We start from the raw sequence: 72,089 nt of genomic DNA on the forward strand, positions 1-72,089 counted from the left end.
TGAAATCCCAAGTTTTAAAATTTTTAAATGCTAAACATGTTAGTGAAGTTCTTCAAGTACAAAAGGAGGGACCTTGCCATCTTTTTGAAGTATTTGAACTTAGCAAAACTTTTCCTCTAGAGTCAGATAATAATATTAGCCAAAAGCTAATATTTGAGAGCTAGACTGAGGATCTGATGGCTGTAAAATGGCCAATGATTCCCTGCCTTTGCACAACAATAGAGTTTGTTGGGGTTTTTTTTTACAAGTCCAGAAAAATTCACTCTAAAACAGTAACAGTTTTCCTGTCATTTCAAACCCTTTCCGAGGTCAGGGATGCAGACACACCATAATCATACCTTAGAATGTAGACCATCAGTGCAAAAGATTGTTATGTAAAATGTACTTCAGAAGAGGGGTCCTAACAGCTCAGTCTCTGACAGTGAGCAGGCTGTCTGGTATGTAAAGAGAGTAAAAAAAACCACCCAGCATCCCCTTTGCAAAGTCCTTTGTCTTTGTGAATAAAGCAATGATGTACTGTAAAAAGCCCTGTGGTACTAGAATAGGATTAATATGGCAACTAAAAAGTTTTCAGAAGGGACTCGATCAGTGGGGAACAGGGAGTCCCAGATTGGAGAAGGCTGTGGCTCACTGAAGACCAGGCCTCAACAGTTATTGAATAAAGATTTCTCTACTACAACTCTTCCTGCGAGTGAAAAACAGGTGCACCTGCAGCCATGGGGGAAATAAGGACACTACCACATTTTGTACAGCCTAGCAGCAGGGAAAGGAAAGAAGATGCTAGGAACTGTTGGTGCCCAACTTGGTAGATGGATAGCCATGCTAAGGAGCAAATACAGGAGGACACTGAAGAATAAACACCCATTTCCAAATAACGAGTGGCAACTGTCCCTCAGCTCCTGCATACATACCAGGGCATGCTGTTAGGCAGAGTCCTGCAGTGCAGCATGCAAGTTAAAGTTAATGCAGTGCACTCTTTTTTGCACAGTGTCCTGCTTATTGCCTGCTTCCAGAGCAATGGACACTCCTGAGCCGTAACACAGTGGCCTGACTCCTGGCTTGTGCAGAAGTTGTGTATTTTTCTTGGTGAAGAATTTGATTTTGTGTGGCTGTGTCTGCCTTGTTTCTACTCAGGTTACTAGTGTACAGTTTATGTAAGTATTGCAAAACAACTGCCCTAGCAGGATGCACAGTTGGACCTAGAGCACAATGGCAGTGGTACAAGCAAGTCCTGAAGATACCAAAGGTAACCGAAGAGACAGCTCAGAATGTTTTTAAAGTTACTTTATAAAACAACAACGGCACAAAGAACATCCTTTCCTCCCTTTCAGCATTATTTCAAATTAGAAAATAGAACCACAATAGTGAAAGTTAATTCTACTTTTGTATAAAGAAATTTGGTCTCCTTGATAAGCCTTTGCATAATACAAGACTGTCTTGAACAAAAAATCAGCAGCTGCAGATGATATGGTGATAAGGAACTAAGAGGAGAAAAATAGGAATACAATAATTACCTAGTCTAGTTATATCTGGAATTTAAAGATGTTAAATCCAGAAAATATATAAACTTCTACTGACAAGACTGTAGATTCTCCACATAAGCAAAATTTTGCTTTATGTCTGGGAACTAAAACTTCTGGCCAGAGTAATTCAATGAAGACTGATGGAGGGTCAGTACAAACATGGAGCACATCCCTTGGAGCATGAATTCTCTATTATAAACACATACACATACAATAGTGTTTGTGTATGTAACTAAAAATCCAGCAAAAGCAAAAAAAACCTGCACTGCATGCTCTTCTCTCCCTCCAGAGTGGAACAGAGAACAGAAACACATGCCAGAACTTAGCTGATATTGGAAGGCATTCAGATATTGTAGGGATGGGCCTGTTATAGTAACAGAACAGAAGAATATAGTCAAAGGAGCCCAATTCTGAACACATCAATAAAATTAACTTTATAAATATATAGAAAAATATATTTATGTATACATACACAAATATATAAATTTATCAAAAGAGAAAGTGAGGCAGAGACTATTGAACAGTCTGTAAAGACATGTCTGCATTAACAATTGCAGTTACCTTTTAAGCCATCTTCTGCCATTTGCCAGCATTACTCAGCTGGACCTGAAACCATAGTTTCTTGCATTCGTGTATATATGGCTCATCACTGGATGAAATTCATTAAAATGGATATCAAGATATGAAAGTACAATTAAGATTAATAAATGAAGTAGAATAGAGTTTTCTCCAGCTCTGGCCCCTTTGTTCCAAGGCACAGCCAGGTAAAGCTTCAATGCACTTGTCCCTTCGCATGCTGGAGGCATGGGCCAAAGTGTGGTGACTGTCACGAATGAGTGGCTTAGAGGCCACTTAAAGAATCACCGTCAAAGCTATTAGCAGAAAGTGATTTTAATAGAGACCTATAAAGGTGCAACTTAACAGAGTTCGATGGCAAGGTCCACTCTATTACTTACTACACGGATGAAACATAAAGAAAAATCATGTTATGTCTAAGGGTTTATATCTTAGGGATTATATGTGTTTAGCAGCAGTCTAGGGTTCATTCACAGTTTTAGCAGCACTTAGTCATTAACTAATCATCAACATTTACGAAGTAAGTGTTAGTAGACTCTACTACAATCACCACTTAATTACAGATTATGCTTCCTATTAGTTCACACACACACAGATAGAAATATATATATATAAAAATGTACAAAAGGTACCTGTTAAAAATTCCCCTCAAGTTCAGTGAAGAAATATTCACGTAAAATGTCTTGGCATTTCTCAACGGGCGAGGGTTGAGCCTCGAGGAGTAAAGACATTCAGCCCAGGTCCCATCGGACGATGGGCCTCCGAATATTGCGGACCCGAGAGGTCGCAAACTCTGAGAGGCATCCCACTCAGAGGGAGATGCTGGATGCAGCCCGCTGTGGTCCAGGAGAGCTCAAAGGGTCTCACTTAGGACCACCGTTTATAGGTTCGCAAGATGATTGGCTTTAGTCATCCATAAATTTCCATCCTGGCCACAGTCCCAGGTGGTAATTACTAAAAATTCTCAAGGTTTCAGTGTTGTTCCACTTGATGCCTGGGCCAGGCAGTAGGAGTACGTTCCCAGCCTCAGCTATGCAGAGTTTCTGATATGTTCAAGGAGTGCTCAACTGCCAGACTTCAATACACCAAGGCCGAGGTTTCATGGAAATTTCTCACCCCAGTGGCTGGAAGTTAAAGACCCCCACTCACTCCAGTAGATGACACTGAAACCATCACCCTTGTTCCAGTAGCTGACACTACAGGTTGCGCCTACACCCCTGATCTGACTCCAGTAGCTGGCACTCTGGACACAAAGTCTGTCGGACCCTCCCTAGATCGAGAGAGCTATGGCCCCTCCAACTACTGATTCTAGGACACTCACTTGCTCCAGTAGCTGGCACCACAGGCCACGGGGCGCCCACACCCCCAGCCTGACTCCAGTAGCTGGCACCAAATTCCACTCACACACATACAGGTCTCACCAGTAGCTGGCACTTAGTCCTTGCAGCACACACATGCATGGGATAGAGAGTGAGATAACACAGAGAGATAATTAAGAAAAGATTTAATAAGTTATAAGAAGATAGGACAGACTGCAGTGATCAGGCGCAGGGCTCAGCCAGACAAGCCTACTGACTGGCACTGTTTTACACGACTGGCCCCTTTTATACCCTTTTCTGTCTATCCCCCTCTTTGTTCATCCCTACTCCCCCTTCCCCTGCATGTCCCCTCATAGGTTTGTACAGCTCTATCGATTTCCACACCCATCCCAGTCTGGGCCCCTCCCCCCCGGTTTACTGTTGCAAAGTCCAGGTTGATCTTCCTGGAAGTGGCGCCTGTGGTTTCCTGATAGCCCATCAATTAGTGTGACTGGTGAGGTTTTTTTCTTGTCATTGTCTCCATGTTTGCTTTGCCAGGTCTGTGTCTTGGTATATTTTGGTTTCTGGCTTCCCTCTTTTCCCTTGGTTTCCCAATTTACAAGATCCCTGATCAGATAACATTGCTGGAATAAACATTCTCATACTCTCACATGCCCTCACCAATTAGTGTGACTGACCAGGTTTGGTTCTCATCACCTCCTCCCTTATCATTTGTTGGTCAGGTTTGTGTCCCTGTATGTTCCTGTTTATGGCTTCCTCCTTTTCTTATTTTCTCTTGCTACATTGAAAAAAGGTCCTTGACCAGATACCCTTAAAGGAGAACTCTCCTTCCACATACCCTTACACAAAGAACTATGGACAGGGGTCTGCTGTATTATATCAGCCCTCAGTATGATCTGCCATGTCTTTTTGAGCAACTCCTTCCAAAAGAAAGCTTTCTTCTTTAATCTAGGAAATTTAAATTTATTGTGCACAAAGTCAACAGCAGTTCATCCATGTCTCCTTGACATTACAGCTTTGAGGGGAGGCTCTCTTCTAACCCTTTTCAAAGCAATAGTGCTGTGCATCACATTAGTTATTCTGAGACAATGTTATTTTAATCATGCCCAAGGAATTCCCTCTCTTCCCCTGGACAAGCCAGAGGAGCACCAGATTTTGCAAATATCCAGTGATCAAATTACCAGTTTAAGCCATACTTAACTAACCAAACTTGGTGTACGAAGAGCAAAATGCAAAAATCCATCCATCCACATATCTGAGATATTGCTATTAGGGTCCACCTTACAATTCTGCTTATTGTTAATCAATATGACTAGGCCCATTTAAATCACAGCAATAAAGGTACCTGTGCAAGAATATGTCATGAAAATTTTGCAACTGGCCCGTGCTGACCCAAGGAGAGAGGCTAGGACGCAAAGTATAGAATTACAAGAGTAATTATTTTTTCATGCACATGAGGTGTCCCATTCAAATTGGGGCACCCCGAATGCGGTTTTACACAGGATTCTTATACCTTTCAAGCGTTCAGGTACAACATGATTTGACCAGTCACTACTTAACACACACATACTACTATTTTGAAAAGCAACTATAATTCTATGGCATCACCATCCATCTGCTTCTTTCTTGATCTAAACATCCCTGGAGTCGGTCTTGCTACAGTTACTTATCTATGATGCCAGATAATGGGAGGGTTTCTCAGAGGTGTTGGAGGGGATAGGATGCTGGCGTTATCTTGGTAGTCCAGGGGTATCCTTTCTTCTTTGTGGATGGCTTTAAGATTCCGAGAAACAAAAGGTCCTTATCTTCAAGGTGAGGGTTGTCCTTCTCCTCCTTGCAGTGAGCTGGGGCCCTTTAGTTATGCTGACTTAACCATGTTTATGCAGTATACAATGTAAAATATATATCCCTTAAAAAGCTAATACAATTTCATACTCTTAAGAAAGTTCATACAATTTAATACTATAAAGACTAATTGGTACAATAGTTAGGGAATGAGATTTTTCCCAACAAATATAAGGCATAAGTGTTTACAGAAATTGTTGTAGAAAAAGTTAGTCGAAACTTAGAGCTAGCAGCTTAAACATTAATAATAGCTAGAGTAGACAAAGCCTATAGATCGTGGTATATGAACTGTAACAACCGTATTACAACATGCTGAAGAGGTAACTACAGAATCGGCCGAAACCGACCTAAGAGGATGTGATATTGCATAAGAAGATGACCACTTAGCAACCACTTAGTAACGAAACAGCAAATAAATCAAACCAATAAAAAAGCAAGAAGACCCCAGACCTTAATATTATTATTGGTCCGAACTATCGCATGAGGGGTGGGGAACTTAGATTGTAAGGGTATAATTGCCCAGGGATTTCTTTGTTCAGGGTCCCTCTTCGGAGGCACCCAGCTTGAGCTGTAGTGCTATTGGTAAAAAGTACTTTCATAAAGGAATCTATCTTTCGGCTTATGTGGAAACCTAGAGTCAAACCCTGTTATGGTGGCTTGCATGTGTAATTTCCATAACAGTTTGGTGACCCAGATGGGACTCTAGGCAACCACCGTCGGACCCTCTTGTCTCCAAATGTCCAACTGCCGGCATCGGGTGAGTTCACCTGGGAACTTTGAGGATGGGAGGTGCCAACTGGTGAGTGTTAAAATTCCGCTACTAAATTCTAAGCATTGGTGCATGCTAAAATTCCACTACCATATTCTAAGTTTTTTGAGTCCAAGTGGGTTCAAGTCCCACTTTGGAAGAGTGCTCTAGGTATTCTGAGTCCGAGTGGGTTCGAGTCACACATCGGAAGAGTGCTCTAGGTATTCTGAGTCCAAGTGGGTTCGAGTCCCACGTCGGAAGTCCGAGTGGATTTGAGTCCCGCTTTGGAAGCGCGCTAGGATAGGTGTGTACAGCCTGATCAGCACAGCCTGATCAAGTGCACAAATTTGGCATACAGATATGGGGAACGTACCCGGCATAGAGAAGGGGACGCTCTTAGCCGAGGTACCAGAAAATTGGAGGAAAATAGATGGCACTGCAAGTCTATCAAAAAAACAAGCAATAGCATTGTGCCAGGAGGAATGGCCGGCGATGACTGGATGGGGAGGGTGGCCCCGTGAAGGATCCTTTGACCAAAAGAAATTAACTTTCCTATGGCATATTCTAGAAGATGAAAAACCTTATCAAATGGTTTTTTGGTATGTATGGGACAATTGGGCATATGACCGCCATAAAGAAGGTGGTCAGAAAAGTTCACAGAGAACCCGGGTTGCGACTCTAGCTGCAGCAGTCGTAAGTGATCCAACAGATATGCTTGTGGAATCTGCTCCACCCTCTCCGCTTTCTTCTAACCCATCTTTTGCTACTGCTTCTGCCACTCCTACTGGAATCTATCCAACTATTGCTTCTGCCACTCCTGCTGGAATCTATCCAGTGGTTTCTGATGTTCTTCCAAATCCAGCTGCAATGCAGCCTGTAGTGGGGGGAGCTAATGCTCCTCCTCCAGTATTGCATGTATTTACTAATCAACCCTGGAATCCAGGAGATTTAGCTGTGTGTGGGAGTAAAATGCCTAGATTGAGGGAAGATGTGGATCGGTGTGCCCAATTATTTTCAAACATTTGTACTGGATATAATCCATCATGGGGGGATACTCAAATATTATTGAAGGAGTTATTTCGATCTGATGAAAGGGATAAAATAATTGAAAAGGATACAAAGTTGACGCAACAGGATGGGGGAAATAGGTATCCTTGGCTGGCAAATGATCCAAATTGGGATTATAATAATCCAGGAGACAGAGCCAACTGTCAGACAGCGATTTGGAATTTAGTGGAAGCTATTAGAGCTTGTGGAGAATTGGGAGTGAACTGGTCGAAAGTACAGGAATGTAGGTGGAGGCTAGATGAAAACCCTAGTGACTATTGGGGACGATTACGGCAGGCTTTATTAAAATATGGAGGAATGACCGCATAGAACTTTAACAATGAGCTAGCGGCAAGTGTATTTGTTGATCAAGCCGCCCCAGATATACGGAAATATTTTAAAGAACATATGCCTGGGTGGCAAGGGGAGACGTTACAAAAGATCCTAAGTGTGGCGGTGTTTGTGTTCGATGGACGGGAGGAAAAACGTAAAGCTGAACTTGCAAAGGAAAGGAAACAGGAAAAGCAACAAAAAGCTAGTCTTTTAGCCACAGCACTGGCACAGAGTTTACAACCAAGAGGGAGAGGGAGAGGATTCCCCCCTCCAAGAGAACAAAACAGGGAAAGAGGTAGGTCAGACCGGAGATATGAAAGAGGAATGAGAAGACTTGGGAATAACTGGGAGGAAAGGTGTCATTACTGTGGGGAACTTGGTCACCAGCAAAGAGACTGCCCACTTTGTCCGAAGGGGGCTGGAAGGGAACTGAACATGAGAAGTGTGAGACAGGGATCAAGAAGTAATCCGCAGTGACAGGAGGCAGGGGACTCAGAAGATTCTGTGGAAATTGGAGTCTATGAGATGTGGAAAGCTCAGCTGAATCATAAGGGACATATAATTGGGAAAACAGAAGGAAAGGAAGTTGAATTTTTAGTCGATACAGGAGCAACACTATCACTTTTAAATTTTGTACTGAAGGGATCTGTATCACAGAACAAGGTATTAATTCAAGGGGTAACAGGAAAAAAAGAACATGTTTTAAGTAAACCAATACTATTAACACTCCACTAATAGTGGAGTAAATCGGGAACTGATGTGGGACTGTTGAAATCGGCACAACCGACACACATAAAAACAAAGGGAGGAGCGCCCCCTGCTGTAAAGCAGTATCTTATTCCCCAGGAAGCAGAGAAAAGTATTAAAAAAAAATAGATCAGTACCTTGCCCAAGGAATCTTGCAAGTCTGTGAATCCCCATATAATACCCCAATATTACCAGTAAGAAAAAATAGACTGGATAAAGATGGGGACCCCGAGTTTCAATTTGTTCAAGATTTGAGAGCAATTAACCAGCATGTTATGGTCCCACACCCTGTAGTGCCAGATCCTTCTACTATACTCTTGCAAATACCGCATTGGGCTAAGTGTTTTACTGTGATTGATTTGACTGCAGCATTCTTCAGTATTCCCATACATTAAGAAAGCCAACCCTTGTTTGCTTCCACTTGGAAGGGACAACAGTTGACGTGGACTCGCCTTCCACAGGGGTTTACTGGGTCTCCCACCATATTTTCTCAGATATTGAAAGAAGATTTAAAGGATATTGAGTTACCTGGCAGATCAATTTTAGTACAATACGTAGATGATTTATTAATAGCTGGTAGAAATTGTAATGACTGTTTAAAGGATACTATATATTTATGTACTGCCTTAGCAACCAAGGGCCATTGCGCATCTCCATCCAAGATCCAGCTGTGTCAAAAGGAAGTAAAATATCTGGGATTCATTTTAAAGGAAGGACAGCAGGTGATAGATCCAGAAAGAGTAAAAGCTATAACAGAAATTCCTCAGCCAGTTACGAAAAAACAGCTACAAGGGTTTTTAGGTTTTGCCGACCATGGATACCAGGATTAGGGGAACTAACCAAACCTCTGACAGAGGCAACAAAAAATGAAGAAATAGAATCCATTACATGGGGACCAGAATGGGAAAAAGCCTTTAGAGCTGTAAAAGGGGCCTTGGCTTTAGGACTTCCAGACTACACAAAACCTTTTGATCTGTATATACATGAATGAAAAGGGGTGGCTAGTGGAGTGTTAATGCAAAAATTAGGACCTCATCAAAGACCTGTGGCATATTATTCTGTTCAACTGGATCCGGTGGCAGCAGCAGCTACAATAGCAGAGAAAAGTCAATCATCTTTAGTATTAGGGCACCCAATTACAATCTATATGTGCCACATGAAGTTGAATTACTTCTCAAACAATATGCGACACAACCTCTGTCTCCCCAACGTGCACATAAATACAAACTAATTCTTCTGAATGCAGATAATGTGACTCTAAAGAGGTGTAATACATTGAACCCGGCAACACTATTACCAATACCTGGAGAAGGGGAAGAACATCACCGATGTGACATGGTAATCCAGACTATTAGTAAGCCACAAGCGGATCTCACAGACCTCCCCTTACAAAACCCAGATCTTGTTTTATTCACAGATGGATCGTCCTACTATTTACACGGGCAATGAAAGACTGGCTACGCAATTGTGGATGAATAGCAGGTTGTAGACGCCGGACCCCCTCCAGCAACAGTTAGTGCTCAAGGGGCAGAATTAATTGTGATAGCCCGAGCAGCTCGCCTGGGAAGTGGTAAGCGAGTCACCATTTATACAGATTCAAAGTATGCTTTTGGCGTATGCCATGCAATAGGCATATTATGGAAAGAACAGGGGTTTCTCACCTCCTCAGGAAAAGCTGTGGCTAATGGAACAGAAATTCAGGACTTGTTGGATGCAATTCAACTTCCCAAAGAGATTGCTGTGGTTCACTGTCCAGCCCATACAAGGGACACTACTGTAATCAGCAAAGGGAATGCCCTAGCTGATGCAGCAGTGAAAGCCTTGGCTTGTCAACCTGCGGTGAAGATTTTGGCAGTTGCTTCAGATGAGAGCTCATGGCCCAATGTCGACCATCCAGAGAAATTATACCAATATCAGATGTGACAAGTGAAGAAAAGGAACAGTGGAAAAAGTGGGAAGCAGTGGAAGATGAAAATGGAATATGGACAATAGGGGGAAAACCTGTCTTGCCAAAGAAATACCTGATAACTATAACTAGATGGTTCCATAATAAAGCTCATGGAGGAGTAGAAGTAGTAGCTAACCAAGTACAGCAAGTACAGGCAGCACCAGGTGTCTATGCAGCTGCTAAAAGAATTGTTAATACCTGTCCCACCTGTCAGAGATTTACAAATGTAAAACCTGCACGTGAATTGGGGAGTCGGCCATGGGCGTTTTTTCCATTCCAGAGATTGCAAATAGATTATGCTGATATGCCTGCAGTGTGTGGATATAAACATTTGCTAGTGATAGTGGACCAATTATCAGGATGGGTAGAGGCTTTCCCAACAAGAAAAGCAGACGCTGGAGGAGTAAAAAAAGCTCTCCTTAAATAAATTATTCCTAGGTATGGAGTACCAGAATCTATTGAATCAGAGGGTCACATTTCACTGCAGAAATAATCTACTGACTTTATAAGAGTTTAGGGATAGAAAAAGGATTGCACACTCCTTATCACCCTCAAGCATCTAGGCAAGTAGAAAGAATGAATCGAACTATTAAGGAGAGAATAGCTAAAATTTGCACACATACAGGGTTAAAATGGCCAGAAGCATTAAATTTAGCCTTATGGGACATTCGGAATGCCCCAGGGCAACCCTTAGGACTATCGCCTGCCGAAGTTCTTTTTGGGAGACATTTAGCTATACCGGGGACTTATATCCTGGCCAAAACCAGCCTCTTGAATGGAGATGAGTGTTTAACATACTATGTTCTAAATTTACAAGAAAGTTTCAAAATTAAAAGGGAGCATGCTCAGTGGTACCAACCTACCCCTCCAGAGATACAGGTACATGATTTGCGGCCTGGGGATAGAGTTTTAATAAAAGTATTTTCCCATAAATCTAAACTGGAACCCAGGTGGGAGGGGCTGTATACTGTTTTATTAAGTTCTTACTTTGCTGTAAAGGTTACAGGGAAGGAAGCCTGGATCCACCACTCACACGTTAAATGGCTACCTGAGGATCATTTAATAGATGAACAACAACCGGCAATGGAGAAATCTACCACAATCACTACTTTGGAGACTGAAAACATTTGAATTTTTGAAGGACGGAGGAGTTCCAAATTTGTGTCATTTCTGTTTCCTTTCCAGGGCTGCTTGGACGTGGGACCCCCCAGACACCTAGTTAAGCAGACCATCTGAGACTGTTAATAAGGGCTTTTACCCCTCTTGGTATATACATCACCCTTATAGGAGAGATTATGGAGATTTTACGGGTGAAGTTACTAACATTCGCTGTGCTTATTACACAGGTAAAGGGAATATCTAAGTCTGTACAGCCCCATTACAAGTGGAGAGAAAACCTCTATTTTAACTTGTCACAAACCATAGTCCAAATTACTAAGAAAACTAACTGTTGGATATGTATTCACCTCCCAAGTCACTCAGCTTCAAGCATTTCCCTGTTAGGGATCCCTATACCAAATAACATATCATGGACTACCTTATGGACAAATACTACTTTCTATTGAGACCACATTGATTCACAACAATGGGAGGTGGCAATCCCAGAAGCAAAGAGCAAATATGCAACATGTGTAAAACGTCAGGCCCTCCCCAGTCAACTTAAGCTCTTATACAATGGTACTACCCTTGTGGGCAACTTTAACAATTGTAACCAAACAAATAAAATAGGAATAGCGGGAATACTTGGGGACTTTTCCAATACACCCTGGCCTGTACCTGAGGGAAAAGAGTGGGTTTGGATATGTGGTAAGAGAGCTCGCAAAATATTACCAGGAGATTGGTCGGGAACTTGCACCTTAGGAGCTGTTGCTCCTAATATTTCTGTGTTCTGAAATTTGACTATGGAATCAGGATCATGGTTACGAACATTTGTTCATAGGAGCAAACATAGTAATCTGCTAGTAGAAAGGCCGACCGCATTCCACTCCTTCGCTAGATGGTTTCTTCCCTGGTTGGGAGTGAGTGAATTAGAAAAGGCCTAATGGCCGAAACCGACCTAAGAGGATGTGATATTGCATAAGAAGATGACCACTTAGCAACCACTTAGTAACGAAACAGCAAACAAATCAAACCAATAAAAAAGCAAGAAGACCCCAGACCTTAATATTATTATTGGTCCGAACTATCGCATGAGGGGTGGGGAACTTAGATTGTAAGGGTATAATTGCCCAGGGATTTCTTTGTTCGAGGTGCCTCTTCGGAAGCACCCAGCTTGAGCTGTAGCGCTATTGATAAAAAGTACTTTCATAAAGGAATCTATCTTTCAGCTTATGCAGAAACCTAGAGTCGAACCCTGTTATGGTGGCTGGCATGCATAATTTCCATAACAAAATTAACCACAAAATGCTCTAAATATTAGCTCTAAATATCTGCATTGCACTGAGAGATACTATAGCTACTGTACCTGCAGGAAGTAGGGTATCTAGACAGAAAAAAAAACAACCCCAAAACCAAAAACCAAAACCCGAGGCATAATTGTGGTGCTTACAAATGCTAACTTTATATAAACTAGTACGATAACCACCACAAATCCCCAAGTACCTGCCAAACAGTAAACTCCCACAACAAAAACACCAGAGGATTTTTCTAGAGAGCACACTAAAGAGAACTCACTCAGCTTTTTCCCAACAAGGAGAAAGGGGAAAAAAAACCCTGTACTCCTTCCTCCAAGGTCTCAGGTTCCCTGATTTCTGTTATTTTGCCAGTCCTCACAATCAGCCATGCTTATGAAAGTAGTGCAAATATATCCATCACCAGCCACCTCTAGATGGAAAAATCTCACCACTAACCCTACTGTAGTGGCTTAACCTTGGCTGGCTGCCAGACACCCACCAAGCCCCTCTCTCACTCCCACTCCTCAGCAGGACAGGGGGAGAAAATAAGGTGAAAAAAGCTTGTGGGTCGAGATAAGGACAGGGAGAAGGCTCACCAATTACCATCACGGGCAAAACAGACTCGACTTGGGGAAAATTAATTTAATTTATTGCCAACTAAAAAATAGAGAAGAATAGTGAGAAACAAAAAAAACCCTAAAAACACATTCTCCCCACCCCCCTCTTCTTCCCAGGCTCAACTTCACTCCTTTGTTCCTGACGCTGCTGCCTCCTCTTTCTCCTCCAAGTGGCACCCACCTGTGGTGGGTTGACTACAAGTAGGAAGCCAAGCCTTGTGCTTTCTTTAATTCAAGAGCTGTATATACTGTGTTGTTAGTGTATGTGGTGGTGTTTTCCTTTATTTACAGACATACTCTGTCATTCCTTGTACCCATTTTCAGGAAAGTATCTCACAGTGGAATCCTATTTGTGTAGGGTTATGGGCTTTCCTTGAAGCAAAATTTGAAGTACTGTTAGCGCTAGCAGTGTTGCAAGATGCTCACTTGTACTTTCTAACCAACCAGCCACATCCCACAGGTAGGCTCTGCCACCCTTGGAATCTCTTTTGTCTATAATGCTTGAACATGTCATGCTTCAGCTTCCAAATGTCTTGCTTTTAAAAAGTGAGATCACTCTCATTTTTTTCTCTCATGTCTCTTCACATGTTTCCATTGCTTTTGAGCTACAAGTGTGTATCAAAGCCCCCAAATTAGCAGAAGTTTCCTCCCATGAAAGTGAAAAGCAGTCCCTGCTTTCTCCAAGTAGTTTGCCATACCCTTCTTTTGAGCTACTTGGCTTTCATGAGTCACACTTCATCAAGTTAAATAGACTTCCCAGGTGCATCAATTCTAAGCTGAGTGAATATGTTTTAGCCCTGTTCTGCATAGAAAGTAGAAATGTATTTTGGCTTTTGTATCTCAGTGTAGAAAGGTGGTAGGACTAATGTAGTAAATTTGTATCTTTGCCCTTTTGTTACAACGCTTTTGGAGAGCCTGTGACCAGTAGCCCCTGCTCCTGACACCTGGTACAGCATTGTTGCCAGGATATGGTGACACCCGTTATGGAACAGGGAAGCGTAACAGCACATGCATTATTCTGGACAGTAAAACCCATGATCCCCCTGTGGACAGGGATGCTTCCTGTGACTGTTCACTCAACTCTTGCTCAGATTTTGGCTAACACACAGCTCATGCTAAGGCCTGATGTATTCTGGGAGAGCAACATATAGACAGGACACAATGGAAAGAAAGATAAAGATCATTATGCAGCCACTGCCACCTGCAGCTTGCTGTCTCCTGCAACCGTAATCCTTGCATACTGATTGTCTGGCAGCCTCTTCAGAATCCACTAACTTATGGAAATAATAAAGACCAAATCCCCAGACTGAAAAGTATAGATATGTCCTGGTTTCGGCTGGGATAGGGTTAAATTTCTTCCTAGTGCTGTGTTTTGGATTTAGTATGAGGAGAATGTTGATAACACACTGATGTTTTCAGTTGTTGCTAAGTGCCCTCCTAGTCCAAGGACAGCTCCCGTGCCTACTGACTGAGCTAGGTACACAAGATGGGAGGGAACATAATCAGGACAGCCAGCCCAGCTGGCTAATGGGGTATTCCATACCATGTGACGTCATGCTCAGTATATGAAGGGTAGGCGTGATCCAGGAAGTACCGATCGCTACTTGGTTATTGGTCAGCGCGGGTGGTGAGCAATTGCATTGTGCATCACTCATTTTGTATAATTTATCATTATCATTATTATTTTCCCTTTTTTTTCTGTTCTATTAAACTGTTTTTATCTCAACCCACGAGTTTCTCTCACTCTTACCCTTCCGATTTTCTCCCCGTCCCCCTGGGGGGGTGGGGGGAGTGAGTGAGCGGCTGCGTGGTATTTGGCTGCCTGCCAGGTTAAACCACAACAGTCCTTTTTGGCGCCCAACGTGGGGCTCCAAGGGTTGAGATAACGACACATCTGAACGGGTTAAAACAAATTTGTTATAAGCATTCATTATATCAGTTTAGTACTCGATGTTCACAATGTTGATTTATTTGCTCTCAGAGTTTTTGGATCTGTTTTTGGAGTTGTGGTATATAGCACCTTACTGGCTGTCTATACTGCTGATTATCAGTTGTATGTGGGGTTGGTCATCTCTGGGAAATGGATTAAGGTCATTGCTTTGCTATACTGTGTGACATGGCTTTATGTTATGATAAAATTATTGGTCACGAGCCTGTACTCAGCACTGCCGTCATTCCTGTTCTTCGGGAGCTATCTTTTGGAAACTATTAATAATCACATTTCTTACGTCTTCACCTCAGAGGATGAATTTAGTGGGGAGACAGGATGGGACACTTTCTCCCACTTGTTCACCTTCCCTTCCATATCTTCAGAAACTCCTTTTTCTTCTATCCTCTTCATGAAGACGTCCACAATGTTCCCTGAGAATTTTTAATATCCTTGGGATGTTCAAACGAGCATGATCATATTGCTATGTCTCCTGAATGTGGTTCAGGCCTTGCTTAGAGTTAAACAACTATTCAGGAATACTGTCCAGAGATCAACCCCAGCAACAGACACGGTGACTACTCAAACCCCCACGACAGGCACTGTGGCTACTTCAACCCGCACGACAACCACTGTGGCTACTCAAAACCCTGTGACAGGCACCGTGGCTACTTCAACCCGCACGACAACCACTGTGGCTACTCAGACCCCGGCAACAGTCACTACAGTTACTTCAACCCCCACAACAGGCACTGCAGCTACTCAAACTCCGCCAACAGTCACTGCAGTTACTCCAACCAGTGCGACAAGCACTGCAGCCACTCAAACCCCGGCAACAGTCACTACAATTACTCCAACCCCCGCGACAGGCACTGCAGCTACCCAAACCCTCGCGACGGGTACTACAGCTGAACCAGAGGACCAACCGTCGCTGGTATCCGTCGCCCCTGTACAGAAGAACAAATCTTTGAAGCGGAAGTCAGGTCGTTTAGAAAGGGATGATGGAAAAGCAGGGCCATCACGAGGAGGGCAGGAGGAAGAGGAAGAACTCATAAACGAGACGGAAACCACCCGATCCTTATCCCTGAATGAGTTGCGAGATATGCGGAAAGATTTCAGCCGTCGTCCAGGCGAGCATATTGTCACCTGGCTGCTCCGATGCTGGGATAATGGGGCCAGTAGCCTGGAATCAGAGGGGAAGGAAGCCAAACAGCTGGGATCCCTTGCTAGGGAAGCGGGTATTGACAAAGCAATTGGAAAAGGGGCACAGGCCCTCAGCCTCTGGAGGTGACTGCTGTCAGGCGTGAAGGAAAGGTATCCCTTCAAGGAAGATGTTATATATCGCCTAGGCAAATGGACCACTATGGAGAGAGGTATCCAGTACCTGAGAGAACTAGGCGTGCTGGAGGTGGTTTATAGTGACCTGGACGATGTCCGAACACCCAAAGATCCAGATGACGTCCAGTGCACCCGACCCATGTGGCGGAAGTTGGTACGGAGCGCACCAGCGTCGAATGCCACTTCGTTAGCAGTACTATCCTGGACAGAAGAAGAAGCACCAACGGTGGATGTCTTAGTTAGCAGACTTCAGGATTTTGAAGAAACTATCTCCTCCTCCCTTGTCTCAGCTCTGGAGAAACTGTCCCGGGAGTTCCAGCAATTCAAAGAGGATATGTCCTATTCTCCACCTGTACGGACCAGTATCTCAGCCATTAGGAGTCAGCGTTTTTCTCCTCAAGAGAGAGGATATCGAAAGTACACACCACGGGGCACCTGTGGTTTTACCTGCGTGACCACGGAGAGGACATGAGGCAGTGGGATGGAAAACCTACCTTCATCCTAGAGGCACGTGTACGTGAGTTGCAAGGAAAAACAATCACACAAGGGGGTTCTCCCAGGAAAAATGCTGCTCCAGTTGTCAGGAAAAACCTGTCTCACGACAGTCCAGTTTCCAGTGAACAGTTCCCCAGACAGAGGAGAAGGGCTGATCTTACTTTGGATTGTAATTGCAATGAAGAAATTCTTGACTCACGTTTGCAAGAAGTGAGAAACGGATAGTATGACCAGAACTAGAAGGGCCCTGCCTCCGGCCAGGTGGAGGAAAGGGACAACCGGGTTTACTGGACTGTGTGGATTCGATGGCCTGGCACATCAGACCCACAGGAGTATAAGGCTCTCGTAGACACCGGTGCACAGTGTACCCTGATGCCATCAAGCTATGAAGGGGCAGAACCCATTTGTATTTCTGGAGTGACAGGGGGATCCCAAGAGTTAACTGTATTGGAGGCCGAAGTGAGCCTGACCGGGAATGAGTGGCAGAAGCACCCTATTGTGACTGGCCCAGAGGCTCCATGCATCCTTGGCATAGACTACCTCAGGAGAGGGTATTTCAAGGACCCAAAAGGGTACCAGTGGGCTTTTGGTATAGCTGCCCTGGAGACGGAGGAAATTAAACAGCTGTCCACCTTGCCTGGTCTCTCGGAGGACCCTTCTGTTGTGGGGTTGCTGAGGGTTGAAGAACAACAGGTACCAATCGCCACCACAACGGTGCACCAGCAACAATATCGCACCAACCGAGACGCTCTGATCCCCATCCATGAGCTGATTTGTCGACTGGAGAGCCAAGGAGTGATCAGCAAGACTCGCTCACCCTTTAACAGTCCCATATGGCCAGTGCGAAAGTCCAATGGAGAGTGGAGACTAACAGTAGACTACCGTGGCCTGAACGAAGTCACGCTGCCACTGAGTGCTGCCGTGCCGGACATGCTAGAGCTTCAATACGAACTGGAGTCAAAGGCAGCCAAGTGGTATGCCACAACTGACATCGCTAATGCCTTCTTCTCCATCCCTTTGGCGGCAGAGTGCACGTCACAGTTTGCTTTCCCTTGGAGGGGCGTCCAGTACACCTGGAATCGACTGCCCCAGGGGTGGAAACACAGCCCTACCATTTGCCATGGACTGATCCACACAGCACTGGAACAGGGTGAGGCTCCAGAACACCTGCAATACATTGATGGCATCATCGTGTGGGGCAGCACAGCAGAAGAAGTTTTCGAGAATGGGGAGAGAATAGTCCAAATCCTTCTGAAGGCTGGTTTTGCCATAAAACAAAGTAAGGTTTTACCTTACAAAGTAAGGACCTGCACAGGGGATCCAGTTTTTAGGAATAAAATGGCAAGATGGACGTCATCAGATCCCAACAGATGTGATCAACAAAATAACAGCCATGTCCCCACCAACTAGCAAAAAGGAAACACAAGCTTTCTTAGGCGTTGTGGGTTTTTGGAGAATGCATATTCCAAATTACAGCCTGATTGTAAGCCCTCTCTATCACGTGACCAGGAAGAAGAACGACTTCAAATGGGGCCCTGAGCAACGACAAGCCTTTGAACAAATTAAACAGGAGATAGTTCAGGCAGTAGCCCTTGGGCCAGTCCGGGCAGGACAAGATGTGAAGAATGTGCTCTACACTGCAGCCGGGGAGAATGGCCCTGCCTGGAGCCTCTGGCAGAAAGCACCAGGGGAGACTCGAGGTCGACCCTTAGGGTTCTGGAGTTGGGGATACAGAGGATCCGAGGCCCACTACACTCCAACTGAGAAGGAGATATTGGCAGCATATGAAGGGATTCGAGCTGCTTCGGAAGTGGTTGGTACTGAAGCACAGCTCCTCCTGGCACCCCGACTGCCGGTGCTGGGCTGGATATTCAAAGGGAGGGTCCCCTCTACACATCATGCAACCGATGCTACGTGGAGTAAGTGGGTCGCACTGATCACACAACGGGCCCGAATAGGAAACCCCAGTCACCCAGGAATCTTGGAGGTGATCACGAACTGGCCAGAAGGCAAAGATTTTGGCATATCCACAGAGGAGGAGGTGACGCGTGCTGAAGAGGCCCCACTGCATAATAAACTACCAGAAAACGAGAAGCGATATGCCCTGTTCTCTGATGGGTCCTGTCGCCTTGTGGGAAAGCATCGGAGGTGGAAGGCTGCTGTATGGAGTCCTATACGCCAAGTCGCAGAAACTGCTGAAGGAGAAGGTGAATCGAGTCAGTTTGCAGAGGTGAAAGCCATCCAGCTGGCCTTGGACATTGCTGAATGAGAAAAATGGCCAGTACTTTATCTCTATACTGAGTCATGGATGGTGGCAAATGCCCTGTGGGGGTGGTTGCAGTAGTGGAAGCAGAACAACTGGCAGCGCAGAGGTAAACCCATCTGGGCTGCCGCATTGTGGCAAGATATTGCTGCCTGGGTAGAGAATCTGGTTGTAAAAGTACGTCATGTAGATGCTCACGTACCCAAGAGTCAGGCCACTGAAGAACATCAAAACAACCAGCAGGTGGACCAGGCTGCTAAGATTGAAGTGGCTCAGGTGGATCTGGACTGGCAACATAAGGGTGAATTATTTATAGCTTGGTGGGCCCATGACACCTCAGGCCATCAAGGAAGAGATGCAACATAGAATCATAGAATCATAGAATCATACAGGTTGGAAAAGACCTCTAAGATCATCGTGTCCAATCGTCAACCCAACACCACCATGCCCACTACACCATGTCCCTAAGGGCCTCATCTACACGTCTTTTAAATACCTCCAGGGATGGTGACTTCTCCACTTCCCTGGGCAGCCTGTTCCAAGGCCTGACCACTCTTTCAGTAAAGAAATTTTTCCTAATGTCCAATCTAAACCTCCCTTGGCGCAACTTGAGGCCATTTCCTCTTGTCCTATCGCTAGTTACTTGGCAGAAGAGACCAACCCCCACCTCGCTACAACCTCCTTTCAGGTAGTTGTAGAGCGCGATGAGGTCTCCCCTCAGCCTCCTCTTCTCCAGGCTAAACAACCCCAGTTCCCTCAGCCGCTCCTCATAAGACTTGTGCTCCAGGCCCTTCACCAGCTTCGTTGCCCTCCTCTGGACGCGCTCCAGCACCTCCATGTCCTTCTTGTAGTGAGGGGCCCAAAACTGAACACAGTATTCGAGGTGCGGCCTCACCAGTGCCGAGTACAGGGACACGATCACCTCCCTATTCCTGCTGGCCACACTATTTCTGATACAGGCCAGGATGCCGTTGGCCTTCTTGGCCACCTGAGCACACTGCCGGCTCATGTTCAGCCAGCTGTCAACCAGCACCCCCAGGTCCTTTTCCTCTGGGCAGCTTTCCAGCCACTCTTCCCCAAGCCTGTAGCGTTGCCTGGGGTTGTTGTGGCCGAAGTGCAGGACCCGGCACTTGGCCTTGTTGAATCTCATACAGTTGGCCTCGGCCCATCGATCCAGCCTGTCCAGGTCCCTCTGCAGAGCCTTCCTACCCTCCAGCAGATCAACACTCCCGCCCAACTTGGTGTCGTCTGCAAACTTACTGAGGGAGCACTCAATCCCCTCGTCCAGATCATTGATGAAGATATTGAACAGGACTGGCCCCAAAACTGAGCCCTGGGGAACACCGCTTGTGACCGGCCGCCAACTGGATTTAACTCCGTTCACCACAACTCTCTGGGCTCGGCCGTCCAGCCAGTTTTTTACCCAGCGAAGAGTGTACCTGTCTAGGCCGTGAGCCGCCAGCTTCTCTAGGAGAATGCTGTGGGAGACAGTGTCAAAGGCCTTACTGAAGTCCAAGTAGACCACATCCACTGCCTTTCCCTCATCCACTAGGCGGGTCACCTGGTCATAGAAGGAGATCAGGTTGGTCAAGCAGGACCTGCCTTCCATGAACCCGTGCTGGCTGGGCCTGATCCCCTGGTTGTCCCGGACATGGCTCGTGAGCACCCTCAAAACCAACCGCTCCATGATCTTCCCCGGCACCGAGGTCAGGCTGACCAGCCTGTAGTTCCCCGGATCCTCCTTCCGGCCCTTCTTGTAGATGGGAGTCACATTGGCGAGCCTCCAGTCGTCCGGGACCTCCCCAGTTAACCAGGACTGCTGGTAAATGATGGAGAGCGGCTCGGCAAGCTCCTCCGCCAGCTCCCTCAGAACCCTCGGGTGGATCCCATCCGGCCCCATAGACTTGTGAACATCCAGGTGGCATAGCAGGTCATGAACTTCATCCTCTTGAATTATGGGGGGTTTATCCTGCTTGTCGTCCCTGTCTTCCAGCTCAGGGGGCTGAGTACCCTGAGGATAACCATTCTGACTACTAAAGACTGAGGCAAAGAAGGCGTTGAGTACCTCAGCCTTTTCCTCATCCTTGGTGGCAACGTTCCCCCCCGCATCCAATAGAGGATGGAGATTCTCCTTGGCTCTCCTTTTGTCATTAACATACTTATAAAAGCATTTTTTGTTGTCTCTCACGACAGTGGCCAGGTTGAGTTCTAGCTGGGCTTTTGCCTTTCTAATTTCCTCTCTGCACGACCTAACGCGATCCCTGTACTCTTCCTGAGTTGCCTGACCCTTCCTCCACAAGTGATAAACTCTACTTTTTTCCCTGAGTCCCAGCCAGAGCTCCCCGTTCAGCCAGGCCGGTCGCCTTCCCCGCCCGTTCTTCTTGCGGCGCATGGGGACAGCCCGCTCCTGCGCCTTTAAGACTTCCTTCTTGAAGAACGTCCAGCCTTCCTGGACCCCTTTGCCCTTCAGGACCGTCTCCCAAGGGACCCTCTCGACCAGTGTCCTGAGCAGGCCAAAGTCCGCCCGCCGGAAGTCCATGGTAGCGGTTTTGCTGGCCCCCCTCTTTACTTCACCAAGTATCGAAAATTCTACCATTTCATGGTCGCTAAGCCCAAGCCGGCCTCCGACCACCACATCTCCCACCAGCCCTTCTCTGTTCGTGAACAGCAGGTCAAGCGAGGCATCTCCCCTGGTGGGCTCGCTTACCAGCTGCGTCAGGAAGTTATCCTCCACACACTCCAGGAACCTCCTCGACTGTTTCCTCTCTGCCGTGTGGTATTTCCAGCAGACATCCGGAAAGTTGAAGTCCCCCACGAGAACAAGGGCTAGCGACTGGGAGACTTCTGCCAGCCTCTGGTAGAATATTTCGTCTGCCTCCTCTTCCTGGCCAGGTGGTCTATAACAGACCCCCAGCAGGATATCTGCCTTGTTGGCCTTCCCCCTCATCCTTACCCACAAGCACTCGACCTCGTCATCACTATCATTGAGCTCTAGACAGTCGAAGCATTCCCTAACATACAGGGCTACTCCACCGCCTCTCCTTCCTCGCCTGTTCCTTCTGAAAAGCTTATAGCCGTCCATTGCAGCACTCCAATCGTGCGACTCATCCCACCATGTTTCCGTGATGGCGACTAAGTCATAGCTACCCCGCTGCACAATGGCTTCCAGCTCCTCCTGTTTGCCGCCCATGCTGCGTGCATTGGTATAGATGCACTTGAGCTGGGCTGCCGATTTCTCCCCCGACAATGGCGTGCGGACCCTAGGCTCTTCTCTAGAGAGCCTGGTTTTATCCCCGTCCCCCTTCGAATCTAGTTTAAAGCCCTCTCGATGAGCCCGGCCAACTCACACGCGAGAATCCTTTTCCCCCTGTGAGACAGCTGAACTCCGTCCGTCGCCAGCAGGCCCGGTGCCATGTAAACCTCCCCGTGGTCAAAGAAGCCAAAATTCTGTTGATGGCACCAGCCCCTGAGCCACGTGTTGATCCGATGAGTTTTCCTGTTCCTTTCGGTGTTCCGCCGATATAGATGGGCTCGTGATCGAGGGGTGGACTTGACCATGGACGCTATTGCACAGGTTATCCATGAATGTGAAACGTGCGCTGCAATCAAACAAGCCAAGCGAGTAAAGCCTCTTTGGTATGGAGGACGATGGTTGAAATACAAATATGGGGAGGCCTGGCAGATTGATTCTATCACACTCCCACAAACCCGCCACGGCAAGCGCTATGTGCTCACCATGGTGGAAACAACCACCGGATGGCTGGAAACATATCCCGTGCCCCATGCCACTGCCCGGAACACCATCCTGGGCCTTGAAAAGCAAGTCCTATGGCGACATGGCACTCCAGAAAGAATTGAGTCAGACAATGGGACTCATTTCCGAAACACTCTCATAGACACCTGGGCCAAAGAGCATGGCATTGAGTGGGTATATCACATCCCCTACCATGCACCAGCCTCTGGGAAAATCGAACGATGCAATGGACTGCTAAAGACTACGCTGAGGGCAATGGGTGGTGGGACATTCAAGCATTGGAACACACATTTAGCAAAAGCCACCTGGTTAGTCAATACGAGGGGATCTGCCAATCGAGCTGGCCCTGCCCAATCAAAACTCTTACGTACTGTAGATGGAGATAAAGTCCCTGTCGTGCACATAAGGAATATGCTGGGGAAGACAGTCTGGGTTACTCCTGCCTCTGGCAAGGGAAAACCCATTCGTGGGATTGCTTTTGCTCAAGGACCTGGGTACACTTGGTGGGTGATGTGAAAGTATGGGGAGGTCTGGTGTGTACCTCAAGGGGATTTGATTTTGGGTGAAAATAGCCAATGAACTGAATTTTTATGTCAACTATTACATGATATTGTATATCATTATTTCTATGATATAGCAGTGGTATAGCAGTGAAAATCACCCAGATTAGTGAAGAATGAACTAACTCCGATGAAACCGAGCAAAGTGCAACGATGATAGAACTGGACGAGCGCAGCAGTACCGAAATGAGAACTGGCTTCAGGATGCAACAGCCCAACACCACACACCATCTCTCTGGCCCTGAAAGACTGTTATGACAGATGGAGCCCAAAGTCATGGACTAAATTAACTCAGTGGACATTTTAGAGGGATAGTCCATAGACCAAGGGAATGATATCTGTGCGTGCATATATATATGTGTGTGTATATATAAAGAAAGATAGTGGTGGTTAATTGAAATGTATTAAAAAAAGATGTGAGACCTAAGCATGACATAAATGGTATAGAATAAGGGGTGGATACTGTCCCGGTTTTGGCTGGGATAGGGTTAAATTTCTTCCTAGTGCTGTGTTTTGGATTTAGTATGAGGAGAATGTTGATAACACACTGATGTTTTCAGTTGTTGCTAAGTGCCCTCCTAGTCCAAGGACAGCTCCCATGCCTACTGACTGAGCTAGGTACACAAGGTGGGAGGGAACATAATCAGGACAGCCAGCCCAGCTGGCTAATGGGATATTCCATACCATGTGACATCATGCTCAGTATATGAAGGGTAGGCGTGATCCAGGAAGTACCGATCGCTACTTGGTTATCGGTCAGCGCGGGTGGTGAGCAATTGCATTGTGCATCACTCATTTTGTATATTTTATCCTTATCATTATTATTTTCCCTTTTTTTCCCTGTTCTATTAAACTGTCTTTATCTCAACCCACGAGTTTCTCTCACTCTTACCCTTCCGATTCTCTCCCCGTCCCGCTGGGGGTGGGGGGAGTGAGTGAGTGGCTGCGTGGTATTTGGCTGCCTGCCAGGTTAAACCACAACAAGATACATCAGATTATCCAAAAGGCTTTTGAAGCGATTCCAACAGCAGCCAGACTGCTAAGGCCTTCATGCTTCCCGGTGTGATACAGGGGATGCCCGCACTGTGAGGGAGGGGGAAAGGGGAAGCACCCTCACCGTCGGCTAGAGTACCATGACACTGCCTCCGTCATTGTTCTTCCTCCGAGGATTGAGTGACTCGTACTTTTTAAAGTAAGAAACTAGATTATGATTATTGTATCTTGCACTGTTTATTAGGAATTTGACCCGATCTGCAGAGGGTCCAGGTGACTGAAAATTCTAGGTAACTGATATTTTAGGTAATAGGAAAGCTATGCTAATTGCTAGAAATTCTGTGTAACAATAAGCTACGCTGATTGCTAAAATTTTTATATAACAATCATAGAATCATAGAATCATTAAGGTTGGAAAAGACCTTTAAGATCATCGAGTCCAACTGTAAACCTAACACTGCCAAGTCCACCACTAAACCATGTCCCTAAGCGCCACATCTACACGTCTTTTAAATACCTCCAGGGATGGTGACTCAACCACTTCCCTGAGCAGCCTGTTCCAAGGCTTGTTAACCCTTTCAGTGAAGAAATTTTTCCTAATATCCAATTGAAACCTCCCCTGGCACAACTTGAGGCCGTTTCCTCTCATCCTATCACTTGTCACTAGGGAAAAGAGACCGACACCCACCTCGCTACAACCTCCTTTCAGGTAGTTGTAGAGAGCGATAAGGTCTCCCCTCAGCCTCCTCTTCTCCAGGCTAAACAACCCCAGTTCCCTCAGCCGCTCCTCAGAAGACTTGTGCTCCAGGCCCTTCACCAGCTTCATTGCCCTTCTCTGGACACGCTCCAGCACCTCAATGTCCTTCTTGTAGTGAGGGGCCCAAAACGGAACACAGTATTCGAGGTGCGGCCTCACCAGTGCCAAGTACAAAGGGACGATCACTTCCCTACTCCTGCTGGCCACACTGTTTCTGATACAGGCCAGGATGCCGTTGGCCTTCTTGGCCACCTGGGCACACTGCCGGCTCGTGTTCAGCCAGCTGTCGACCAGCACCCCCAGGTCCTTTTCCTCTGGGCAGCTTTCCAGCCGCTCTTCCCCAAGCCTGTAGTGTTGCATGGGGTTGTTGTGGCCGAAGTGCAGGACCCGGCACTTAGCCTTATAATAATAAAGCTCTAATTCTAACTACAACCCTGTGGCCAGTTCTCATTCTACCAAGGATCCTTAAAAGAACCTGCCTGTTCCCATAGCATCAGGTAGCATCAGGTGACAGAGCCTTGTATTTTTTTCCTTTGTGAGCAGACATTGACAAGGCAGGATCACAATTTCCAAATGTAACTAATTATTTACAAAGTTAACAATTTCTTGAAAGGGAGGAACAAAGCACCCAAGTCTTTCACTCTTGCAAAACACCAACATCAACCCTGCTCTTAATTCGTAAGCGTTATACCATTATTTTCCTGAATCTCACCGTTTCTGATCACTTTAGTCCCCATATTTTACCACTGCAAAATTCCCAGTTGGGCTTCCTTCCTTCCTTTTGCTTTGGTACTTGTGGTGGGTTTGACCTTGACTGGACGCCAGGTGCCCACCAAAGCCGCTCTATCACACCCCCTCCTCAGCTGGACAGGGGAGAGAAAATATAACGAAAGGCTCATGGGTTGAGATAAGAACAGGGAGAGATCACTCATCAATTACTGTCATGGGCAAAACAGACTCGACTTGGGGAAATTAATTTAATTTATTACTAATCAAAATTAGAGTAGGGTAATGAGAAATAAAAACAAATCTTAAAACACCTTCCCCCCACCCCTCCCTTCTTCCCGGGCTCAACTTCACTCCCAATTTTCTCTACCTCCTCCCCTTGAGCAGCACAGGGGGACAGGGAATGGGGTTTGCGGTCAGTTCATCACACGTTGTCTCTGCCGCTCCTTCCACCTCACACTCTTCCCCTGCTCCAGCGTGGGGTCCCACCCACGGGAGACAGTCCTCCACGAACTTCTCCAATGTGAGTCCTTCCCACGGGCTGCAGTTCTTCACGAACTGCTCCAGCATGGGTCCTTTCCATGGGAGACAGTCCTTCAGGAACAGACTGCTCCGGCATGGGTCCCCCACGGGGTCACAAGTCCTGCCAACAAACCTGCTCCAGCGTGGGCTCCTCTCTCCATGGGGTCACAGGTCCTGCCAGGAGCCTGCTCCAGCACGGGCTCTCCACGGGGTCACAGCCTCCTTCAGGCACATCCACCTGCTCCAGCGTGGGCTCTCCACGGGGTCACAGCCTCCTTCGGGCACATCCACCTGCTCTGGCGTGGGGTCCTCCATGGGCTGCAGGTGGATATCTGCTCCACCGTTTACCTCCATGGGCTGTAGGGGGACAGCCTGCCTCACCATGGTCTTCACCATGGGCTGCCGGGGAATCTCTGCTCCTGTGCCTGGAGCACCTCCTCCCCCTCCTTCTTCACTGACCTTGGTGCCTGCATAGTTGTTTCTCTCACATATTCTCACTCCTTTCTTCCGGCCGCTGTTGCGCAGCAGTTTTTTCCCCTTCTTAAATATGATATCACAGAGGCGCTGCCACAGTAGCTGATTGGCTCGGCCTTGGCCAGCGGCGGGTCCATCTTGGAGCTGGCTGGCATTGGCTCTATTGGACATAGGGGAAGCTTCTAGCAGCTTCTCACAGAAGCCATCCCTGTAGCCCCCGCCGGCTACCAAAACCTTGGCACGCAAACCCATTACATGTAAAAGAAATTCAGAGCTCAATACCTTTAACAGTTCAAGATGCAGTTCTTAAAATGCTGTTTTTTGGGGTGTTTGGTCCTTAGTGCTTACATGTTCATGATTCCAAATATAAAAGTGCCCTTTGGGATTCTCTTTAACGCTGAAATACAGTCATTTTGTACAGAGGTTCCATTTTATAGTTAGATAAAATTCAGAAGATAACATTTTCTTTATTTTCTGTGGCTAACTAAAATCAGTAGACCACTGCTTGCAGGATGCTTCTAGTCAGGCATCTAGGAGAGAACAACAACTGTGGTGGGTTGACCTTGGCTGGCTGCCAGACACCCACCCAGCGCTCTCTCACTCCCCCTCCTCAACAGGACAGGTGGAGAAAATAAGATGAAAAAGGTCATGGGTCGAGATAAAGACAGGGTGACTACTTACCAGTTACCATCACGGGCAAAACAGACTCGACTTGGGGAAACAATTTAATATACTGTCAATTAAAAAATAGATTTGGATCATGAGAAACAAAGACAAAAACTAAAACACCTTCTCCCACCCTTTTTTTCCCAGGTTCAACTTCATTTCTTCATTCCCAACTCCTTTACCTACCCCTCCCCCAAGTGGCACAGGAGGAGGATGGTAAATGGTCAGTTACGGTCAATCAATAACAGTTTGTCTATGCTGCTCCTTCCTCCTCACACTTTTCCCCTGCTCCAGCGTGGGCCCTCTTCACAGGCTGCAGTACTTCAGGGTAAACCTGCTCCTGTGTGGTCTTTCCATGGGCTGCAGTTTCTGTCAGGAAATATCCACCTGCTATGGACATCGTCCTGTCCACAGGCTGCAGGGAAATACCTGCTCCACCATGGTCTCTTACATGGGCTGCAGAGCCTTTTCTCACAGAGACCACCCCTGCAGCCCCCCTGCTACCAAAACCTTGCCGTGTAAACCCAGTACAATAACATAGACTTCCTTGTCTACCATTGTCAGCACCTCCTGCTACCCTTGTGCTTGGTCATGTGTTACAGGAGTGCAAGCATAAGTTGCGTGGTCTTCCTGTCTGAATAATGCCCAGATAATGGCTTTCCGGTGGTCTTTTAATTGGAAGGCTTTGTGTAATAATGTGGTTCCATTATGCTATATGTATTCCTGGTAAACTGGCTTGGCCTGCCAAGTCCTATTTCTCCACAGACTTCTAGAATTTGATACTGACAAAGGCAATTGACTGATATTTTGAAACAATGGAAGATTACCAGTAAAAGATGTCCCATTTTCTTGTTTGTCTCAAGTTCATTATAAACCCCGCATAATTAATGTCATACTAACACAAGGTTCCACGCTATGGCTTGATATGCTATTTGCAACCACAAGTTCAGTCCAAAGCACAAAAATCTTGCACTCTAGCTGAAACTCTTAGTTCATAAGACCCAGCTACTATATATGCTTTCTTATTCTTTTCTTTTGACTTTCACATATTTCACTGCTCTTTTTCACTGTTATGGAGATGGGAGGAAGAGGCTGTCATGAAATTTGGTAGTAAGAACCTGTCCTCTACCTCAGGTTGGGAAAAGGTTCAGCAGCATCTATGGAAGTGCCAAATTGTTTTTCTGGAGCACTGTTATGTAGAAAGTCTTGCAGAGGGGATTATAGCAGTAGTTTATCATCATTTATTTCTTCCAGTACTCAGAGGTTTTGAGAATCATCTCCTACAAAGGGGTGGGAAGGGACTCTGCATTCAAGCACTTTGTAAGCCTAAGTAATTGTAGGTGGGCGGGAATAATAAATTGCACCAGCACAAGACAGTGGCCAACTGGCCAAGCAGCACTTCTGCAGAAGAGCAGTTATGAAGCTAGCAGTTATGACCCACGGCAAGCTGAGCGGGAGCAAACATCACTGAGGGCACTAAATGCCAGACTAGGACACAGGAACAGAGCTGAGAAACAAAAGATAATCCTTTCAACACCTCAGCCCTGTCAAGGCCTCCACTCAGGTACCACATGCAGCTTTGGGCTATATAGTTCAAGACAGACAGTAGTCACTTAAAGACAGAAAATCCATGTGCAAGCAAGGAAAACAGTCAAAGACCTAGGGCACGTGACCTGTGGGGAAGGACTTGGTTTGTGCTACTGAGAAAGGAGGGTGCTGAATGAAGGAGCATGTTAATAGCCTTTGGATTAATTAAAAAAATGGCTGCAAAAAGCAAACAGATCTCCATCATAGATAAGCTGTGAACTGCAGCAAAATGACTCAGAACTTTATAAAATACTTTCTGGTCATAAGAATAGCAAAATGCTGTCATAGATTGCCCAAGGAAGTGGCAGTGTCTTCAGTGCTGGAGGTCTTTAAGAACAGATTAGATAAGCATCTATCTTGCATAACCCTCCCCTTGCCACAGGGATGGACTGGACAATGTTACAAAGGTCTTTCCAGCCCTATTGCTCTATATTCCACCACTGATAACAGATTTATTTTGTTATCCAACTGCTAACTTTCTGAGGGGAGAGAAGTGGAAATGTTATGCCAAGTTGGAATTCATTCATTCATGCTACAAACACATAACATGTCATTACATCTCCTTATAACGATGACTACCGTTCTTTATTCTACACTGAACATTAGCTGTCAGCAAATAATCTAGAAATACTTATATCTGTTAACTAGTTTATTTAGCATCAGATCAGTCATGCAAGCCACTTTTAAAAAATAAGCTTAAAAAAGAAGTTTCCTACCATCAAAGCATAATCTCCTCAATCAGTTTTTCCATACAAGCACACAAGCAGTTACATTGGTCTCAAGTATAATACACTGAAACAATAAAACTGGCAATTTTTCTAGTTCCATTTTCTCTCTGTTTCATTTATATAGTATCAGAAAAGTTACTATACAAATATACTTAGTCTGAAGTAAGTGTGTATAGTTCAGCAAGCAGTCCATAAACTTCTATTTAGTCACTAACATCTTTCCTAATAACAGTAGTGTTGACAGTACAGGATTTCTTACACATTAAGCAGTAAAAGGAATCAGATATACAGGACAGAGAGCTAATTTGAGAAAGTCTGATAGATATATGATGTTTTTTGTTATTATTATTATTAAAAGTCCAGTCCCCATTGCTCTCAATTAACTATAACAGGCTTCTAAAATACTTTGTGTTACAATTCAATAGCACCATTTGTCTGTTTGTCTTAGAAGCAGCAGCAGTTTTTTCCCCTTCTTAAATATGTTCTCACAGGCGCTACCACCATCGCTGATTGGCTCAGCTTTGGCCAGCAGCAGGTCCATCTTGGAGCCGTCTGGCACTGGCTTTATCGGCCATGGGGGAAGCTTCTGGCATCTTCTCACAAAAGTCACCCCTGTAGCCCCCCGGCTACCAAAACCTTGCCACGCAAACCCAATACAATTCCTTCACTAGCTACAAGAGTACCTACAGTGTTACCAGTTAGGACATGTGCCTATGTAAGGAAAAACTGATTTTTGTGAGACAGTTATTAGATGTTCTAAACCATGCTATAACTGAGCCTTTGTCGCTCCTTTCTCCTGACCTCTATACACATCTCTGCAGCAGTGACTCCTAAATGAGAGCCATATCACCCCAGAAGTATAGAATCAAAGAATCATAGAATGATAGAATCATAGAACTGCCCAGGTTGGAAGGGACCTTGAAAGATCATCTGGTCCAACCTTTTGTGGGAAAGGGAGCCTAGATGAGATTATCTAGCACCCTGTCCAATCGCATCTTGAAAACCTCCAGCGATGGGGACTCTACCACGTCCCTGGGGAAGTTCCAGTGAATGATTGTTCTCACTGTAAAAAATTTCTTTCTTATGTCGAGATGAAATCTCTCCTGGTGCAACTGGTACCCGTTGCCCCTTGTCTTCTCCATGTGGCTCCTTGTGAAGAGAGACTCTCCATCCTCTTTGTAGCTGCCCTTTAAGTACCGGAATACTGTGATGAGATACCCCCTGAGCCTTCCCTTCTCCAGGGAGAAAAGTCCTAACTCCTTCAGTCTTTCCTCATAGGGCAGGTTCTCCAGCCCTTTGATCATCTTTGTGGCCCTCCTTTAGACCCTTTCCAGTCTGTCCGTGTCTTTCTTGATCTGTGGGGACCAGAACTGGACACAGTACTCCAGGTGCAGCCTGACAAGCGCTGAGTAGAGTGGGATGATCACGTCTCTATCTCTGCTAGTAATGCCCCTGCGGATGCAGCCCAGGATCCAATTTGCCTTTGTTGCTGCAGCAGCTCACTGCTGACTCATGTTCAGCTTGTTGTCCACCAGGACCCCTAGGTCCCTTTCAGCAAGGCTGCTCCCCAGCCACGCAGATCCTAGCCTGTACTGGGCTCTTTGGTTATGTGTCCCAGGTGCAGGACCTTGCACTTGTCTTTTTTAAACTTCATACAGTTCTTGCTAGCCCACTCTTCCAGCCTGTCCAGGTCTCTCTGTAAGATGGCTCTCCCTTCTGATGTGTCCACCTCACCACCCAGTTTGGTGTCATCAGCAAACTTGGTGAGGGTGCTTTCAATCCCATTGTCCAGGTCATTTATGAAGATGTTGAACAGCATGAGGCCCAGTATCGATCCCTGGGGGATCCCATTTGTGACAGGCTGCCAGCCTGAGTAAAAAACATTGATCACCACCCTCTGAGTGCAGCCTGTTAGCCAATTTTCTCGCAGACCATCCATCCAGTCTGTATCTTGCCAGTTTGTCCAGGAGAAGGCTGTGGGAAACAGTGTCAAATGCTTTGCTGAAGTCCAGGTAAACAATATCCACTGCTCTCCTCATGTCGACAGAAGATGTTATTTTGTTGTAGAAGGTCATCAGGTTAGTCAGGCATGATTTGCCTTTGGTGGCAAAGGCTGGCTGGCTTTTCCCAATCACCTGCTTCATTTGTTTTGTAATAGTTTCTAGGAGGACTCGTTCCATTACTTTCCCAGGGACTGAAGTAAGACTAATGGGCCTGTAGTTTCCTGTGTCCTCTTTTGGGCCCTTCTTGTAGATGGTATGACATTTGCCCTCTTCCAGTCATCAGGGATATCCCCTGATCTCCATGACTTTTCAAATATTATAGACAGTGGCCTTGCAACAATGTCAGCCACTTCTCTTAACACCCTGGGGTGGATTCTGTCCGGGCCTGTAGATTTATGTGGGTTGAGCCCTTGCAAGAGGCCACAGACCAGCCCTTTTTCCACTACTGGTGGGTTGACACATGCATTGTCATAGCTACTTGATCCTGTGATCTGGGATCCAGCTATGCCAGTAAAGACAGAGGCAAAGAAGGTATATTGAAACCTCTGCCTTGTCAGCATTATTAGCGACTAGTTTCCCTGCCCTGTTTAGCAATGGGCCTATGTCTTCCCTGTGCTTCTGCTTACTGCTCACATACCTGAAGAACCCTTTCTTGTTGTCCTTGACATCTCTGGCCAATTTCAGTTCTATCTGAGCCTTAGCCTTCCTGACTGCATCTCTGCATGCCCTAGCAAGGTTCTTGCAGTCCTCGATGGCTGTTTGGCTGCCTTTCCATAGCTGGTAAGCTTCTTTCTTTGCTTTTAAACACAGCCAAAAGCTCATTGTTAAGCCAGGGTGGTCTCTTGTTCTGTCTTCTTCCTTTCCCTTTGTAGGAGATGTTCTTGTGCTTCCAGGAGGCTGTTCTTGAATAACTCCCAGCAGTCACAAGCTCCTTTGCCCTCCATGGATGCTTCCCATGGAATCTGTCACAGCTGGGCTCTGAGCATATTGAAGTTGGCTTTTCTAAAATCCAGTGTCTTTGTCCTACTAGTGTGCTCGGCAGGATCTTAAACTCCACAATGTTGTGATCGCTGTATCCAAGGCTACCATTGGCAATTATGTTGTCAAGTAAGTCTTGTTGGTTTGTGAGCAGTAAATGTAGCAATGCGCTGTTCCTAGTCAGCATGTCCAGCATCTGTAGCAGGAAGCAGTCCTCAATGCATTCCAGGAACCTGATGGATGACTTGTGCACCACTGTGTTGTTTTCCCAACAAATGTCCAGGTAATTGAAGTCACCCATGAGGACCAGGTTCTGTTGGCCTGAGACTTCTTTGAGCAACCGAAGTAAGGTTTTGTCAACTTCGTCATCCTGATTGGGAGGTCAGTAACAAATACCTACCATAAGATCCCTCTTGGTGACGATCCCTCTAATCTTGATCCAAAGGCATTTGATAGAACTTTCGTGGTCTCCATAGCTCACCTCCATACACTCAAATTCCTCTTTTACAGAAAGTGCAACTCCACCTCCCCTTCTTCCCCTCCTATCTTTGTAAAAGAGCTTGTAGCCATCCATTGTGGTCTTCCAGTCATGTGAGTTTTCCCACTAAGTTTCCATGATTCCTATATGACATCATAACTCTCAGACTGGGCACAGAGCTCCAGTTCCTCCTGTTTGTTGCCCAGATTATGTGCATTGGTATACATGCACTTGAGGTGGCTGGACTTAGGGTTCTTGCCTTTGGAGAGGGTTAGGGAGCATTCCTCACTACTCTGGTAGGTGCGCTCATCCACCGTATTGCTTATGAATATGCAGGTGTCACAGCTTTGAACCCTACCCCCCAAGTTTGTTAATTTAAAGCACGATTCACTAAGTCAACCAATCTGCTGGCGAAGATTCTCCTGCCTCTTCTAGATAGGTGGATCCCATCTCTCCCCAATAGGCTGTATTCATCGAAGAACGTCCCATGATCGTAGAAACCAAAGCCCTGGCGATGACACCAGCCACGAAGCCAGGTATTGATCTGCATATTGTGTTGACTTCTGCTTGCACCCCTATCTCTGACTGGCAAGACAGAGGAGAAGATCACTTGGGCCCCTGTCCCTTTCACTTGTGCCCCCAAGGCTCTGAAGTCCTGCTTGATCTTGCCCAGGTTTTGCTTTACCGTGTCATACCCAGATTTTGCTTTACCATGTCATTGGTGCCCACATGGAAAAGAAGTGGGGGTTTGTAGTCTGTATGCAGTATTGCTGTAGAAGAACGTCTGTTCCTGTTGTCATACAGTACCTTGCACAGGGGAGTTTTGATCATCTTGATGAGTGGGATCCTTGGACACCGTTAAAAGCCCAAAATACTTCTGTTCCCCAACTTGAAAATAACTTGATAAATCAAATTTATCCTGAAAGACTCTGTGTTCACCACCATAAAGTTTAATTGTTGTCTTAGACTGCTTGATATTTCATCCTAGAAATAATATTGTATGCAGAAGTATGAGCCTGACATTAATTTCAGATAACCTGTGCCTAATAATGGGTTTGATCACTGAAGCTGTTCCTCTGTGGAATGTGTTACAAATAGTAAGAAGGACATTGTGGGTGGTTTTCAAATACAAGAAACTGTACACATCTAACCCTAATGTCTTGCAAGTGCATTAGAGGTAACAAAATGAATGAAGTTTACAAAACACAATGAACCAAATTTAGCTTTTGTAACAAAGGGTATATGTGGAGGAATCAATGCCTGAGAGTACAAGCAGTATCATAGCGTTGGTAAACAAGAAGCCATGGGAAGATGGAAAGTGAAAGAAGCCGTGGGAAAAAGGGAGATAAGAGGTGGCAGTTAACGGTCCTGAGGGCGTGTCAAAGATAAGGAAATTAGAGGAAGAGTGTCGAGATGACCTTTGCTTAGGGGATGTACTAGGGAATTCTTTGAAGTGCATACGTGGCATAATGTGAGGTATAAAAAGGCGCTTGTGCTGTATAATAAAGGGATTTTCGTCTTCATCTTCGTGCCCACTCAGACGGAGTCCGTGTCCTTATTCGCCACAAATGGCGCCCGAACAGGGACCGGGACATTCTGTCTGAAGGGCCATAAAGTCGGCAATTGTCGATCCGGTGGCGAGCCCCGCTGAACTGCCAAAGCTGTTGAAAAGAAACAGGAAAAAAGCCGTTGGAAGAAGACGGGATAGAAGCTGTTGAAAAGAAACAGGAAAAAAAAGCCGTCAAAAGGAAACAGGAGAAAAGCTGTTGAAAAGAAACAGGAACGAAAGCTGTTGAAGAGAAACAGGAAAAAAAAAAAAAAGCTGTTGAAAGGAAACGGGAGAAGAGCTGTTGAAAGGAAACAGGATAGTGACGTCGAATCGTCTCTGCAGAACAGAGGTGAGCAGCGGGGGGCGGTAGTCATGGGTTTAAACATGACAAAGGAGGAAAAAACTGTTTGCAGGACCATGGAATTGATCCTGAAAAAATATCAAGTAACCATGGATAATGGGGACTTGAGACGACTCCTGAAGTGGGTGACAACCACCGTTAAGGGAGGCGATTCTACTAACATTTATGATCTAAAAATTTGGGATGAAGCTGGCACCCAGCTTTGGGATGCTGCCACTCGTTCGGACTCGGTGGCTGCAGGACTGCTAGCGCCTTGGAGGACTCTGAATGAGACCCTAAAAAAGCACGTCAGTGCTAAAGACAAGCTGAGAGGTGAAAACTCAGGAGGGAGTACATCTGTGGCCAAAGAGCCTTCTACGCCCCCGGCCACTGAGGCTGGAGCGGTGGCTGCCTGCGGGGAGCAGGGTAGCGGCAGTGATGATCCCAATCCGTTTGATCCGGGACCAGTCGACCCAGAGAAAGAGCCGGATTTATATCCTCCGCATGTGCATGATATGTGGAAGGGGATTCAAAGGGAGGCAGAGAAAGAAGGGGACTCTGACCTCGCGGCTAAGCTCCGTGAGGTCCGGGCGTTCCCGGTGATTTATGAAGCTCGTCACAGGCCCCGGTGGGAGGCTCTGAGTTTCCAAGTAGTGAAGGAGTTGAGAAGGGGAGTGATTGAATTTGGCCTCAGTGCCCCTTACTCTGCGAATATGCTAGGGTCGGTCATGAGGAGTTATACGTTATGTCCGCTCGATTGCAAAACGCTGGCGCAATTGTTGCTCACCTCTGCTCAGTTTATGCTCTGGAATGGGGAGTGGCGGCGACTCTGTGAGGCAAAAGCCCTGGAATATTTGGAGCGTCCCGCAGCAGATCCAGTGAGATTCTTGGGAGTTGACGCATTGGTAGGAGAGGGTCGATATGCCACTGCCCATGTCCAGGCACAACTCCCAATGGAAGCCCTAAATGATTCAAAGAATCTTGCCTACCTAGCATTTATGAAGGTCCCCGAGGTAGGGAAGCCCCAGCGCTCCTTTACTAATATTAGGCAGGGACCACAGGAACCGTATATGAAATTTATCGAGACATTAAAAGATGCTTTGGACAAACAAGTAGAGAATGAGGAAGCGCGGAAAATATTATTACAAAAATTGGCAATTGAGAACGCTAACGCGGATTGCCAGAAGGTGCTCCGTCCGTTAAAAAACCCTACGGTAGTTGAAATGATAGAGGAATGCAACCGTGTGGGGACCACGGAGCACCAGGCTGTGGCGATGGCTACTGCTTTTGCAAACTTTAAGTGCAGCCAACAGACGTGCTTCAGCTGTGGCCGTCCCGGTCACTTTAAGAGACAGTGCCCGCAGGCAGGCAGGCGGAGGCGGGAACTGGCTGACTCACAACTGGGAACGTGTCCAAAATGTAGGAAGGGCCGGCACGTTGCGAATCAATGCCGGTCGCGGTATGATAAAGACGGTCAGCCTATCCAGGGAAACGGATGCAGGAGCGCGGGGAGGGGCCGCGCGATGACACAAGCAGCCCCCCATGCGATGATGGAAACTGCCCCCAGCCCCCCGCCGGCATCCGTGCCTCCGAATTATCCGCCCGAACATGGGGAAGTGCCGACGTGGACTTGGCCCCCTCCCACCCAGTGAACCTGACTTCTACGGCTGTTCAAGCGGTGCCCACCGGAGTGTGGGGGCCGCTAGGCGGCGGTTACAGCGCACTCTTACTGGGACGTTCATCCGCCACGTTACAGGGCTTATTCGTTCTCCCTGGGGTTATCGATGCAGACTATACGGGAGAAGTTAAAATCATGTTGTGGACGCCTACTCCGCCCTGTTACGTGCTGGCAGGAGCACGAATAGCACAGCTCGTCTACTTTCGAGCTGTCCCTCCTGCGGCGGAGCCTCAGGAACGGGGGAGTGGAGGTTTTGGTTCCACTGGCACGCCACAACTCTGGTGGGCGCAGCCTGTCGCTGCGGGGCGACCGCAGCTGACTTGCTGCCTGTCAGGCGGTGGCCCTCAGCAGTCTGTGCGCATCAGCGGCCTTATTGATACCGGAGCTGACGTGACAGTCATTGCGCAGTCACACTGGCCAGCTCAATGGCTGACGAAACAGGTCCCAATTGCCCTTACAGGTATCGGAGGGCAAACAGCACCACTGCAGAGTGTTCAATTAATTCAAATCGAGGGACCGGAGGGTCGGCGGGCCAATGTCCGACCGTTCATTCTTCCGGCCCCTCTCACGCTGTGGGGACGAGACTGTTTGTCACAATGGGGAATCATGCTGGGGACAAATTTATCCTAGGGGCTACTGATCGGCAGCACACCCTGAAGTTGCAATGGTCCTGTGAAAAGCCTATATGGGTGGATCAGTGGCCCCTCCCCACGGACAAGCTGCATCACTTGCAGGACCTAGTTGCTGAGCAGCTGCGCACTGGGCACATTGTGCCATCCACGAGCCCGTGGAACTCACCACTTTTTGTCATCCAGAAGAAATCAGGAAAGTGGAGGCTCCTTCACGATCTAAGACGTATAAATGAGGCTATAGAGGACATGGGAGCTCTACAGCCAGGCCTCCCTTCACCAACCATGATACCTATGAACTGGCACATCACTATAATAGACCTTAAGGACTGTTTTTTTACCATTCCGCTACACCCAGATGACGCGCCGTGGTTTGCTTTTACTGTACCCGCGACCAATGTAGCCCAGCCGAGTCAACGGTACCATTGGACGGTGCTCCCGCAAGGCATGAAGAATAGTCCCACCATATGTCAATGGTTCGTGGCTCGGGCCCTTAGTCCAGCCCGTGCCCAATTGCCTGAAGTCGTAATTTATCATTATATGGATGATATCCTTGTAGCAACCCCCTCTGAGGCCATGATACCAGGGGCCATGGAGGTTGTTGTAACGAGCCTCCAGCGTAACGGCTTGATAGTTGCCCCAGAAAAGGTGCAGCAGACTGCTCCCTGGCAATATCTAGGGTGGCGCATTACTGAGCAAACTGTGGTACCACAAGGGCTCAAGATCAGTAGTCAGGTCCACACCCTGACTGATTTGCAGAAATTATTGGGCATCATCAATTGGGTAAGGCCTCTGTTGGGAATCAACAACGAGCTGTTGAGACCTCTGTTTAATTTGCTAAAAGGTGATCCTGCGTTGGGGTCTCGACGAACGTTAACCCCCGAGGCTCAGCAAGCATTGCAGTGGATTGCTACAATGATATCGGCTCGGCAAGCACAGCGCTGTGATCCAGAGCTTCCTTTTCAGTTAGCAATAGTGAACACTGACTTCCAACCATATGGTTTGTTGTTTCAATGGAAGCCAACACCCAGCGGCGAACAGTTGTTGGTCATAGAATGGGTGTTTCTTCCCCATCAATTTGGAAAAACCATCACCACTAGAGCAGAAATGTGCGACGAGCGAGGGAAGGCAGGCAGTCGACTCAATGTGAGTGATAAGGCCAGCTTCAACTTTATTGTAAAACCCTACACATATTTATACACTAAGTTCTACCTTATGCATACTTGTCTCACAATCATTGGCTTAGCTCTAAAAATTACATTATCATATTCCTCCTACTTTCGGTTACTGCTACGTGGTCCGGGTTCCATCCTGTTTTTCTTATACTGTACTTTCTCAAAGTTGCTTATCTGCACAGAGCAAGGTCAGCATGACTTTCTTTTCTCCCTTGTCAGCATGACTCAGAATTTTCCCACCGCGGCCTAGTCTGGCTAACTTTCTCCAACAATTCCCCCTTTTTCTTTTTGGACCACCAATACATTGTGGTTCATTTTTACAACATTATTTAAAATACGGTGATATGCTATTTTTACTATAACTATAATTGTTAATAAAATACCAAGCCAGCGCTTGCGCAGTGCCTATGTTAGGCACTAGGGAAGCAAATACATTGGCTGTGGTTGACCATAATTCTATATTGTCGTTACAATCTGCTTGCAATTGATGTATAGACCTTTTGTGTCGATTTGTCGCTACTGTAGTTATATTGAGCCAACTTTGTCGGCTAACTGTGAGCAGATTTAATTTACCTACATAACAAGGCCCTCCAAAGGCGTTCTTTGGAATGCCAGGCCATGCTCGATCCCCACAGATCAAAAAATATCCGGGGGGAAGAGCTTTGGCCGTATCATTGTTCCACAAAGAGTTATTGGTTCCCTTCATACTCCGTCCATAGGCACTGAGTGTTTTGGAAGCGTTATAATTCCCACAATATTGGCCTATTTCGAATCCTTTCGTAAAAGGTGAAACAACAGTCCAACCGGTGGTATTAACAAAAGGGTTGTTATCATCAGTGCGGCTGCTTATGCCGATCAATGACTGAAAGGTCTGGGCCTGTGCGGCAAAGCGGCTAAAACTGCCAAACACAAAACATGTCTGAGTAGTAACATTATCAGTTGCATTTCCAGTTTTTTCTGACCCCAAAAGGTCAATTTCTTGGGGGTCCCAAGGGAGAGTGTGATTTAGGGCTCTTATTAGTTGTACCGAGCAATTTGCTACAGTAACATTTATACAATTAACTGTTACAGACGTCCAATTATCAAAATCTCTGGCAATAATTTCAGGAAAGCCTATCAGACATGTTTTAAAGGGCTCAGTTGCCGTAGCTGAACTCAGGCAAAAGTCTGTCGTCCCAGTTTTATTCGCCCACGCCACCCATAAGTTCGCACGGCTGGGCAACGGCATCGCTGGGATCAGTACAGACAGAGCTACATTGATCATCATCAGCAACAGCAGCTTTGGTCCAGCGGCTTGGAATCCACTTCGGCCCTGTGGGAGTAAGTACACACATATAACCTCTACCCATATACTTCACTTCTGCTGGACCTTTCCACAGTCCGGTTGCTGGATCTCTATACATAACGAAAACTGGCTTGTCATCCTTATTTTCTTTAGGATAACCATGCACCCATGCTGGTGGCTCTTTCTGATCTGCAAAAATACATAAATGATTTAGCACAAAAAGAGTCTTAACAAGTCTTTCTTGTACATCTGAGATTTCCCTAAATTTTTGCAAATATTGTTTCAGCGTTTGATGCGCCCTTTCAATGATAGTTTGTCCCGTGGGTGAGTGCGGAATACCAGTAGTATGTCGCACTCCCCATGTTTGGAAAAAACGTTTCACTTTGGCGCTTGTGTATGCAGGGCCATTGTCAGTTTTTATCGTTTGTGGCACTCCCATAACTGCAAAACAACTAGTCAAATGTCGCATTACGTGGAGTGCTCGTTCTCCTGTTTGTGCCGTGGCCCATATAAATTTGCTGTAGGTGTCAATCGTAACATGTATATATCTCAGTCTGCCAAAGTCAGCAACGTGAGTCACATCCATTGCCACAATTCTCTGGCCTCGAGTCCCCTGGGATTCACGCCGATTCCGAGACCAGGCCCATGGTGGCTACACGTAGGACAGGCCCGCACAATCCCCTGTAAAATGTCCGTAAAATATCCATAAATGTACACAAAATGTCCACTGCGTTCATTTAGTCCATGACTTTGGGCTCCATCTGTTACGGTGGTCACTCAGGTCAGCAGAGGTGGTGCGTTGCGTGGAGTTACTGGGCACCAAAGTTGGCTCAGGTCGGGTCACTGCTGCACTTGCGCTGCTTCTTGTAAAGTTTGTCCTCCGTTGGTTCAGGTGGTTCCTGCTGCTTGGGCATGGGCTTATCCACAGTCACAGACGCCTCGGGGTGTCCTGTCCCGCATGGACTCAGCCACAGGTCACAGTCCCTTCGATTCGAGTTCACGCTGCAGTTCCAGCCTGTCCAGCACAGCAGCACAGAAGCAGCAGCGATGCCCTGGCCATCTGCCGGCCCAGGCGCATCCCCATTGCTGTTATCAGAATGTTCCCAGGCACAGCACAGTAAGACGATAAACAGTGCAGCAGTACAGCAAGCAGCGAGAGCAAAAAAGCAGCCACTAACGAGCACAAGACTCTAATACACATTAAGGCAAGCAAGCCCCATGGCAAGCACAAGAGCCTGCGAATTAATAGCTAAACAGCAGTAACAGCTATAAATTCAATCTAGCACATTCCAATCAAACGTGTCATTATCTTGAATTGTAGTCTTTGGTTGCATTCCGGTAAATATCCATTCTAATACTCTCACAGTCTCCCCCTTTTTCTTTTTGCACTGCGTGAGTGCACCAATAAAATGTGTGGGGCCGTGCAAAACGGTTAAGTCCACAGGTAAGTCAGGGTCAATACGATCCACTGCTCGGTCAACGATGTGGGTACTGAGTTTTTGAATCACAATCGATAAGTCCTCGTAATATAAAAAGTCCTTGGAGACCACTGGATGATCGCCCCAACAACAACGCTCCATGAGATTGTCCATTGATAACTATGGGCCCTTTAATTCCTGTAGCAATTTTTCGCGGCCGGTCGTCAATTAGCGTGACATCTACTGCTGTTGCCAGATCCAGTCCGAGGCTCCCCCTGGTTGCTGGTCGAAGTTGGGTTGCTGGTCAAAGCTGGGCAATGGCGTCTGGTATCTCTGCACTGTCGTTTGGTTGGGGGCTGCCGTTGGCCTGAAGGTGACCGGAGCCGCGATTGGTGTCGGCGCGCTGCGGCTCTTGGCGCTCGGTTTCCCGTTTCCCGAACGCCAGCAGACCGTAGTATTATGATTATTCATTTGACAGTTCTGGCAGCTCCCGACATTGTCGACGCAGATGTCCTGGGTAGCCACATCGGAAGCACTTATACTCTCGTCGGCCAGTCGTCTTACTTTGGTGGGCATCCGGAGGCTTCAGTGGGGCAAGAGCTGCAAACGCCTGTCCCTGCGCCTTGACTAATTTTTCCCCTAGTTCTCTGATTGTTTCAACTAACATGGCTTGAGCTCCTACAGGAACTCTACTCATTCGCTCTAACATGACTTCTATGGTGGCGTCTAAGGGTAAGGTGACAAGGATGCCCTTCGTATAAGTATTACAATTCTCTAATACACACTGTCTCAGCAAAGGTCCTTTCATAAAATCTGCCATATCTGCGCGGTCAATAGCGTCTGTGACTCTATCTACAAAAGATGCAAAAGGCTCCTCTCTTCCTTGTTTAATTGACATATATGAGGGAGGAGCTGGTGTAGTTTTAACTTTCTGCAAGGCTTCTCGTGCTAATTTCATAGATTCCAACAACACGTCTGGGCCAGTTTGCATCTGCATTTCTACAGAGGCAAAAGGACCTATACCCATTAGTTGTTCTACAGTTACTCCAGCTAAACGATCATTTGGGGCTCGGGGCGAGTGCGCAGATATTTCACAAAGTCTTTGCCAGTGAGCTTGCCAAAGTAATTGTTGTGATTGCTTCAAAATAAGCCTCATTATGTTCTTAATATCTTCTGGACATAGCATTCCGCTACCCCAGATATAGTTTAGCATTTGCCTTGCAGGCTCACTATGCACTCCCGACTCATTAACTGTGTTTCGCAATTGATTTAATATTTTCCAATCTAGGGCCTGATGCACCCCAGTCATAGCCCCCGCGTTATCTACCTGGTAGATTACCGGGAAGGCTTGAGGGCTAATTTGATCTAATAAATCAAAATCTTTTTGTTCAACAGCTTCTCGTGCTATTTTGTCCCAACTAACCCGCACTAAACGCGGCTGTTGATGAGCTTGGGACGGGGGGGGTGGGGGTGTGGGGGGTGGGGCCTTTAGAAGACTTTCAACTTGATCAGTCTCCTGTCCGCTACCGTCTACCCTCTCATTTTCACTTGGACCTTCCCTCTCCCCTCCCTTTTCCCCGGCGGTGCGGAGGGACAAGCCCTTTCTGTCGGTGGATCAGGAGGGGGACGAGAGGGTCGGCGAACGACGGGAACAGGAATTCCCGAAGGTGGAGGTGAAAAGTAGTCACCCCCTGCTGTGAGACGTCCAGTGGCAGGATCGGACTGCTCAAGCCGATCGGAGGCGGCTGTAGCTATTCGCCTTTCAGTTTTATATCTTTTTATGCAATTAATAACATCTCTCCAAGATTTCATTAATTTTTTTGCTGATTTATCATCATCGATTACTAGATCCCACAAACAATCTCCATAAGAATGCCACTCGTCTACTTCAAACATACTTTCTGGGTCTTTAAAAAACCCTTTCACTTTCCCTAACACAATTAACCCAGCCAGGTCTTTTAATTGGCTTACTCCCCGCTCTTCTAAAAAGCATTTTAAAATATCGAAGGCTACCTCTACTTCCATTGCGCGCTATCTTGACCCTCTTAATTATCCGGTCGTTTGCAGCCTTTTCCCACGGGTAGCCTTCTATCGGACGGCGAACCCCTTTTAATCGTCCTGGGTTCAAGCACGGATCAGGCACGCCGCGACAGCGTCTACTGATCTTCTGCTCCCTGGTCGCTGCTACCAGTGCCTCTCCGATCTCGCTGTCCGGTGAAAAACAGGGATGGGGGGTCCCTGTTCGGGTGCCACTTGCGACGAGCGAGGGAAGGCAGGCAGTCGACTCAATGTGAGTGATAAGGCCAGCTTCAACTTTATTGTAAAACCCTACACATATTTATACACTAAGTTCTACCTTATGCATACTTGTCTCACAATCATTGGCTTAGCTCTAAAAATTACATTATCATATTCCTCCTACTTTCGGTTACTGCTACGTGGTCCGGGTTCCATCCTGTTTTTCTTATACTGTACTTTCTCAAAGTTGCTTATCTGCACAGAGCAAGGTCAGCATGACTTTCTTTTCTCCCTTGTCAGCATGACTCAGAATTTTCCCACCGCGGCCTAGTCTGGCTAACTTTCTCCAACAGAAATGTTTGCATCCCTGGTCATGAGAGGGAGGCAACGGTTGATAGCGCTGTGCGGAAAAGAGCCACACACCATTTACATCGCTGTCGTGATGCCTATGTTAACTTGGTTGATGCAAATGTCTGTACCTTTTCAAATGGCTATGGAAGGTTTTACAGGAGCGATTTCTATTCACCCTCCCAGTCATAAATGGCTGCAGTCCCCGCTACCACTGCAGCAATTGCCGAAATGTAGCGTGACCCCTTTGGACGCTCTAACGGTCTTCACGGATGGGTCCGGGCGTACGGGTAAGTCTGTCCTTGTCTGGAAGGACGATCACGATCAGTGGCAATCTGATATCCGGAAACAAGATGGTTCACCACAAATCGTGGAGTTGGCGGCAGTGGTACGAGTGTTTGAGAAATGGCAATGCCCCGTCAACATCGTGACTGATTCTGCATATGTTGCAGGGGTAGTGTCCCGCATAGAGTTTGCTTATTTGAAAGATGTAAATAATGCCCAGCTTTTTGCTCTGTTTAAAACCCTCAGAGAACACATTCATCGACGGATCCACTCTTTTTTTATATTACATATCAGATCTCATACTGCATTGCCGGGGCCCCTAGTTGAGGGAAACCGGTTGGCTGATTCGCTTGCAGGGGCTGTTGTTGTCCCAGGGAAATTTGAGCAAGCGAGGCGTTCACATAACTTTTATCATCAGAACGCTAAGGCCTTGGCTAGAATGTTTCATTTACCACTTATGCAAGCACGCCAAATTGTCACTGCATGCCCTGAGTGCCAGTGTGCGGGCCCTCCACACCCGGGAGGAGTCAATCCTCGTGGCTTGCAGGCACTCGAACTTTGGCAGACTGATGTTACACATCTTCCCGACTTTGGTCGACTCAAATGTGTCCACGTCTCAGTGGATACGTTTTCGGGAGCAATTGCAGCCACAGCCCACACAGGGGAAAAATCCCGGGATGTCCGAAAACATTTTCTTCTTGCTTTTTCCATTCTCGGAGTACCGAGCAAAATAAAAACAGATAAGGGCCCCGGGTACGTTGCCCAAGCCACACAGATGTTCCTGCAAACATGGGGAATCACTCATATCACGGGAATTCCACACAGTCCCACAGGGCAAGCCATTGTTGAGTGCGCGCACCGTTCGCTCAAAGACATGTTAACAAAACAAAAAGGGGGAGTAGGGGATTTGACCCCACAGGAAAGATTGGCAAAAGCTGTTTATGTTCTTAATTTTCTCAATCGGTGGGCTGAGGAAGGTGGACCCCCGATTTGCAGACATTTCGATTCTGTTGAAGGTCATGAGGCAATCATAAGGGACAAGGCGTGGGTAAAGGTGAGAAACCTGGAATCTCATGAGTGGGAAGGCCCGTTTTCATTGATAACCTGGGGTCGAGGGTATGCTTGTGTCTCCACAGATCGAGGACCAAGATGGGTACCAGCGCGGTCCGTCAAGCCATCTTTTTCGCTGTTGTCGCAAGCGTAAGCACGTTATGGGCCCCATCACAGCCCAAAGAGAACATCTGGATCACCCTTGCGAATCAGACAGGCCAGAAGACCATTTGCCTTTTGCTCTTGTCACCTGGAGATCCTTTTTTCCACCTGCTTAGTGGGACTCCCATGGAACAATTGGACCCTAGGTCTCACGGAGCCGCATGCAACACTTTGTAGTGGCGGCCGCAATGTGACTGATAATTGGGACGGATGTTTGGTGTACCATCCGCCCTGAGCGTAGAGCCACAAGAGATAGAATTATTGGGGCTTGGCAAAATGGGTAATGAGTTTGATTGAACTGGGAATTATACGTTTGATTGTATTCGTATGTAATCTTGTGTGTGTACTATGTTTATTGCAATGTGTGAGATGAATAATAGAAAAGTCAGTTAGCTTAGTGTTTGTTGTAAAAGAAAAAGGGGGAGATGTGGAGGAATCAATGCCTGAGAGTACAAGCAGTATCATAGCGTTGGTAAACAAGAAGCCATGGGAAGATGGAAAGTGAAAGAAACCGTGGGAAAAAGGGAGATAAGAGGTGGCAGTTAACGGTTCTGAGGGTGTGACAAAGATAAGGAAATTAGAGGAAGAGTGTCGAGATGACCTTTGCTTAGGGGATGTACTAGGGAATTCTTTGAAGTGCATACGTGGCATAATGTGAGGTATAAAAAGGCGCTTGTGCTGTATAATAAAGGGATTTTCGTCTTCATCTTCGTGCCCACTCAGACGGAGTCCATGTCCTTATTCGCCACAGGTATAGAATAATTTGTATTTAGTGGACTCATTCCTATAGGACACTTAGCAGGCTGGTTCCAGTCCAGAACAGTACTGAAGTATTTTATTGGATCAGAGCCAGAATTCCAGCTATTGTAAGACTGCGAACAATAGGCACATAGTTGCCTCATTAAACTTATTTTGACCAGTATATTTGTCTTAAATATGAATGTCTCCAAATTGACTGGTGCTCTTTTCGAATAGAAAGCTAACTGGCTGCCCTTACTAATATATTTAGTCATCTCAAACGTATATATAATTTGAACTTGTATCACACAGAGAACTCTCAAAGTTATTGAGAAAGCCTGTTCAGTTAAATAGGCACTTTAAAACACATTTTGTCATCCTGAGGCTGCTCCTTGTCTGTTGAGCTAGGTTGATTATAGAGAGATACAATATCTCCCTTTAGAATAAAAATTTATACAGCTCCTTGTGGAGGAATCAATGTCTGAGAGTACAAGCAGTATCATAGCGTTGGTAAACAAGAAGCCATGGGAAGATGGGAAGTGAAAGAAGCCGTGGGAAAAAGGGAGATAAGAGGTGGCAGTTCACGGTTCTGAGGGCTTGACAAAGATAAGGAAATTAGCGGAAGAGTGTCGAGATGACCTTTGCCTAGGGGATGTACTAGGGAATTCTGTGAAGTGCATACGTGGCATAATGTGAGGTATAAAAAGGCGCTTGTGCTGTATAATAAAGTTTTTCGTCTTCGTGCCCTCTCGGAGTCTGTGTCCTTATTCGCCACAGCTCCTTAGAATCAAACCCTGGATTTTGGAAATAGAAAGGCCAATCCAAGATCAGGGTTCCCAGGCTTCCTGTTTTCCAACTGCTTTATACCAGCTAATCAATAGCTACAGATAATTTGAAAAGCTGTTTTTATTTTTTTTTTCTAATTTTCTGCTTCATTAGGAGCTTTCTGCTTCATACAAGCATTGACTAAGACTTCCACAATCACAGGAGTCAGAGAATTCACATACAGAAGTCTGAAGATAATGGTGCCTGGCATGCTTTATTCTTTTGGGCATCTGCATTCCCTTTAACTGATGGGTTGACAATTATTCAACTTTTTGAGAAGGAAAATGTACCTAAATGACAATATATGCTTTATATTTTTGGGAAAAACCAATATCTTCTTGCTGAATTATTAAACTATTTATTTTCTGATAAATAGACTACAGTATATCAGTGCAGGGTGATTACCAAAGTAGTCCAGTACATTTTTTAGCTGTTCTGAGCCTGAGTCATTTTTAGTAGTTGTGCAGTTATGAAAAGTAGCTGCTCTGCTTACATCAATGTGTTCTGTAGTACAATTCAGTTTGAGATATCACTAAAAAATTTTTGGTTTTTCAGATCAGTTATTTCTGTAGGATATTAAAGAGTGCTATGATTGGTTGATTGTTCTGTTCCTAGGCCAATGCTCAATTTGATGGTCATGAACATTGTATTTTCCTTTAATCTCTTCTGACTGGTCAGTTTTCCTGAGCTGGTTATTGTGCTCAGTGTTACTAGGACATTAGACTTGAACCTACAAATGCCTACTTGTGGGAGTGATTTCATTAATTTCAAGAGGTGGAAGGTACTTATTACTGTGAGCAAGGTTCAAAACCTTGTTGTTTTTTCAAATGTTCTACTTTTAACTATGAAAGGTAGAAAACACTCCACATATGTTAGAGAACTGCAGGTTTTGGGCATTTGCACAGACACCAAATCTCATGCTAAGATTCAGACTTTCTAGACTAGGATCTTCTATCTCCCACAAAAAAACACAGGCTCTACAGCCCTTTGAAACTGTTCTTCTCTGCAGGTACATTCTGCAGTTATTTTTTGCCTGCAGTTGACTCCTAAGATATTCTTTCACCTCTAACCACCTGATTTGCATCCTCTATCAGGAAAATAAAATACAAATATCCAGATTTGTAACTTAGCTGTACGTAGAAAATCAGTTGAAAGTTGAACTTCCAGAAGAATCTGCTTTGGAAAACTAAGTTCTTGAAATGTCTTGGACTGAGCATTATGCAAGTTACATAGTAAGGTTATTTAAGTAAAAACAGGTTTTTGTTGAAACTCACTACCAACTCATCCAAAACGATATGGCTCACAAAATTTCTCTCTGAATAATGGGCCAGCTGAAGTGTTTTGCCCTTAACCACTCCTGATGTTTCTAGAGTCAGACTACTCTAAAGCAGTTTCTCATTTAAAGCAGTAACTTCATAGTCTCTTCTGTGAATTGTCCATGCTTATAGTCATGTGTAGGAGTAATATCAGCAAGGCATAACTGCTGGATATGTGCCTGTTCTAACTCATTATCTTGGTCATGTTGAAGAATTCCTAGTTTGATGTAGATAGAAACCTCTTAATGAATAATGAAAGTAACTTCTTTGTGTTAATCTTAAAATCTATCATGACCAATGCAAGTGTTCCCTGAAAAGAAAGACATATTGTTCAGGTCACAACCAGGAGATAAAATTCAGTTTTAGAAAATAAATCTTTTACCAAAGCAACAAGAAAACAAAAATAGAAAGCTGAGATTAGAGTTCTTTGAAAGGCAGATGTTGAACCAAAGTAAAGACTCTGTACTACATATTAAGATGACATGATGTTAGGCTTTGACTGGGAGAATTTACAGCACTAATTAGTATTCTCTGTTTAGAAAAAATGACCGTGGTGGGTTGATCCCAGACAGCAAATAAGCACCCACCAGCCACTCGCTCCCCGCCCCCAGTGGGATGGGGGAGACAATCGGAAGAGTAAAAGTGAGAAAAACTCATGGGTCGAGATAAAGACAGTTTAATAAGTGCAGGAAACAAAAAGAAAAAAGAAAAAAAAAACAAGCAATGCAAAGGCTATCACTCACCACCTCTCACCAACAGACCGATGCCCAGCCACTCTCTGAGCAATGGTTACCTTGGAAAGACTACACACACACCCCAGTTTTATTGCTGAGCATGATGTTATATGGTATGGAATATCCCTTTCGTCAGTTCAGGTCAGCTGTCCCAGATGTGTCCCCTCCCAGCCTCTTGCCCACCCCCAGCCTACTCACTAGGGGGGCAGAGTAAGAAACAGAGAAGGCCTTGACGCTGGGCAAGCACTGTTCTGCAACAACTAAAACATTGGTGTATTATCAATACTGGTTTAGCCACAAATGCAAAACACGGCACCATACAAGCTGGTTTAATAAAATGGTTTTAAACCATAAACAAATGGTTTAATAAGATAGCTGTTTTAATAAGATAGAATAAAAACAGGAATACAGTGAGTAAATCTTAACGTCCCTTCAGATGCTGGGAACCTCACTTGTGTGCAGCATTGGATGGACCTCATATGGATTTTTTTTCTGTGGCACACTGTGCAGGTCCCGTCTGTGGAGAGGTTCCTCTTCCCTCCCATGCCACAGTGCCATTTATTTTCTGTAATAAACAAAACCATATATCTTCTCCTGACAGGTTGGAATGTTATCTCTGTCATAACATCCACCAGCGTGCAGCACAGGCCAACACAGGGCACTCCAGGACATTCCCTTACAGTGACTTCTCAAGCATTAGGTACAAGGCCCAATAGAGCAGACATGGCTTGCCCAGGATCACTGACTCCTCGAATACAATGTCTTACACAAGACTCCCAATACAACTCCCTACATCTTTGTTTTTCTTAGAAAAATAGCCAGCCTATCTTGGTTATACAATAGAAGCTACTTGTAGTACTTCCAGGCTAAGAAAGTGCAACTATAATATCTTAAAATATGTTTGGCAACTTTTCAGTTAGTGAGGTAGTTTAATCCTGGATTTCTGAGCCATTTCCTTTGATAAAATGGCATTAGCAGTTGAAAATAAGTAATCCTTTTTGACTAATGAATTGAATATTCTAATTATTTTAACAAACATTCTGTCTTAATCGGCTAATGATATGGACATAATAAAGGTCTCGCTTTTCTCAGTCAGTCCAAAACAGAGTTGACATCACAGATTTTATCTTCATCTTGGTTATAAATTACATATGTAATATTGGGAGTATTAGGTAAGTAGACTAACAGAGCAACGTAGTTCTGGTTCAGGCTTAGAATCCTAGTATCATAGAAATACAGCACGGTTGAGTTTGGAAGGGACCTCTGGAGGTCATCTTGACCAACACCCCTACTCAAGCAGGGCCACCTAGAGCCGGTTGCCCAAGACCGTGTCCAGACAGCTTTTGAATATCTCCAAGGCAGGAGACTCTACAACCTCCCTGGGCAACCTGTTCCAGTGCTCAGTCACCCTCACAGTAAAAAAGTGTTTTGTTATGTTCAGACAGAACCTCCTGTGTTTCAGTTTGTGCCCGTTGCCTCTTGTCCTGTCATCAGGCACCACTGAAAAGAGCCTGGCTACCTCTTCTTTGCACCCATCCTTCAGGCATTTGTACACATTGATGAAATGCCCCCTGAGCCTTCTCTTTTCTAGGCTAAACAGTCCCAGCTCTCTCAGCCTTTCCTCATAGGAGAGATGCTCCAGTCCCTTAATCATCTTCGTGGCCCTTTATTGGACTCTCTCCAGTATGTCCAGGTCTCTCCTGTACTGAGGAGCCCAAAACTGGACACAGGACTCCAGGTGTGGCCTCACCAGTGCCGAATAATTGTGCCTACACAATTTTCTGTGCATGCACATTGTAAATGTTGATATGCTTAATACTCTTGAACATTTTCTTTCCTCAGGTTTTGTGTCTTTTATGTTTGACATAATACTGGGCATTTTATGTGGTCACTAGGGCCTGATGTTAAACAGTTTAAAATAACAAATGTATTCTACATTGTCTATAGTTATAGCTGTGAAGTGAATACATAGGCTTCTTGTGTTTTTATTTCATATGAATAGCAACAAAGTTCAGGGGTCTAGAACAAGGCTATTTTTGTGTGTGTAGCTTTAAGAATCTTTCCTAGGAATCAGCACCAAAAATATTTCTTATTAAAATGTATGACTTCTCATTAAGTCTTAGAAAATCGTTACAATATATGTTCTCTGTACCTAGGCAATTTTAACTTCTGTAAAAATGTAAGTGAAAATTAATCAAGCACATGCCAAAAGCCTGTGCTGAATTGTGACTGAATTATTGTTCTGAGATATGGTTTTGAGTTCTGGAACATCTTACTAATGGACTCTTGTCAGGTTTTACCTCCTTTTTCTTCATTATATCAAAGTACAATATCCTTAACTTTATACTCTCGTCTTTTTTTTTTTTTTTTTTTTACCTCCATGCATGTCTTCACTCTGCATCTCTTAGGTTCAGCTAGCTTCCACTTCCTTCATTCTCCCCTTCTTCTTTTCCCTTCTCCTCCTAACTTGGTTGCATGTCACATCTTTATTTTTTTGTTGCTGGTAAATTGTTTAGCAGTTGAATAAAGCTGACATGTCAGGGAGGGGAATAGGGCAGGTAGCTCTCATAGCAGACATGGATTCATACTGCTGAGTTTTTAAGACAGATAGGACAGCTTCAGTTACGTTACCTCAGTTCATATTTTGAAAACCAGATAATTAAGACTGGAAGGGACCTCTGGGTCACTGGTCATGCCTACTGTGCTTTGTTAACTGCCATGGCAATCACATACGAGGCTTCTGTGCACTGCACAAATCTACAGTGTACTCTCTTGAAGAGGAGCACAATGCCCGCAGGTGTGAAGCAATGCAGAGATCTAGGATTCATTTAGTGCACAGGGACACTTCACCCTGAAGTGACTCTAGAAATGCACTGCTAGGAAACCCTGAAACAACCCCCAAGCAGTCCCTTTGGTCTCTCCCCAAGGCAGTCCAGTTGCTGGACAGTGTTAATGGTCAAAGAATTCAACCTTATAGAAACAGCCAGAAATACTATTTAATTCTAGTGTCCTGCTTTTGTATGTAACCACACTCAATAACTCCCTCTAAAAGTGATCAAATTTCAAAATCATGTTTAATTAAAAGTTTTTCTTATGCACAAGCCTATAATCCAAACTCACAGATCTATCAATTAGGCTGAAAGTGGCATATGGACTGACAGCCTCATAAAATGCCTACATAAGTGTTTTTTGAGCAGTAGGAAGTCCTGATGGCTTGCTTTCAATTTCTTTGACTACAGTTTAATCTCTCACTCAGTTTTTACAGTTGTTTATAGAAGAGCGGATTTTAACTGGTGTAAGCCTTGTTAATACCTGATTGATAAAAGATGTGTGAAATACTGATATGATTTGAGAGTGCATTTGTTGCTGTCGACTTGCATATTCCTCAGAAATAACAGATTAAGTATACCAGTCTGATTTATTCTGGTCCTAGAATGTAGATTGTCTTGCTGAAAAATAATGTGCTCAAACTGTGTAACTGATACTTTCATCTACACACACAGTTACCATGTTCGGACAATGGAATGGTTACTATTATGAGACACGGCTTGCCTCTGTGCAGTATAAGAAAGCAATGTGCATTTAAAAGTACTTCTACAGTAGTCATCTCTATCCTAGAAACTCTCAACAGTGACTGATATCTTTAATTCTGCTGTATTGTAATTGCATGTATGTAGTGATCCTGATGAGAAGACCATTGTACATTGAAGAGTTAGTGATCCACATAACAGTTAACCTGAGTATGCCCAGGCCTGTGCTATGCTGCACAATTTCCTTGTCCACAGGATAAACTCAGCCAGCTCATTGCAACAGAGGAGCCTCAAGCAGCTCCCACTCTGCACCGGTGATTAAGCCACCTTCGTGGCCTTGCCTTTATCTAGGAGTGCAGCAAGAATTTCTCATGAGAACATTGTTTCTGTTTGACAGTAGAGATTATAAAGAGTTGTTTGCTTGTAAGAAAATCCTATAATAGCTCAAATGATGGAAAGGGGATACTGCCATTACCTATTTCTTCAATTATTTCTTTCATATGTTTTATGTTATTGTTTCTGCCCTTTGCTCCGGTTTGTTTTTGGTTTTTGGTTTTTGGGTTTTTTTTGCTTTTTAATGAAAGAGAGATTGCATTAGCAACTGATAATCTACAATACTTACAAATTTCTGTTCTTGGTGGTTTTTTTTTCAGGAAGATAGGAGTTACTGAGGGACAAGATCCAAAATATTTGAAGGACTAAGTTCAGCTCAAGCCCATTGGCTAAAAATTGGAAGTCAAGAAAAAAAAATCACAATATCTCTAGAGATCATTTCCTTGCAGCTAGCCACAAGCATAGGACCATATGCTTGTGAACAATATTTGCATCCTTTTTTCAGATGACCTAAGAGATGAGAGCAAGAGAGAGCAAATGTAGATTATCTCACCTCCTGCTCAGATTTCTATTACCTGTTAAGAAAGAGAAAAAGAAATGGATAATTCATACCTCAAGGAAAACATGCCATTACACCACAGTGTACCTTAAGTCACTGAAACAGTATACTCACCTTTTATAAAACATTTACAATAATATTAAAAGCATTCATAATAGTATTCAGAATTTCATAATACACTGGAAAGAATATAAGAATGTGTCTTGCAGCTGCATATAGAAGCATATAAGAACAAGATAATCATGTATGAATTTTCCCACATATACTCTCAACCTTAGACAACTTGAAGATATGGCTTTGATTAAATTAAAAACTAGTGATGGATTTTTCTTCTATGAATTTGCCTAGTCACTTTTTGAACCCTTGTAAAATATTACTATCCAAAACTTGGCCATATGTTCTGTGGAAAACCACCTCCTTTTGTTTGTTTTGCATCTTCCTTGTGTTAGTTTCATTTGATGCCCCCACAGCTCTTGCACTGTAACACACAGTGAACAGTCAATCCCTATTCACTATCTCCACGACACTCAGATTTCATTGAATTCTGTCATATTCCTCATTCGTTAGTCTCTTTTTCCAGACTGAAGAGTCTTCACTTAAAAATATTCACTAAAGACTCTTCACTTAATTATTCCTTATGCAGAAGTCATTCTACACTTTTTGATCATGTTTGTTGCCTTTCTCTTAACCTTTTCCAGTTCTCCTATGTCCATTCAATCTGACCTGCATAAAATATGCCAGTACTTCTGCATGGACTAATGCTTATATCTTTTGAGAAATGTATCCAGGGTTTATTTAAAGATTGCACCTGCTACATAAATACATTACATTCCTTGCAACTTGTTCCAAGTATCTTAACATTTGTACCTTAGGTGAAACCAGGCCAATATGAACATCAGTTTGCAAGTACTAGGTCTTTGTAGACCTTTGATTGCTGACTTACATTAAGATTTGCTTGTTGACTGTCGTGGTTTAAGCCAGCAGGCAGCCAAACACCACACAGCCGCTCACTCACTCCCCCCACCCGCAGTGGGATGGGGAGAGAATCGGAAGGGTAAGAGTGAGAAAACTCGTGGGTTAAAATAAAGACAGTTTAATAGAACAGAAAAGGAAGGGAAAACTTTACTATTATTATTATTAATAATAATAATAATAATGATGATGATGATGATGATGATGATGATGATGATGATGATAGAATATACAAAATGAGTGTACTCGCCAAGCAATGCCCAAAAAAACAGCGATCACTACTTCCTGGACACGCCTACCATTCATATACTGAGAATGACATCACATGGTATGGAATACCCCGTTGGCCAGCTGGGCCAGCTGTCCTGGCTATGCTCCCTCCCAGCCTCTTGTGCACAGGAAGCTGAAAAGTCCTTGACTAGGAGACTACCTAGCAACAACTGAAAACATCAGTGTGTTATCAACATTCTTCTCATACTGGATCCAAAACACAGCACTAGGAAAAAATTTAACTCTATCCCAGCCGAAACCAGGACATTGACCAATTCTATTCAGTGATCAGCTACTCTGAGGCCCTCTCCAGGAATAGAGATGTTTGCTCTGTGGCACTGGTTACTTGAGGGGCTTTGATCCTTAGATTACTCTCTGTGCTGCTTTGTGATGGTTTTTTTTTTGCTCTCAGATATCTTCTCCCTATATACTTACTCATTATGCCCCAAAATATTTTAGTTAGTTCTTTATTCTATAACTTGAACACCAGAAGAGATGACAGATGGTGTTTTCTTTGCCTAACATAGATGACTTGTTTATAATGGCATAAACTAAATGGTATTTCATTACTTCTCAATGATTCTATGTACTTTTGAATAAGAACAGAGAAGAATGGAAATGTCTAATAACTGTAGACTAGCTCTTCTTCACTGAAGATGTTCATGATTCTCTAAGCTTCTTTATGACATGCCATGTTGTCTGTCCCATGGGCTTCTGGTGCTGTTACAGCTTGGAATTGCTACTCCTCACAGAACTCAAAATCTCTCCTGCTCAAAAAAGCCTACTGCTCAAAAGGTTGACAGGCAGATTTGCCATGAAGTTCCTCCTGTTTAAGATGAAGCAATTGCACCAGTTAATGCTGGATCTCCCAGGTATCTTGGTCATTCACACAAATATTATTTCCAGGTGTTTAAGTAGAGGAGCACTAGTACCACCATTGATGAAACAGGCCAAGAGCAGTTTGACGAGGAGAATGCGGTGGATCTGATTTGTGGTTGGGGATCTGTGTCTAGAAATAATGATAAAAGGTAATAGGAGAACTGGTGGAAGGCTGAAAGCAAGAGAGGAAAGAGGGTATGAGATCTTCAAGAAAAGGGTGATTAATCCAGGAAAGAAACTCCTTCTAGTGTATGTAGGCCTTGTATCTTAATTCATTCTAGTTAATGCAGAGTATGTACTTTCATTCTTCTTAAACTTACTAATACACTAATACACTCCCACAAGGTATCTCTCTTTTAACACAAGTACTGCATTATTGACCTTATTGATCTTATTTATCAATCACTGTAAAACCACATTCTTCTAGCCTATTTTTGAGCATTTAATTATCACGTCATACACAGTTTGTCTCTAATTCATTAATATTTTTCTGAAGCCATTCTTTCTGCTTATTCAGGTAATCTATTCTTGTCCTCCAACTTAATTCTAGAACTTTCCACTTTTTATCAAAAAATGACACTTTTGTCAGAGATGCAAGTGCTCTGACATATCACCCTTCAACTTGAGCAGAGGATAAGGAGATAAATGAGTTAGTCCTTGTCAGCATTGGGGTTTACAAATAATAGTTGTTTCACTTGCACAAATCACAGTATCTATATCCAATGTTTCCATGGATACACTTTGCTTACAATAAGGAATTACTTTGTACTTTCACGGATGCAAATTTACACTGGTCACAAAGGATAAGGTCTTCCATTTACACAGGACCTTGGGTCAGTCTTTCATATGACCTGAAGGTTCACTGATCTTGGGTTCTGGAAGGCTCATTTGCTTCAAGTTGCTGCAACATCAGTGTGTAGATAGAAGCAGAAAGTTCCTAGAACTAGTTCCTACATTGTTCTGATCTAGACTGATCTCTAATGAATGGACATTGTAAGAACATCATCATTATTGTGTCTATAATATAGTCAAATGCATATAGAGTCAGATTAGCATACCTATATATCAGCCTTTGCTTCCAAATGAATGTGATTAAGGGGCCACTGCCTCATGGTGGTTAAGAACTAATGAGTTCATACACACAATTTTTCTTCAGTTTCTTCCAACAGTAGTCAATGAATTCCCCAAGGTAGCCTTCTGCAAACTAGAAATAAGATTCTGTGGTATTCTTTTGTTAAAGATTAACATTAAATCTAAACTTTTCATGTTTAAAAAAATATAATTGCACAATACATAGGAGAATAGAAAATAGAGATAAAATAAGTAACCTAATTATCGTTCCTGATAATGTAAAATTATTTCCAAGGTGCACATTCAGTCCAACCCATTATCTCTTGATAACCATGCTTTCATAAAGAGCAGGTCAGTAGCTCAGTGTGTTTTAGAATCCTGAATTTACCCTTGCTCATTAGTTGTTTTGCTTTCTCCAGAAATATTTCACATCACATGTTTTCAGGAATTCTCTGATCTAGGAGGTGCTATGAGAAATCTAAGATGAATTTGCAAGATGTCAGAGGTGTTAGTTATGACTCAGTTATAGTTCATGTTCTCAACCCCTGAGCTGTCTCTTGTCTTAAAATCTAAGTTCTCGGGGGAAAGAATTAACCTCTTGTGTTGGTGCATTCACACACCCCCTTTCTTCCCTGGGCCACTTGTTGATCTGGGCCACTTGTTGATCTCAGAAATTTCCATGAAACCTCGGCCTTGGTGTATTGAAGTCTGGCAGTTGAGCACTCCTTGACTGTATCAGAAACTCTGCATAGCTGAGGCTGGGAACATACTCCTACTGCCTGGCCTAGGTGTCCAGTAGAACAACACTGAAACCTTGAGAATTTTTTAGTAATTACCACTGCCTCTGCTAAGAAAAAAAGGAGGGTAATTGTCATAGGTGATTCCCTTCTGAGGGGGATGAAGGGCCCAATATGCCAGCCAGACCCATCCCACAGGGAAGTCTGCTGCCTCCCTGGGGCCCGGGTGAAGGACATTGCTAGGAAGCTCCCTAGTCTCGTGCAGGCCTCCGATTACTACCCACTACTGGTTATACAGGCTGGCAGTGAGGAGGTTGCAGAGAGAAGTCCCGAAGGGATCAAAAGGGACTTCAGGGCACTGGGGCGACTGGTGGAAGGATCGGGAGCACAGGTAGTGTTTTCCTCGATCCCTTTAGTGGCGGGGAGGAATACTGAAGGGAACAGGAAAACTCATCGGATCAACACGTGGCTTAGGGGCTGGTGCCATCGGCAGAATTTTGGCTTCTTTGATCATGGGGAAGTTTATACGGCACCGGGCCTGCTGGCGACGGATGGAGTTCAGCTGTCTCACAGGGGGAAAAGGATTCTCGCGTATGAGTTGGCCGGGCTCATCGAGAGGGCTTTAAACTAGGTTCGAAGGGGGAAGGGGATAAAACCAGGCTCACTAGAGAAGAGCCTAGGGGCGGCACGCCAATGTCGGGGGAGAAATCGGCAGCCCAGCTCAAGTGCATCTATACCAATGCATGCAGCATGGGCGGCAAACAGGAGGAGCTGGAAGCCATTGTGCAGCGGGGTAGCTATGACTTAGTCGCCATCACGGAAACATGGTGGGATGAGTCTCACGATTGGAGTGCTGCAATGGATGGCTATAAGCTCTTCAGAAGGGACAGGCGAGGAAGGAGAGGCGGTGGAGTAGCCCTGTATGTTAGGGAATGCTTCGACTGTCTAGAGCTCAATGGTAGTGATGATGAGGTCGAGTGCTTGTGGGTAAGGATGAGGGGGAAGGCCAACAAGGCAGATATCCTGCTGGGAGTCTGTTATAGACCACCTAGCCAGGATGAGGAGGCAGACGAAATATTCTACAAGAGGCTGGCAGAAATCTCACAATCGCTAGCCCTTGTTCTTGTGGGGGACTTCAACTTTCCGGATGTCTGCTGGAAATACCACACGGCAGAGAGGAAACAGTCGAGGAGGTTCCTGGAGTGTGTGGAAGATAACTTCCTGACACAGCTGGTAAGCGAGCCCAGTAGGGGAGGTGCCTCGCTTGACCTGCTGTTCACAAACAGAGAAGGACTGGTGGGAGATGTGGTGGTCGGAGGCCGTCTTGGGCTTAGCGACCATGAAATGATAGAATACTCAATACTTAGTGAAGTAAAGAGGTGGGCCAGCAAAACCGCTACCATGGACTTCCGGAGGGCGGACTTTGGCCTGCTCAGGACACTGGTCGAGACGGTCCCTTGGGAGACAGTCCTGAAGGGCAAAGGGGTCCAGGAAGGCTGGACGTTCTTCAAGAAGGAAGTCTTAAAGGCGCAGGAGCGGGCTGTCCCCATGTGCCGCAAGAAGAACGGGCGGGGAAGACGACCGGCCTGGCTGAACGGGGAGCTCTGGCTGGGACTCAGGAAAAAAAGGAGAGTTTATCACTAGTGGAAGAAGGGGCAGGCAACTCAAGAAGAATACAGGGATCTCGTTAGGTCATGCAGAGAGGAAATTAGAAAGGCAAAAGCCCAGCTAGAACTCAACCTGGCCACTGTCGTGAGAGACAAAAAACAATGCTTTTACAAGTATATTAATGACAAAAGGAGAGCCAAGGAGAATCTCCATCCTTTAGTGGATGTGGGGGGGAACGTTGCCACCAAGGACGAGGATAAGTCTGAGGTACTTAACGCCTTCTTTGCCTCAGTCTTTAATAGTCAGACCAGTTATCCTCAGGGTACTCAGCCCCCTGAGCTGGAAGACAGGGACGGCGAGCAGGATAAACCCCCCATAATCCGAGAGGAAGAAGTTAACGACCTGCTACGCCACCTGGATGCTCAGAAGTCTATGGGGCCGGATGGGATCCACCCGAGGGTACTGAGGGAGCTGGCGGAGGAGCTTGCCAAGCCACTCTCCATCATTTACCAGCAGTCCTGTTTAACTGGGGAGGTCCCGGACGACTGGAGGCTTGCCAATGTTATGCCCATCTATAAGAAGGGCTGGAAGGAGGATCCGGGGAACTACAGGCTGGTCAGCCTGACCTCGGTGCCGGGGAAGATTATGGAGCGGTTGGTTTTGAGGGTGCTCATGAGCCATGTCCGGGACAACCAGGGGATCAGGCCCAGCCAGCACGGGTTCATGGAAGGCAGGTCCTGCTTGACCAACCTGATCTCCTTCTATGACCAGGTGACCCGCCTAGTGGATGAGGGAAAGGCTGTGGATGTGGTCTACCTGGACTTCAGTAAAGCCTTTGACACCGTCTCCCACAGCGTTCTCCTAGAGAAGCTGGCGGCTCACGGCTTAGACAGGTACACTCTTCGCTGAGTAAAAAGCTGGCTGGACGGCCGAGCCCAGAGAGTTGTGGTGAACGGAGTTAAATCGAGTTGGTGGCTGGTCATGAGCGGTGTTCCCCAGGGCTCAGTATTGGGGTCAGTCCTGTTCAATATCTTTATCAACGATCTGGATGAGGGGATCGAGTGCTCCCTCAGTAAGTTTGCAGATGACACCAAGCTGGGCGGGAGTGTTGATGTGCTCGAGGGTAGGAAGGCTCTGCAGAGGGACCTGGACAGGCTGGATCGATGGGCCGAGGCCAACTGTATGAGGTTCAACAAGGCTGAGTGCCAGGTCCTGCACTTTGGCCACAACAACCCCAGGCAACGCTACAGGCTTGGGGAAGAGTGGCTGGAAAGCTGCCCAGAGGAAAAGGACCTGGGGGTGCTGGTTGACAGCCGGCTGAACATGAGCCGGCAGTGTGCCCAGGTGGCCAAGAAGGCCAACGGCATCCTGGCCTGTATCAGAAACAGTGTGGCCAGCAGGAATAGGGAGGTGATCGTGTCCCTGTACTCGGCGCTGGTGAGGCTGCACCTCGAATACTGTGTTCCGTTTTGGGCCCCTCAGTACAAGAAGGACATGGAGGTGCTGGAGCGTGTCCAGAGGAGGGCAACGAAGCTGGTGAAGGGCCTGGAGCACAAGCCTTATGAGGAGCAGCTGAGGGAACTGGGGTTGTTTAGCCTGGAGAAGAGGAGGCTGAGGGGAGACCTCATCGCGCTCTACAACTACCTGGAAGGAGGTTGTAGCGAGGTGGGTGTTGGTCTCTTCTCCCAAGTAACTAGCGATAGGACGAGAGGAAATGGTCTCAAGTTGCACCAGGGGAGGTTTACACTGGACATTAGGAGAAATTTCTTTACTGAAAGAATGGTCAGGCCTTGGAACAGGCTGCCCAGGGAAGTGGTTGAGTCACCATCCCTGGAAGTATTTAAAAGACATGTAGATGAGGCGCTTAGGGACATGGTGTAGTGGGCATGGTGGTGTTGGGTTGACGGTTGGACTCGATGATCTTAGAGGTCTTTTCCAACCTTAATGATTCTATGATTCTATGATTCTATGATTACTGTATTGTGTGTATATGTTTCTCTGTGTGTGTGAACTAATAGTAAGCATAATCTGTAATTAAGTTGTGATTGTAGTAGACTTACTAACTCACTTTGCAAATATTGAATTAGTTAATAATTAGGCGTTACTAAAGTTTGGTAATGATTAGTTGATAATTAAGTGTTGCTAAATTGTGAATGAAACCTAGACTGTCCCTGAAATATAAACCCTTAGATGATTTTCCTTTATATGTTTTCATCCGTGTAATAAGTAATAGAGTGAACCTTGCCATCGAATTCTGTTAGGTCGCACCTTTATTAATCTCTATTAAAATCACTTGCTGCTAATGTCTTTGACGGTGATTCTTTAAGCGGCCTCTAAACCACTCATTCGCGACAAATTGGCATAGTCGGCAGGATGGCAAGTAGTATCACTAATTACTTACAAAAACATGGAATAAATCCAAGTCCCAAATTCTCAGAAGAATGGGCTCGGAATAATTGGCATGATTGGGAAGCTGTGGAAAAACAACTAAAAGTATCTAGGGGCTATATAAAAGATGGAAAAGGAATTATTTGCAAAATGTTAGGCACCTGTTTGGAAGCTGCTTATCAGTATAGAAAGAATAACAATAGAAGGGAGCAGGACCTGAAAGAAGAAATAGAAGGCAGAAAGGAAGCTGAATTAATACTGTCCTTGAAAATCGAGCAGCTGCAAAAACAGTTACAGGAAGAAAAGGAGAAATCACAAAAGTTGGAAGAAAAGATCGAGATGATGCTTATGCGGGCTCCCAATCCCCCTGACATTGTACAGATTAGGAAATTAATTGTATCCCCTGAGGAATGGGATGGTGATACTTGCGGTGATCCTGATGACTATGATGAGGGAAATGATGACCCCTTGTTCCCCTCAGATTCCTCTGAATATGAGGCTAGACCCATCATTAAAGCAAAATATATTTTAATTCCAGTTGGTCCTCGGCAACAATTAGTAAAATTTCAAATAGATACGGGAGCACAAATTTCAGTATTAACACAGCAAGATGCCAAGAAGCTGGGTATACGACCCGGACGGCAAAAAGTTAAAATCACTGGAGTGAACGGAGCAAGTGTTATGTGCCAAGCTCCAAAAGTTAATTTATGGCTCCTGGGTGAGAAGCGTATATCATCCACTTGCTTTGCAATTAAAGATCACAATGAAAATATTTTAGGTTTTGATGTTTTGAACGGCCGAACCTGGTGTCTGCCGGATGGCAGCGTGTGGTCCTTCAGTTCAAATGTCGACCCTAACCCTGATAAAAATCGGGAAATGATAGTGCACGTACTCCGTGCAGCTCCTGCACTCCCTGATTCAAAAATCACTAACGTCCCACAGTATCTGATTTCTGCTGCGGCGCGAGCTGGAATCTCTGAAGTAATAGCAGATTTGGAAAAATGGCACATTATTTCCAAAACCCACTCCCCATATAATTCAGCGGTTTGGGCAGTCCGAAAACCAGACAGGAGGTGGCGATTAACAATTGGTTATCGGCACTTAAATGCCAACACAGCTCCGCTAACGGCTGCCGTACCTAATATTGCAACTTTAACAGCCACATTACAAGCAGCCGCACACCCATGGATGGCAGTGTTAGATGTAAAGGATATGTTCTTTATGGTCCCCTTGCAGGAAAAGGATAAAGAGGAATTTGCTTTTACTTGGGATGGTATACAATACACCTTTAACAGACTCCCACAGGGGTATAAACATTCACTCACAATTGCTCATGCTGCGCTTGCTGAGCTTTTACAAACAGTCTCACTTCCCCAGAATGTGAAACTGTACCAATATATAGATGATATTCTGATCAGAGGAGATTCCCCTGAAGAGGTAGGGGAAGCAGCAACAGCAGTATGGCAAGCGCTACATAAAGCAGAAATTGAAATACCCTTTGAGAAATTCAGGGACCAAGTAAAGAAGTAAAATTTTTAGGTACTTGGTGGATTGCAGGTAGTGCAACAATTCCACCGGACACCCTAAGCAAAATAGAAAAATTGCAGATGCCCCAATCTAGAAAAGAATTACAACAGCTTATGGGTACTTTAGGATATTGGAGAAAACACGTACCTGGATTTTCTGTCATTGCTCGCCCACTATATTCACTTTTACGAAAGGGAAAATCATGGGAATGGATTTCAGAACATGAAGGGGCAGTCAAAACTCTAATTCAGGAATTAAAAGCATATCAATCATTGGGACCAGTACACCCCCACGACCCTATTATAGCAGAATGGGGTTTTGCTGAACACGGTACTTATTGTAACCTGTTCCAAACTGGCCCTGGCAGACCAAAAAGACCTTTGATGTTCAGTTCGACTGCACTTAAAGAGACAGAACAAAGATATTCCGAGCGGGAAAAGGGACTATTGTCTTTAGTCTGAGCAGTGAAACAAGCTGAGAAAATACACCAGGAACAACCCATACAAACCAGAGGTCCATTTAATTTTTTAGAAGCAGTTCTACAAATCAGAGTTCCATTTAATTTATTAGAAGCAGTTCTAAAGGGGACTGCACCCCCCAGAAGGAATTGCACAAAAGCCTACAATTAGGAAATGGTATGCTTATTTGACAGGAATTGCAGAGGAAATAAGATTAACTGAAGGACACACTAAACTTTCCAAATTACAGATGCCTATAAATGCAGACCCATTAGCATTACAACAACCTTTTAAACCCTCACCTATTTTAAACGCACCTCCTCTCACCGAGGGAACACCATCAGAAGATATTTGGTTTACTGATGCCTCAGCAAGGAGAATAGATGGCAGATGGCAATACAAGGCTGCTGCATTAAACATCAACACTAGCAAACAAATCATAGAAGAAGGTGAAGGTAGTGCACAAGTAGGAGAATTAAGGGCAGTTGTTCTAGCAGCACAAAACAGAGCCAAAGTTATCTATGTCAACTCCTATGCCATGTGGGCAGGTGCCACGCAGTGGCTTTGTCAGTGGGAAGTCCTGAACTGGGAAGTAAATAGATCTCCAGTTTGGAGATCTCAAGATTGGCAACTATTCCTTAAAATAGCCAGAAACACTCCATTCAAGATGGGATGGGTGAAAGCTCATGCCAAAAATAATGAACCAGCCACAAATTGGAATCAAAAGGTAGATGAATTGGCAAAAATTAGAAAAATAAAAACAGGAAATTCCTTAAATTCTGAGTGGTATCGATTGGGAGAATGGCTACATCAAAAATTAGGTCATACAGGAAAAGAAGCACTTTATTTTGCTGCACAAAGTAAGGGTTGGCCCCTAAACAGGAAAACCTGTGAAATTGTTCTTACAGAATGTCCTCAATGTAGATTAAAATTACAAACGAATCACCCTGCTAAAGCACCCCCCTTACATATCAGTCAGGGAAAGACTCTGTGGTCTACATGGCAAATTGATTACATTGGGCCACTAAAATCTTCTGCAGGATATCGATATATCCTCACGGGGGTAGAAGTAGTCTCCGGCTTGCTTATGGCAACTAAATGCCGAAAAGCTGATGGAAAAAACACAGTACGAGGACTATCTCCTTGGTTCTCTAGTCATAGAATCATAGAATCATAGAATCATAGAATCATTAAGGTTGGAAAAGACCTCTAAGATCATCGAGTCCAACCATCAACCCAACACCACCATACCCACTATACCATGTCCCTAAGCGCCTCATCTACACGTCTTTTAAATACTTCCAGGGATGGTGACTCAACCACTTCCCTGGGCAGCCTGTTCCAAGGCCTGACCACTCTTACAGTAAAGAAATTTCTCCTAATGTCCAGTGTAAACCTCCCCTGGTGCAACTTGAGACCATTTCCTCTCTTCCTATCTGGGATTCTCTGGGAATCCGTTCTAGTGCATAACCACTCACACTCATGGTGAAAAATTATTTCCTTGTATCTAGTCAGCTAGCCTGTCCTTTCTTCATGGTAATGAAATGTGTGATCTATTCTTCCTTTTTGCCACAAAGACAGAAATTATATGATATATACAACTCAATATCATTTTCCCCTTATGTCCACCCTCAAATTTTCAGGAAATAATCTTTTCTCTAATTAGCTGTGGAGGGTTAGCCTTGGCTAAAAGCTAAGTCCCACGCAGACATTCGCTCATTCCCCCTCCTCGGCAGGAAGGGGAGAGAAAATAGGAAGAACAGGAATGTGAAAGCTTGTGGGTCAAGATAAATACAGGGAGATTCCTTGTCAATTACCATTGCAGGCAAAACAGACTTGACTTGGGGAAAATTAAAATAAAAAATTAATTACTAATTCGGGTAGCAGGAAACAAAAAGACAAACATTAAAACAAGACATTTCCTCCTCCCTTTCCCAGGCTCAACTTCATTCCTTCACTCCAGACTCCTCTCCCTGCCCCAAGTAGCGCAGGGGGGATGGCAGGGAGGTTGCGGTCTGTCTTGGTTTCGGCTGGGATAGGGTTAAATTTCTTCCTAGTGCTGTGTTTTGGATTTAGTATGAGGAGAATGTTGATAACACACTGATGTTTTCAGTTGTTGCTAAGTGCCCTCCTAGTCCAAGGACAGCTCCCGTGCCTACTGACTGAGCTAGGTACACAAGATGGGAGGGAACATAATCAGGACAGCCAGCCCAGCTGGCTAATGGGGTATTCCATACCATGTGACATCAGGCTCAGTATATGAATGGTAGGCGTGATCCAGGAAGTACCGATCGCTACTTGGTTATCGGTCAGCGCGGGTGGTGAGCAATTGCATTGTGCATCACTCATTTTGTATATTTTATCATTATCATTATTATTTTCCCTTTTTTTCCCTGTTCTATTAAACTGTCTTTATCTCAACCCAGGAGTTTTTCTCACTCTTTCCCTTCCGATTCTCTCCCCATCCCGCTGGGGGTGGGGGGAGTGAGTGAGTGGCCGCGTGGTACTTGGCTGCCTGCCAGGTTAAACCACGACAGGTCAGAACATAACTGTTTCTCTCTGCTGCTCCTTCTTTCTTGCACTCTTCCTCTGCTCTGGCATGGGTTCTCCATAGGCTGCAGGCAATACCTGCCATGGAACACCTCCTCTTCCTCCTTCTCTGACCTTGGTGTTCCCTCTGTTTCTCACTCTTTGTTTTTCCCTCCTCCTTTCCCTGTCTGGTGTTTTCTGCCCTTTCTTAAGTGCCTCACAGAGGCACCACCAACTTTGCTGGTGGGCTCAGGTTTGGCTTGCGGTGGGACCTTTGCCGAGACGGCTGGAAATGGCTGTATCTGGCACAGGGCAGCCCCTGTAAGAGTAAATCTTATGTCCCTCCAGATGCTGGGAACCCCAATTTCATGCAGCATCAGACAGACCATGGATGAATTTTCCTACGGCATGCTGCGCAGGTCCCGTCTGTGGAGATGTTCCTCCTCCCTCCCATGCCATGGTGCCTTTTATCTTGTGTAAGAATCAAAACCATATATCTTCTCCTGACAGGCTGGAATGTTCTCTCTGTCATAACATCCACCAGCACGCAGCACAGGCTGGTACAGGGCACTCCAGCAGGTCCCCTTACAGTGGCTACTCATGCTAACATATGGGCTTCTCAAGCTTTAATTACAAGGCCAAATAGAGCAGACATGGTATGCCCAGGATCATTAACTACTCAAATACAATGTCTTCCGTAAGGCTCTTAATACACCTGCAACTGTGGGGTGCCTGTGAGACAAGTGTGTGAGTGCATGTGTCTTTTTGTCAGCGAGCACCAAGCTGGACTAGCTGGCGAGTAGGAGACCTCTGGAGTGGGTAAGAGGGCTCAGGATCTGGGCAGGGGTATTGGATGGACAGAGGGGCTCTGCCGACACTTGAGGAATTCGTGAATGTGCATGTGTGCTTGTGACCCTAGAGAGTGGTGTGCGTGTGTGCTTTCATTAGTGAACTGCAATCCTTAACCAGTCAAAGAAGAGGAAGGGGACTTGGCTGTCTATGCTTATGTTTTATGTGAGTCCTATATGTAGGTGCTGTTGAAGGCAGTATCTTGTCTGTGGCAGTTTTTGTAGCTGGCAGCGTCAGTGTCCTTTGTGTGTGTGTCTCTCTGGGATACATGCTCAGCTTTGCTACTGGTTGAACCTGTAAACAGGAAAGCAGCAGCTGCATCCATTGGCCTGAGACAGAGACCCCTGGGACCCTGGGCATACCAGACTGGGCTCCAGCAGCCAGGCAGGAGTGAGTCCTGGGCCCAGAACTGCTGAAGGCAGCGGCTGCTCATAACATCCCTTAATATCCATGTCTATCTACAGGTTAGAGGATGGTGCAAGAGAGTGAGTTCAAGCACTCAAGAAACCAAAGCAAATTGATTTTCAGGTGCCTTCAGGAGTGACAACTGTTTTCAGGAGAGAGTGAATTGTTTTCTGAGGTTTAAGCAGCTACAATTCCATTTTAGGCAGTCTAAACTCCAGTGTTTCTGGTTGGGCAGCTCTTGATATGTTCCTGCCAAGCAAGTTAGCTTTCTGGATTGCTCTTCACACTCTCACCACTGACTTGAGGGGAGTATGACCCCAGCCCCTTGAATTGCCCTGTTTGGACAAGGCTTTACAATACCTATTTTGGATGTGTATGAATACCTGGAGGTCTTGTTCTCAGAAGAGGCATATATGTAAATACAAATATTAAAAAAAACCTAACAGATGGTGAAGTACTACTAATTTATGGAGAGGACAAAAAGATGGCAAATCTTCTGCTTATACTTAAGTAATGGTTAAAACTGGGGATATTTCCTAGTGTTAGTAGCAGATAAATAAATCAACCTACATTTGGCCCAGGCTTATCAGCAATAGTTACTGGATAATCAATTCAAACATTACCTTGTTAGTAAATAGAAATATTCTTGACACCTTCTAGTGCATTCTGAGCTCAGATAACATTTACCACTTTGTGATATTGTATTTATATGAGAAACAGATACATTTTTTTGCATAACTGCAAACTAGTCCTGCATTCTGCTTTGTATGCTAATGCAAGAATAATGAGAATAAATTATTTTTCAGGATAACATAACTTATACAGAAGTGACCCTGAAAACATTTTATTTGTTTATTTTAGTGGATTTTCTTTATTTTTTTATCAGCTGAGTATTTGTGCTAAAATGGTCTTCAGGCAGATTTTGAGATTTTTGAATAGTATGTCTTGGAAGCCATATTTTCCTGCAGAGAAGGTGGTTCTTCCAGCCTTCTTCACACTTTATATCACATCTAAGAACATGGAACATGGCCCCCAGCTATAAAATCAACTTGATATTTATTTAATATTGCCAAATTGTGGCAGTTCCTTGCTGTGATAATATTGTTTGCCTTGTTACAAAACCAATAGAAAAGGCAATTGGCGACTATCCCAATACATAGATTTCACCACCTTTTCATCTACACTGTTATTTAAACATCTGATTTTCTGCAATCATTTAAAAATATATTTTAATTTGATAATGTTATCTGACTGATTCAAGTTAGCTAGCTGAACTTATGGCCAGTGAACATGATACTTGCTCTAGCTTAACATTTCTGATTTTTTTTTGGCTTAAATCAGAAAGTTTATACAGTAGCCCTTTGAACCAGTAAAACATTAAACACAAGTGGAGTCAGCAGGATGGGGGAGACTCAAGTTTGGTTTTATTTTGTGGCTTGTTTACTAGGCTGCCTGTACTGACTGAAAAATTCATTGTACATTAACTTTAGATTCTGCTTTTCCTCCTAAAGAGCAAGTGTGGGCTATGTGGCATAGTGCAGTGTTAGTTTTTATATTCTTTCTCATATACAGGTTAAACACAATGACTGTTTCTAATGATGAATTCTTTCCTTACTGTTTGTTAATTACAGGGTTTTTTTGTTTTGTTAATATTGGCTTGTTGGAGCAGAAGTGGATAAAACAACTTGCTACAATAGGCACTCCTCAGAAGTGGATTTCTTTTAAAATATTTTTCTCTTTGACATATAGTCTGTTTACAGGAAAAACTGCCTCAAGCAGGGCTTTTCTCTTGCAAACACAGCACAGCTGTACCTGACTTATTTGTGGTGTTTTGGAATTTGAAAAATGTTATCGACCAGGAAAATCTGAAACATTGGGATTCTATGCTTGCAGAGTGCTTGGAATGCAGCCTTTAAATCAGGTTGCATGACTCTTTAAGCAGGAAGGCATGAAAATAAATAAAACTTGGAATTAGTCATACATACTTGCTTTGGAGAATCAAGAGAGCAAGTGGGCTTTATAGCCCCCAAAATAATATTTTTCCCAATCCTCTACTTTTCCCAGCATAACTAAGGAAGGTCTGAAAAAGAAATATAGGGCAAAATCTTTCTCTTCTTCATTGTGGCTAAGCAAAGTGGTCATGCATCAGTCTTGAACTCATGTGAGCCTCAAAACTAACTTACTAGATATCTGACAAAACCTGAAGCAATTCTTCCAGCCCCATTATTAAAAACCTGTGACTTTTGTTTAGTTTTCATTTCAGGTTATGTTAATGGGTGCTTGTAGAGAAATTTTCACCATTTGAGAAAGAATTGAAAGTCTGATTAAAATGTCTGTGCTGAAGTAAGATGTTCATATGGTTTAATACAGCAACCAAAAGAAATATGGTTAAATAGAAAGACTGCTGTGTACATACGAAGATGCATACATGTTTTCACCATGTAAGAAAAGTGACTAATACTTATCTTTTATATGACAGTTGGAAACTTGCAGATATATATTATACTCTTGAGTTTGGCAAATGTAATTGGAATTTTGGCATCTTTCTTGCACGCTTGCCAAACTGGATAGCTTCCTACATAACTGTTGCCTTTTTGGAAAATGCTTAAACTATGTCTTGAAAAGTAGTTGAAGGTCAGGCAGAGTTTGTTCTGGGTTTTACAGTATTTATTATTGTATAAGGTTGTGTCCTACTTCTCATTGAGGTCTGATTAAAGAATACTGACATGACAGAAGAAACCCTACGGTAGACAGTGAGTACCAGTACTACATCCAGATCCCTACACATGCTGCACATTCATATTTACATTTGGGAAATATGTACTCTAGAATGGTCTTTAAAATCTCTCAAATATATCCAAACTGCAGGGAGCAAGGGCTCTAGACTTGGTCTATGATAATGTAGCTTTGAGATCATCCAGCTCTGTAACAGGGGTCATCAAAAGTACAAGCAAAAGATGACATAAGATGATAGTAGAGGCCTTGAGAAGACAGGCACTGGGTGGTAGTGGAAGGCCAAAGGTGGGGTGGAAGCACAAATCAAAAATGGTTGCACTAAATAATTGCACTAAAAAAATCAACAAATGGTCAATTAATGGTTGCGCTAAAAGAGTGCAACCTTGAGAGACGGTATCCTGGTTTCGGCTGGGATAGAGTTAAATTTCTTCCTAGTGCTGTGTTTTGGATTTAGTATGAGAAGAATGTTGATAACACACTGATGTTTTCAGTTGTTGCTAAGTAGTCCTCTAGTCAAGGACTTTTCAGCTTCCCGTGCTCTGCCAAGTGCACAAGAGGCTGGGAGGGAGCATAGCCGGGACACCTGGCCCAGCTGGCCAATGGGGTATTCCGTACCATGTGATGCCATGCTCAGTATATAAAAAATAGGCGAGGTCCAGGAAGTAACGATCGCTGTTTGGGCATTGCTCGGCAGGTGGTGAGCAATTGCGTTGTGCATCGCTCAGTTTGTATATTCTATCATCATTAGTAGTAGTAGTAGTAGTAGTAGTAGTAGTAGTAGTAGTAGTAGTATCATTTTCCCTTCCTTTTCTGTTCTATTAAACTGTCTTTATCTCAATCCATCAATTTTACTTCCCCCACCCCCCACTGCCCCCACTTCTCTCCTCCATACCACTGCGGGGGGTGGGGGGAGCGAGCGAGCGGCTGTGTGGTGTTTGACTGCCTGCCAGGTTAAACCACAACAGGCCTTTTTGGCACCCAACGTGGGGCACGAAGGGTTGAGACAACAACACATCCGACCCAAATGGGTTAAAAAAATTTTTATAAGCATTCATTATATCAGTTTAGTAGTCGCTGGTCACAATGTTGGTTTATTTGCTCTCAGAGTTGTTGGATCTGTTCTTGGAGTTTTGGTATGTAGCAACTTACTGGCTGTATATACTGCTAATTATCAGTATTTATGTGGGGTTTATCATCTCTGGGAGATGGATTAAGGTCATTGCTTTGCTATACTGTGTGACACTGGCTTATGGTGTGATAAAATTATTGGTCAGGAGACTGTACTCAGCACTGCCGTCATCCCTGTGCTTCGGGAGCTATCTCTCGGAAACTATTCATAATTACACTTTTTACCTCTTCTCCTCGGAGAGCCAATTTACAGGGGAGACGGCTTCCTTCACCTTCCCCTTCTCCTCCAGGCTGATTACAATAGCTCTTGAGGATTTTGAATATCCTTGGGATGTTCAAACCAGCATGTTCCTACTGCTCTGTCTCCTGCATGTGTTTCAGGCCTTGTTTAAGGTTAAACAACTATTTAAGAATACCACCCAGAGATCTGCCCCGAGGCTGGATAGTTATGAGTGGCAGGGTGAGTGGGATAGCATGGGCAAGTGCCTAGGACAGTGGTCACCTCCAATGTTTTGGAGCTTCAGCCCTGAACAAGTGCAGAATCCTGAAAGCATGCTGTCACACTGGCAATTCTAGGGAGACCCAAATCACAGCAATGTGCTGGGGCCTGGCCCATGCCTACCGAGCCCTGTTCAACACTATTCAGAACCCTCAAGGGGAAGAGAAGGTCTCCAGATCTGATGACAAAACGGCGGGCACTGCGGCTACTCCAAACCTTGCAACAGGTACTACAGCTGCACCAGAGGACCAACCCTTGCTGGTATCAGTCACTCCTATACACAAGAAAAATCTTGGAAATGAAAGTCATCTTGTTCAGAAAGAGATGATGGAAAAGCAGGGCCATCACGAGGAGGGCAGGAGGAAGAGGAAGAACTCATAAACGAGACGGAAACCACCCAATCCCTATCCCTGGGTGAGCTGTGAGATACGCAGAAAGATTTCAGCCTATGTCCAGGCGAGCATATTGTTACCTGGCTGCTCTGATGCTGGGATAA

The 72,089-nt window shown here is 45.0% G+C and overlaps 1 protein-coding gene across 1 annotated transcript; it reads right to left on the bottom strand.

The window, feature by feature from the left end:
* Nucleotides 1-38,688: 38,688 nt before the first annotated feature.
* On the bottom strand, nucleotides 38,689-43,595 carry LOC142074773 (uncharacterized). Its single transcript, XM_075135640.1, has 2 exons — nucleotides 43,433-43,595; nucleotides 38,689-40,028 (listed from the first exon to the last, which is right to left on the bottom strand). The coding sequence occupies exons 1-2, from the start codon at nucleotides 43,442-43,444 to the stop codon at nucleotides 39,042-39,044; spliced, it is 999 nt and encodes a 332-aa protein (XP_074991741.1). The 5' UTR covers nucleotides 43,445-43,595; the 3' UTR covers nucleotides 38,689-39,041.
* Nucleotides 43,596-72,089: the final 28,494 nt, after the last annotated feature.

The sequence above is a fragment of the Calonectris borealis genome, chromosome W (genome assembly GCF_964195595.1).
Source record: "Calonectris borealis chromosome W, bCalBor7.hap1.2, whole genome shotgun sequence".
Taxonomy (NCBI): domain Eukaryota; kingdom Metazoa; phylum Chordata; class Aves; order Procellariiformes; family Procellariidae; genus Calonectris; species Calonectris borealis.